The sequence below is a fragment of the Polyodon spathula genome, chromosome 24 (assembly GCF_017654505.1).
Source record: "Polyodon spathula isolate WHYD16114869_AA chromosome 24, ASM1765450v1, whole genome shotgun sequence".
Classification (NCBI taxonomy): Eukaryota; Metazoa; Chordata; class Actinopteri; order Acipenseriformes; family Polyodontidae; genus Polyodon; species Polyodon spathula.
Window position 1 is genome coordinate 6,121,241 of NC_054557.1, and position 51,579 is coordinate 6,172,819.

General features: G+C 39.5%; 3 protein-coding genes across 5 annotated transcripts; 2 read left to right on the top strand and 1 right to left on the bottom strand.

Moving 5' to 3' along the window:
* The first annotated feature begins 7,336 nt into the window (after window positions 1-7,336).
* Window positions 7,337-22,808, top strand: LOC121299125 (sorting nexin-24-like). Its single transcript, XM_041226683.1, has 7 exons — window positions 7,337-7,708; window positions 17,556-17,639; window positions 19,088-19,192; window positions 19,823-19,917; window positions 20,224-20,256; window positions 20,927-20,997; window positions 22,307-22,808. The coding sequence occupies exons 1-7, from the start codon at window positions 7,643-7,645 to the stop codon at window positions 22,435-22,437; spliced, it is 585 nt and encodes a 194-aa protein (XP_041082617.1). The 5' UTR covers window positions 7,337-7,642; the 3' UTR covers window positions 22,438-22,808.
* A 710-nt stretch (window positions 22,809-23,518) lies between these two features.
* LOC121299123 (peptidyl-prolyl cis-trans isomerase B) lies at window positions 23,519-26,805 on the bottom strand. The gene is made up of 5 exons (XM_041226682.1): window positions 26,579-26,805; window positions 25,262-25,375; window positions 24,721-24,814; window positions 24,105-24,289; window positions 23,519-23,969 (listed from the first exon to the last, which is right to left on the bottom strand). The coding sequence occupies exons 1-5, from the start codon at window positions 26,711-26,713 to the stop codon at window positions 23,847-23,849; spliced, it is 651 nt and encodes a 216-aa protein (XP_041082616.1). The 5' UTR covers window positions 26,714-26,805; the 3' UTR covers window positions 23,519-23,846.
* Window positions 26,806-37,978: 11,173 nt separating this feature from the next.
* Window positions 37,979-46,580, top strand: LOC121298923 (PCNA-associated factor-like). Of its 3 annotated transcripts, XM_041226245.1 has the most exons (6): window positions 37,979-38,469; window positions 39,170-39,324; window positions 39,839-40,046; window positions 45,277-45,360; window positions 45,595-45,772; window positions 46,377-46,580. In XM_041226245.1, the coding sequence occupies exons 2-6, from the start codon at window positions 39,295-39,297 to the stop codon at window positions 46,423-46,425; spliced, it is 549 nt and encodes a 182-aa protein (XP_041082179.1). In that variant the 5' UTR covers window positions 37,979-38,469; window positions 39,170-39,294; the 3' UTR covers window positions 46,426-46,580. The 3 variants fall into 3 exon arrangements, with proteins under 3 accessions (XP_041082179.1, XP_041082180.1, XP_041082181.1); XM_041226246.1 differs by lacking the exons at window positions 37,979-38,469; window positions 39,170-39,324 and having other exon boundaries at window positions 39,684-40,046; XM_041226247.1 differs by lacking the exons at window positions 37,979-38,469; window positions 39,170-39,324; window positions 39,839-40,046 and adding an exon at window positions 43,166-43,309.
* The last annotated feature ends 4,999 nt before the right edge of the window (window positions 46,581-51,579 follow it).

Sequence of the window (51,579 nt, forward strand, 5' to 3'; positions counted from 1 at the left end):
AGGAATACAGGATAAAAAAATCAAGTCGCCAAAATCAAGTGGGGGATGTTGGCCATACAAAGAAACAGTTATATGATTTTCTTTTTCTTAAATATTCAGCTTTGTCTGAACTGTTGATGTGTGAGCCAAACTGGTGTGGATTGCTTTGTGTTTCTACATTCTGATTGGATGAGATTCTCTGTTATTTAAGTTGTGCTGTTATAAGCGTGGTTCTTATACAACACCAAGAGCAACTTGGTTCTGGTATGAAATATCAGTTATCTTAACTAATGTATTCTCCTTGTTGTTTAGATCCACTTTGTATCATTTTGTGTTTGTCTTCACATTCTGAAATAACCCCTGTGACATCAGTAACGCTCTAATCTAACCTCCTTGACACGGATGTCATGTGTATCATACATTATTAAGTTACAGAAGACTGTCTGTCTGGGTTTTACACAAACAGGAACCAACCCTTAGGAACTGACCTATAATCCAAACCAAGATATCCCAATGAAATGTGTGCTGATAGCAGCAGTAAAAAATAAAACTTAAGGAATAAAGATGAATAAAGCTGCCAAATCTCTCATTGCCAGTAGCTTGCTTTTTCCCATATTTGGCGATTTTTCCCTGTGTTTTTTGTTACCAGCTAATTCATAAATACATTTTACGTTTCTTATCCATCAAGGTTATTGGCTGCTCTGCATTCTTAGTACAGTCTTCCTCAGTGATGAGTTACCCAAATAGCCTCCGTTAAATATGACTAATAACCAGGATAATGTATTTTTAGTGACTGTGCTTCAAGAATACTATCACGTAGTGACTGTTTTGTGTATGAGGGTTTGTTTACACTACTGGGGTAGATAATGGGTGCTCATAAAGACTTTTGTTTAAAATTACTTGAAAGTCCTATCGGTCTAATGCTTTAATCTAAAGCAGAAAGATAGCTGCTATCGGTCATTGATTGTATTATTATGCAAGCTGCACATGCGGCATTGATCAATGACTCTGCTACCTCTTCCCTCTTCTCCACCCTCACCTCCTCCCTTGACTCCTTCTGCCCCCTCACCTCACGACCGACCTGCCCCTCCCATCCCCAACCCTACGCTCTTTTCTGTGCTCCACTCAACAAGAACCGAACTGCGCTCTGCTGAAAAGAAATGGAAGAAAACCAAACTCCCTGCTTCCCTAGACCTCTACCTCTCCCTCCTCTCCTCATTCTCCTCTACTCTCTCCTCTGCTAAACGCTCCTATTTCCAATCTGTTATCCAATCCTCCACTAACAACCCCCAGAAACTATTCTCTACCTTCTCCTTCCTCCTTCCTCTCCCCTCATCCTCCCTCTTCTATCTCCTAGGACGACTTTGCCTCTTTCTTCTCCTCTAAAATCTCTGATATCCGCAATCTCCTTAACAAACTCCTTAACAAACTCTCCCTCCTACCCCCACCCCCTCCTGCTCCAACACCCTGTCTCCCCTACTAAATCAGCCTCCTTCTCCTCCTTCTCTCCCCTCTCAGACTCTGACCTCTCCACCCTCCTCCAGGGCCACAAATCCACCATGTGCGTCCTGGACCCCCTCCCCACTCACCTCTTTCAAGCTGCTGCTCCTGCTCTACTCCCTTTCATCTCATCCCTTCTCAACACCTCTCTCCTCTCTGGCCTCTTTCCCTCTGCGTTCAAACAAGCTTCCATCGCCCTTTCCTCAAAAAACCTAACCTTGACTTCACCTCCCTCCTCCCTCTCTAAAACCCTCGAGCAGGCAGTACAGCGCCAGCTCTCTGCTTTCCAGTCTAACCACTCTCTGCTCGACCCTCTCCAATCTGGTTTCCGCTCTGTTAACTCCACTGAAACTGCTCTCCTGTCTGTCACTAACTCACTAAACTCTGCAAGTGCGGCCTCTCTCTCCGTCCTAATTCTCCTTGATCTCTCTACTGCCTTTGACACTGTCGATCACTCTATTCTCCTATCCTCCCTCACTGACCTGCTCTGGCCTGGTTCTCCTCTTACCTCTCCAACCGCACTTTCCCGGTAACCTGGCGCAGTTCAACCTCCACACCTCATCCTCTCTCAACAGGAGTCGCCCAAGGATCAATTTTGTGTACTTTCCTGTTCTCCTTCTACACCTGTTCCCTGGGCCCCCTCATTGCATCCTATGGTTTCTCATACCATTTCTATGCTGATGATGCACAGATCTTCTTCTGCCCTCTGACCGCACCATCCTCTTCCATATGTTTACCTGTCTGTCTGCTACCTCCTCGATGCATTTGCATCACCTCAAACTCAACCTCTCTAAATCTGATCTTCTCATCCTCATCTTCCCCCTCCTCTGATCTCTTTATCTCCATTCCTCTGGAATCTACCATGCTCTCTCCCTCCTCCTCAGCCAACAACCTCGGAGTAACCCTGGACCCCTGCCTCTCCTACTACCAGCACATTTCCACCATAGCATGCACCTGTCATTTCTTCCTGAGCAACATACGAAGATTCCTACCCTTCCTCACCAACTGCTCTACACAACTCCTCATCCAGGCCCTCGTACTCTCCCACCTAGACTAGTGCAACTCCCTCCTGGTCAGCCTCCCTGCGTCTGCCACCCATCAGCTCCAGCTCACCCAGATCTCCACTGCTCACCTGATGTTCTCTCTGCCTCGCTTCTCCCATGCTACTCCACTGCTCCGTTCACTCCACTGGCTCCCAATCACCGCTCGCATCCAGTTCAAGGCTCTTGTACTTGCTTACCAATGCCTTGACCTGACTGCACCCAGCTACCTCCAGACCCTCATCTCTCCCTACACCCCCACCCAACCTAGCAGTAGAAGATACCTCCGCTATGCTCCCTGACTCCAGAGCCTGCTCCTTCTCCATCGCCCTGCAGTGGTGGAGCGACCACCTTCCAGCACCTCCTCAAAACACAACTCTTCAAACAACACCGGTAAAACTCTGGACAATATAGCACTCTGCCTTTAATGCACTTTAATTTGCACTTATCTGCTTCCCTATTTTACTGTATTTAATCCTGCATGTAACCCAATCTGTAGTATTTTGTATTATACTGCATGCGTATCTAACCCTGATGTAACTATCAACACTGTACTTGAACTGCCCTGATAACAAATTGTACTGTGTTTTGTATTTGCTCTTATTAGGACTGAAGTCATTGTATTTTGTATCTTGCTCTTGTACCGGTACTGTAATTCTTTTTTTTTTTTTTTTTTTTTAATACATTTTGTGGTTTTTTATTGTTTTTTTGTTTTTTTGTTGATAATAATAATAATAATAATATAATAATAATAATAATAATAATAATAATAATAAGTAAATATTTTCAAGCCTTAGTTTATTTTAAATGTAGACGTTCTATAGCAAAGAAAAACTAAATGACAAATATCTCAAAAAGACTTCCAGTCGAAATGCTTGTCATTGAATTTTAGTTTCTTTCAGTATTTCTTTACTAGGCAGTATTGAGTGTTTTTAATAGTTATCGATGATGTTCTGTGGTATTCAACTTGACTCGGTGTAACACAGCTTCTGGCTTTATCTACTGCAAGAAGTGCAACCCAGCAATGACAGTTAGAAGGCATTTGCATGATAACAAATGGCAGATGAGCCTGCACCATCTGGTCTGCAGTGACAACAAGGCGCTAGCAGTCCCAGATACAGCCCCCGAGGGGGGATTCCTATTACAGGGGGCAGCTTTGAGGTCCCTGTTACACCCACTGCATCACGGTGCTGTAAAACAAAGGCGGCACTTTGAAACAAGAGCCCGTTCATGATGATTTCACTTTGGAGGAGCGTTTCAAATACATACAGAATGCAGACGACACAAAATTGAGAGGAGTGGAAAACACTGATACAGCAGCAAAGGTTATCCAAAATGACCTAGACAGCATTCAGAACTGGGCAGACTCAATGCAAATGACATTTAATAGAAAAAAGTGTAAGGTACTGCACGCAGGTAATAAAAATATGCATTATCAATACCATATGGGAGATACTGAAATTGAAGAAGGAATCTATGAAAAAGACTTAAGAGTTTATGTTGACTCCGAAATGTCTTCATCTAGACAATGTGGGGAAGCTATAAAAAAAAATGTCAACAGGGTGCTTGGATATATAATGAAAAGTGTTGAATTTAAATAGGACATAATGTTAAAACTTTACAATGCATTAGTAAGACTTCATCTAGAATATTGTATTCAGTTCTGGTCACCTCACTACAAAATGGATATTGTTGCTCTAGAAAGAAGAGCAACCAGATTTATTCCGGGATTAAAAGGCATGTCATATGCAAACAGGCTAAAAGAATTCAATCTATTCAGTCTTGAACAAAGAAGACTACGCGGCGATCTGATTCAAGCATTCAAAATTCTAAAAGGTATTGACAATGTTGACCCAGGGGACTTTTTCGACATGAAAAAAGTAGAGATTAGATAAAGGGTCATTCAGAACAGAAAATAGGAGGCACTTTTTTACAGAGAGAATCATGGGAATCTGGAACCAACTCCCCAGTAATGTTGTTGAAGCCGACACCCTGGGATCCTTCAAGAAGCTGCTTGATGAGATTCTGGGATCAATAAGCACTAACAACCAAACGAGCAAGATGGGCGAAATGGCCTCCTCTCGTTTGTAAACTTTCTTATGTTCTTATGTTCTTAATGTGCTGTGACTGGATGTTGACTTTAAAGTAGCACCCATTTAAAAACAAAAATACAATTCTGAGTATAACAGGTCCTTTAGAATACATCTTGTCAACTAGACAAATGTTTTGACCACCACCAGTTTGATAATTGTATTACAGATAAATGTTTTAGGCTTTTGAAATATTATAATGACAGCAGTTTTAAGTAGCCTAATGTGTTCCAGTGCAAAAGAATAGTGACAAACACACATTTTAAAGGACACTAAACCCAAACAAAATGAATCAATTTAGAATTGCAGTTGACAGTACTTGTTAAATAATTAATGCTTTATTAATTGATTCATCAATAGTGTACATGAGCCTAATCAAGTTTAGACACACAGATTGATTATAAAACAATTGATAGTGGTCGAACTGCCTGCTCCTTCCGTCCCGCAGGGCTATCCCCCTATATTGAGATTATTGACTACCCACAATAGCTAAGGTTTCCATCCATTCTTTCAATCCAGCTCCTATTAGCAAGAGCCAAATTGGTTGTCAAACTTGGCACAAATTATTTTTTATCCTTGTCAATAAATCATTTTTTGTCCTATATAGGGTGCATGTATTTTGGTTATTTGCTTTTATTTTATACTCAGTTTGGGGTACGCAGATATTTCTAACTCCTATGGCTGAGCGGCAATCAGACCATGTGATCTGCAGTAAAGGTACAAGGTGTTTTAAATACTGACATATTCTGATTTAACATAAAGAAACCACTGACGAAACATCAGGTTGTCAGCACAATAAAGGTGGGGCCAGTAATCATGTTAATAAAGCCAGTAAGAAGTATGAAAAGGGCTTGGTTATACACATGAAGAATCTGCTAGATCGGTGAGATTAGGTTGGAAAAATTAAAACCCTGAAATGGAAAGTTCTTTTAACAGCTGCTCTTTAGTGGAGTTTTCTTTCTAGTTGGTGCTGAGGTCATAACTCGGAAACAAGCACACACTGTGCTTTTTGTTAAATGCAAACCTGATGGAAAGATTTTCCAAAGCTGTAAAAATTACGTTTCTTTTAAATGAAAGAAAGTGCTGTGGGTGGCAGCCATTGGTACACTATGCTGCAAAGTAAGAAATGAAATGACTAATGACAACCGTTCACATGGGTTTGGAAAAAGACAAAGCTTGATTTATTATCTTTGATGGGGAAAACAAACTCAGCTTGGCATTTTATATGTAACGTGTGTTTTTACTAATTCTCCACTAAAATACATCATTTCCTTTGACAAATTACTCAACTGCTTTTCTTAAGAAAATATTAGACGTGTTTAAAAGCAAGTTGCCTCCTTTGTAAGGCAGCTGTAAAATAAATAAATAAATAAAGCGATCCTAATCGGTCTAAAAGGTATTGATGTGTTTGTGTGGTGTATCTGTATCATTTGAGACTCATATTAGGGAAAGTACTAAAGTATCTTTTTACCATTTGAGAAATATAGCCAAACTAATTATTTCGGTATCTGATGCCGAGAGACTAATGCATGCCTTTGTTTCATCTAGAATTGATTATTGCAATACACTTTTTTCTGGTGTCCCTAAACGTGTGGTATTCCGCTTGTAGCTTGTTGAGAATACTGCTGCTAGAATTCTGATTGAAACCAGGAAAAGTGAACATATTACCCCTGTTTTGGCCTCTTTACATTGGCTCCCTGTGCAGTATAGAATTGATTTTAAGATTTTGCTGTTAACTTACAAGGCCTGAATGGATTAGCACCTGGTTATTTGCAGGAGTGACTGACCCTGTATGTTCCAAACCGCACTCTGAGATCACAGGATGCTGGGCTGCTGGTTATTCCTAGGGTCATCAAAAGCAACACGAGAGGTAGGGCTTTTTCTTGTTACGCTCCTATTGAAAATTATGGAATGCTCTGACTATCAGGGAAGCTAGGACCGTTGCAGATTTCAAGAGTAAAAACGCACTTTTATAAAATGGCTTTCTTATCTTAGTGGGTTTTAATGTAACTTTAAAATTGCTGCTTTTGTATTACGTGTATACTGTTTAAATTTGTATTTAAATGAGCTGAGTGTGGCAATCGTATGACACTGTACATATATTAAATGAGCTGAGTGTGGCAATCGTATGTGTGACATGTTAATAATATATATATATATATATATATATTCCTATATATGCACTGTATATGCTATGCGATACTTTTGTATAAAAAAGCGCTATTTAAATGTATGCACTGTACAGTGCTTTGCGATACTTTTGTATAAAAAGCGCTATATAAATACATAACCTCCAGGTCTTCACCTCCAGGGTTAATTTGGTATCCAAACAGAATCTATCGCATTGTTCTGTAATATTTAAAACCTGCCCTACCTGTTGCAACTTGCAAGTCTGTTTCAGTTATAATGGACACATTTTCTAGAGGGTCTTTTGTCCGGTGTATCCTAATTCACCTAAGTCTGATGTTTCACCTTGTATGACCTTTTATTTCATGGGATAAAGGTATTAGAACGCCATTTGAAACATGAAACTCCATTCGCTTCACTTAGGAGAGGTGTCAAGCGGGATCCTACCTGCTGTTTGGGGAGTATATCTACGGTGTTGCAGCAGGATAAATGTCAATTCAATGTGAAAATACATTTCTTGTGTTTGAATCGCTCGTTCTATGTGTGCGTATGCCTGTGCTTAGTTTTGTTAAGAGGTGGAGCTTGGGGTGGGTGTTGAGAACTCGATCCACCCCGTCAGAAGAGAGCAACACGAGCTTGTGCTGTTAGTAGTGAATGGGTCAGTGCGCTTCGCATGCTATCTGGTCTCCAGCATTACTGAACTGTTCAGAAGAGGCAAGGATCGTGGTGGAGAGGTACTGACACACGGGCGAGCGGGGCTGTGAAATAAAATACCGGGGAAGAACCAAGTTAATTGTTAAACACAGTCTGGATTGATCTTCACCGAATCTGCGCCCCCACCAGACTCTCCGCTGGCTTTCTCATTATTGGCAGATCGATTGGATCAGCTGTCTGTTAAACCCCGCAATGATCGAGGTTTATATCCCGTCGCTGGAGAACAGAGCTGTAGACGACTCTGGCAAAACGCGTACCGTAAGTGCAATGTACCATGAATAATACTGATTGCATTGAATAATTGTCATGAATAATACTGCTTACTGAACAAAACTGGTCATTCTGCCGGGTGTGCAGCGTATCTTATATCTTTAGTTTATATATAATATATATATAAACGTATTTATTTTAACTTATTTAGTTTAGAATGCGATTTTATTTTTTTTCAATTAATACTTTATTTGTTTCTGTAAATAACACGAACTAACTTTCCTGTAGCGGTTCCAAATTAAAATCGTAAAATTCACCTTGAAACAGTTACCAGTATGGTTAATGATACTTTTAATTGTCTTATCTTTTCTACTTTCCCGTTTCGTTTTTAAATAACATCACTCAAAGGTTTTTCCTTGCAAACGTCTAAGCAACCAACACACCGCAATTGACGGAACTCAACACGACAGAAAACGCCCTGAAGCAAGTGTTTTGTTTATTTAATTGGAATTATGTTATATTTCATATTGTTATCCCGATACAGTACCACCGATGCTAGCATATACAGCAAATTACAACAACGGGATAAGTCGTCCTTTGCGCTTTACGCGTTTCATGAAAAAGTAATTCACTTAACCGTATATTTAATATTGGGTTCACATTTATTTCTTATGAAACTCGGTATTGCATGCTTTCATAGTTTCGTGTACTAAGTGCTGTATTTTACCAGAAAACAGGCGTTGATTGTCCAGTTTGTTTACGTATGCCAAGTCTTGTTTTAGCTGTTGTAAAACCAGTGATCCAGCGCCTCCTCTCCTGCTGTTGCTTGTAGCAGTAGAAAGTTCTACATTGCGTAAGTCGTGGTTTCGCTAAGGAAGATGGTTTTGTTTAACTGATCTCATTTTACAGGAACAACTAGAGACTTACTCGAAATTGTCATTTTTATCAGTAAGAAAAAAAATACCAATTCAAATTCAATAACAAATAAAAACAGCTACTTCAATTAAACGTCTGAGTTGTTTCATTGTGGTGTGCTCGTTTTAGTGGCTAATAATGATTTGGAGGTCGCACAATTCTTTTTAAATTCATTTTTTGTTCTCTGTGAATTAAATTAAGCAAACAGATTTCATGGAAAATGACATTTTCAAGTTGTGCTGTATACTTCAAATCCTTCTTTTTCTCTTGTCAGAAACCAAGCTCAGCTGCTCACACTAAACAAAGTGAAAAGAACGAGACTGGACTCCTCTAGTTAAAGAAAAGGCTCCCTGCAGCCTTTCAATTTGGAGACATTCAGAAACAGTCCTTGTAAAAGTTACAATCAGGAGCTTATTGTTGAGCTTAAGGTCCAGCCCAGGCTGTTGCTGCAATATACCAGTGAGAAGGTATAATGTAAGTTAAAACTTAAAATCAGAAACCCACTTCAAATTGATTAGACAGGTGCGTTGTGAGATTTCTATTTCGGGCAACGCCACTGCAGTAATGTGCTGAACAGCATTCCAGGAAGGCTCTGTATTTCAGTGTGGCATCAGAGGAGTTGTTTTGTTCCACAGCGGAAGTATTTCAAAGCATTCCCACATCGGAAACTGTAGGAACAGAGACTGCCTTGTAACTGAGATGGTCCTTTTGTAAGACTTGCTCACAGAATCTCAACGCTGCATCTTTGTGCGTTTTGAGATTTATCCTTTCCCACCTGCACCACTAACAGAATGAATCCTTCTTTTTGCAGTGAAAATGCATTCTATATTAAGTTGTGAAGTTGATGATCTGTTTGTATTGTTTGCATGGTTTTGGCCTCTAAAGCATTTGGGAAGATTCAACTACATTTTTTAATGAATAGAATTTGCCTGATGTTCAAACAGGGGAAGGATAAAACTCTCCTCTCCATAGTACCTAACAGTCATTCATTATTCTACAGCAAAGAACTGTCTCCAACCCACTGTCCAAAGTCTCCACTTTATTTCCAACTGCATCTTCTGGTCCTAGTTTCTGTGTTGCCCTTAAAGTATTGGCTCGTTGCAATCTTTATAGCTCGTCTCTTTTAAGCCCAGGAATTAGTCTGGTAACTGTGCTTTCAGTTAGGGCTCTTTTTTAAGAGTTTCACTTGGATAAATTAGCTTCATCTGTGTCAAAAAGTGAAAATAACATTTGTTTATGACCTACAAAAGAAAAAAAAGAATGTGCTTTTATTTCACCTTTTAATCTTCCCCAACAAGATTTTAAAATGGAATCCCTAGTATTGTTCCTGGTCTCCTATTTGTGGTGGTGCTCGTTTTACAACACGTCTGCTTCTGTAGCTGTAGACCACTGAAGAGAAACTAAGCAACAGCACAGGAAGTAGTGTGGTACCAGGAAGTAACAGCAATGTTTACTTATATAGTGTTGACTTTGAAATATCTGCATATTCGAAATTTTGAAGTATAGAAATACAAGCATAACGTCAACAGAGGGGATGGGTCCCTGATAATATACTAGTTTTAAAAAAAAACAAATTGATAACTATTTTTGTACATGTTTTGTACATGTGGAGAAAAAGCTTCTTAAGTCTAGCATAACGTTTCCATGTTTCATGTGTGAAGGAGCGGCATAAATTTTATAAATTCTTCACCAGGAAAATATGAGTTTGTACAGTGAACCCCTGTGGCAAAGTGGCCGCTGATTGTGAACAGGTGCAGTGGTGATGCGGTGCAGGAATAATCACAGACAGACTATTTTTAATCCGGTTTGGAAAAGGAGCCTTTTTATTTTGTAAATCCCATGTGTAAAGCACAGAGAACAAAAGACAGGGATTGCAGCCCAAATAATAAACACATGTTATCTGCCCCACAATAACACTAGCCACGGTCACCAGTCCGGGTGCGTGCAGTAGTGCTCGTGGTGAGTGATAACAATTATTTGTAGTGACTGTTGTGAAGTGTTGATCCATCTTTGTGCTGGCCCAAGGCAGTAGCTCCAGATACATGTTAGCATTATGGTGGTTTACAAACACAGACAATTGCTAACAGACACAATCAAACAAAACACTCACAAATATTCTTTATACACAGGTTTATTCAGCAGTGGTTACTGCGTCTCTCATGGTCCTTCAGGTTCAAGTTCACAAACCAAGCGAAGGAGTAGAATGAGATTCTACGGTCCCTTTTACGAACCCTTGGTAAATGAGTGCAGCTGTCTCTCCAATCTGCAGCTGCTACGTCGTTTCCCTTCCAGGTCAATAAGTTCTTGCAACGGAGTCTCACCTTCTTCCAGACTGATCGACTTCCCGACCCTGGGAAGAACTGTCAGGCCAGCACATCCAAAGGACCCTACTTTCACTGGTTAGCGCCCTCACAGGTCGGGAGTGAGATTTACTACCAAGGTTCATTATATTTCTGTCACAACCCCCCACAACTCCTGTTTGCTTCGAATTTCTGTAGCCGGGCTGCTTGTAAATGAAGCTGAAAGGGTTAACCTCTGTGTGTAGAAGAATGATGTGTGTTTAGGGATTATGAATGGGAATGTGTCTTGAGGAGAAGATGCCCAGTCTGTCTTTCCTTATGATGGATCAGCTTTGTTATTTCCACAAGCAGGGAAGGAACATTTGAAAACAGGAGATAGGAAGGGCTCCTGAAGCATCGCAGTAATCAAACGACACAGACACACACCTATGTAATTGAGTTACTTTGTTTTGTGTGCTCTGCCAAAATAAAATGCCATCAGGTATTTCTAATGTTTGCCTTTTATGAACATAAAGTTGGTTTTGGGTGTGGATCTTTTTCACTGCATTGCACTGTACATATTGAACTCTTTCAACACTGCAGACCTGTATACAAGCCCAGGAAAGAGAACTCCACTCAACACTTGCAGGCTGCTGTAGGAAAGAGCTCTCCACTCAACACTGCAGACTGCTCTAGGAAAGATAACATTACTCAAAACCGCACAGCACTCTAGAAGTATAGGAAAGAGAACTCCACTCAACACTGCAGACCAGTAAATTAATGAATGCACTTGTGACGAGGAACACCCCCGCCCCTCTGCATATGTATTATTATTATTATTATTATTATTATTATTATTATTTAAAACGTATTGTTTGTGTGTAAAATCACGCTGTTTTATTGTTTGACAGCCGGGGTGGAGTTAAAATGCCCCATCCAGATAAAATCGAGAGAATGCGTGGTTAACAGCGAGTGATTATTGACTAAGCATATGAGAAACCCCATGCCGAATGTGGCAGAGGGATAAACTAGGTAATTCGTAGCCACTTAATCCCTGTGCTGCAATATAAATACCCACAGCTTTGGCTCAACATGGTTGGGTGTTCAGAGGTGGAACGAGAGAGTGAGAGAGTAAGAACTGAAACTAAAAGAATATAACAATATATGTGCTGGCTTTACACCAGCGCGATACACTTTGATTTAGGGGCTCGCTTTGTTTTGTGTTTTGTCTGTTTGTTTTGCCAACGTGCCATTTACTTTTGTGTACTTGTGTTTTGCAAACTGTTTAGTTGGGCAGATCCACAAAAAAAAAAAAAAAAAAAAAGTGCAGCACAGTGCAATGCAGTGAAAAAGATCCACGCCCAAAACCAACTTTATATCCACAAAAGGTAAACATTAGAAATGCCCGATGGCAATTTATTTTTAGCGGAACATATTTAAACTCTGAGTCTCAGAGTCCATTGTCAGGAATTCTTAACTATCTTTACTGGGGATAAATCTGTTAAACCAGTATATCAAGCTCTTTTCCTGCCCAGCTGAAAACCAGCTTGAACCAGGGATGATGCTTTGTGATTCTTATGTTGGTGGAACTGAATAAACTCTTACATTCTTTGTTTAAAGCTGCAGAACCCACAATCCTGTGCAATCAGACTTGAAGTGACTAGCCCACCTACCTCAAAAGGAATTTGAAGCTGCTATGTCCTATAATATATTGCCAACAAATAGAATCAGTACCAGTGATTTGATATTCATCTATGGTTGTTTGAAAAAAAATAACTTACTTTTCATAAATCTAATGGTTTCACAGAAAAGGAGGCTGTGTGGACCCCTGTTCAAATCCCAGCTCAGCCACTGACTCACTGTGGGACCCTGAGCAAGTCACTTAACCTCCTTGTGCTCCGTCTTTCGGGTGAGATGTTGTTGTAAGTGACTCTGCAGCTGATGCATAGTTCACACACCCTAGCCTCGTATCTTGTAAAACGCTTTGTGATTGTGGTACACTATGAGAGGCGTTATATAAAGATTATTATTATTTACTGGTACTGTTAACTGCTAATAAGCATCCTGTGTCAAGAAATTCATTTTTTAAAGTCATACTGAAAGCACTCTTTTAATTGCTAGAAGTTTAGGGCTGACTATGCATGCAACTCAGAATACCAGACTCGCTCCCTCTCCAGTATAGACAGCCCTCGGCAAGGCTTTGGGGTGTTTGTCCACTGGGGAATTGATTTTTTTTCCCTTGTACACTTAATACTTAACCAGACCTAAAGTTATTGCTTAAATAAAGCAGTAGGATGCCATATATGTAAATACAGGTACTATACAACAAACATTGCGACACATGGCATATGTAGCACACACTTTTGTGTCCCTTACATGACTCATTAATGTGAAATGCAAATACCATCTCTGACATTAGTTCTGTATATAGGGTTATGCATTTTTAGTCAAAATGGGCAAGACAGTGACTAGAGTCGTTCTGTGCTTTAGATGTCCAACGTAATTTTGTGAAGGAATTAGAGGCAGGAATCCTTGAGGAGTGGTCATGTATCCCTTAAGGAAATCCCAAAGACCTCACCTACCCTACACCCTATTGACAGTGTTGTGGTGGGTGTATAGATTATATGTATAATTCCCTTGTGCTGTTTGCTTAAAGTTTCCATAGTTCAAACTACAGTGCTTTCTACTTTAACACAAAGCAGCAAAAGGCACACAAGCTTATTGCTCCCTAGAAACATACTTGCCAGTATAACACTGTACGAGTCCCACAGACATGCTCCTGCAGCAGTAAGTTTTAGAAATGCACCTGATTTTGAAGCGAGTGCAAAGCAGGGGCACTCATGTAAAGCTGATATTTTCATATTATGTAACACAAGCTTTAAATATGTAAACCAGGTTTTGAAATATAAACAGTCTACCTAGCTCTCGTTTGACTTGCTAATTTCATAATGATTTTTCTGCGAATCATGCAGGTGACTTTTGAAAATACAGTAGCGCTTCCTTTTTTAGAATTTTCTAAACTGTAAATCTAGTTTAATTTGGCACTTTATTACAACCCTGTATTGGCTACGACCATCCATCATTTGTCCTACTAACAGCCTTGATGTGGCTTAGACTCCACAAGGTGTTGGAAGGTGTCTTGAAGGATGCTAATCTATTGAGCCAGTATTATTTCAGGCAGTAGATCGTGATGATTGCATTGTTCAAGCCCATCCCATACATGTTACGTTGGATTGAGATCAGTGGATTGTGGTAGACAGATATGGAAGACACCTGAAGATCTATTACACCTGTAAATCTATTACCTACAATTGCTGCCATAATGGGCTCCTGTGACTTTTTGTTTTGTTTTCTGGGTGATTTTTAGTCTTAGTGCTCTGAGATACTGACTACATATTTGGCAAATTTAATCGTGGGTATGGTTCAGGAACAATCTAACTTTGCACCGGTACACTTTGAGTTGTTGTCTTAATATTTGGTACACAGCTGTATTGTACGTTTTTCTCATTAAACTTCCATTATCTGTGTTGTCCATTGAAAAATAACCATTTCAGTCTCCGAATAAATATTTGACCATAAATGACTCGCCACATATTGCCCTTGTTGATACATTGTTTGGTTCTCAAAACCTCCCTTTCTTCGTTTTGTGTTTAAAGATTAGCAGCAGCATTTCACCTTTATAAGACCTGTCACTTTAATTCACGAAATGGAAGATTAAATAACCCAGTGAAGTATGTTTAGCACGCTACAGCAAGAGCTAAAAATGACACAGATGAGTGTCTGGTCTGTGAGTCATGGCCATGGCTGTAACTAGCTGTGAGGACACCAAGGTCATGTCCTCGGTTGTTTTTTTGCATCATCAATGCTGATGCTCATGTAAAAATTCTGGTAAAGTGCAAAAGACTCCTTAGTTTTCTCTGTTGGTCTGCCATGTAACATAGATTTGGATGTTGAATAATAAATACCGCCAGCTATAGCTTAAAACCTAAGTTTGACCACGGCAGAATGGCAGCTCTGGTTACCATCTGGTCGTGGCTGTTGTTTCTGCCCCTTTGATGTTGCTAGCCCTGTGTGAAATGCTGAAGGGCATGTGCTGAAGGGTGAAACCCTGTGACTGCAGTGCTGTGAGAGTTATCTATCCTAGGAGCTTCACTCAAAATAAACAAGGTGACCCGACTTCCAGGAAGAGGACTGGATATTTTTATCATCACAAAACAAAAGGTTTAAATTCTGCATCTAAGTGACAAAGTGAACTTAACTCTAACACACTCAGGTGCTCCATATAACACTCTCCAACCAGGCAATGATTACTGGTAATTACAATTGAGAAACATTGAAAGAAATGTAATAAATTCAATGGCAGATGTTTTACAAGAAGTCTTTTTCAATGTCTTCTGTTGAAGGAAATCTCATAATCACAGAACGTATGTTTTGAGGCGTTTGCAGCCCTCAGATGAGCTATAAGCACAGTTAGGGGATCAGTGGTGTCTGTGAAATGGCTTAGAGTGGCTTCATCTGCTGTTGTGAGACCACAGTAGTAAAAGTATAAAACAATGATTTTATGATAAATCTGCTGTTGATGAATCATATGCTGTGACGAATAGTGCATTGAAAATGATAAGCCCTTGAGCAGTCCACTTGGAAATTATAAAGTTAGGACACCTAGCTCCAGGGTACTGAAATTCTCACACAGGAATGAAGACTTTCACCTTGACAGAATCTTCACAAGCACATGGAATGAGGTCCCTTTGATACAATATATTGCAGTTTTTGGGTGTTAGATTTGTTTTTGGTTTTTCCTCATCAGTTGTATTAATATTTATCAAAAGCTCTACGTTTTATACAAGTAAAACATATTGCAGTTTGCTGCTTCTTATTGCACAGTGAAATATTTTGGAGGCTATACAGAAAATGACTGCTTTTCATATATGACATTTACATTTGAATATATTTTGTAATTTATTGAGAAACTGTACATTTGCTTCTTGCATATATTTGGTACAATTTAAAATGCACTTTCAATTATACTGATCTGCCGTCCCATTTTATATTATTGCTGTCACATGATTGCTATGACTTCGAAGCTAGTTGTACCCTTACCCAGCCTTATTGCTTAAACACACAGCAGATGTCTCCAGGATACAGTCTTAGAGGTGTGTCAGGTAGAGATCACTCCCTGCCTCGAGTCATGTATTTACATTAGCTGGCAGGTATAACTGACTGTGTTGAGTGCTGACTTTTTGACTGCATCAATCTGCCCTGCAACACGATACCTTTACCAAGAGACAGATTTCTTTATTTGAGTGATGTATGTTTTCTGTTTGTTTATTTTTCTGTTTGTTTTAATAGGAATCCCTACTCCCTCATTGAGTTTTTAATAGAATTATGTACAATTCGCTATTATAAGAGAGAGACTTTTTCATTAAAGCTGCTTGTTCTACCATCATTTTAGAATAAAATATGATTGCAGGATAGCTGGTAACTACATTTTTCCAAAACCTTCTGTATATCAATAGTCAGATCTTGTTCGCTGTCCAGTTTGTGCATGTATCATATTTCTGTTGACTAAGTGAAGATGGGAAGGGAAGCTCTGATGGTTCCCAGTGCTGGTTTGAAAGGGTTTAGCCCCCTTGTTGGGGAGTTTGTCGGGCAGCAGAGATGTCAATGACTGTGTTTGTTTGCCACAGCTGCAGCAGGACCAGGTCTGACAGGGGCCCAGTTCAGAGCCCCAGCCAGCTTTGTGAAGACTCTTTGAACAGTTCCTGTGTGAGTCAATGGGCTCTTTGTGTTTGGAACTCTGTAACTGGAATACAGCTCCAAAGGGATGGAGGGGTTCCAGGACAATGGGAGCTGGTCACAGATTCAAACACATTCAGATTGTCTCCAACATGGTTCCTTCCTTCTAATATACTGGCATTATAAAGATACCACCTCAAGTATGACCACAGACTAGAAAAACTAAATGAATTTCTTTCTGTCTCTCGCCTTCCTTCTTTCTCTCTCCTTTCTTTTTCTCTCTCCTTTTCTTTTTTCTTTCTTTCACTGTCAGTTGTTCTAAACTGTGCCATGGTTTTGTGATGTGAATCCCTAGGAGTAAGTCTGAGAACACCAGAGTCCAGAGTGCTGGTTTCTGTTACTATTCTAGTATTGGAATTCTAAAGCTCATGTGTGTGACATTTGTGACACTGAACTCGAATCCCTTGGTGTTCACTGTTAGCCTTTTTACTTTAGCAGGAGGCTAACCTTACAATTTGTTTTCATTCCCCAAAAGCAGTCTTTAATGAAACAGTTTTTTTTTTCTATTTGTTTTTTTTTACTTGAAAATTGTGCAAGTGGTGATCTAGTACACTGTTCTATTACATTATAATACATGAAAAGGTTTATTTATCAAAACTTGGGTGTAAAATATTTGTTTATTGCAAGCAGGGTTTTAAGCTAATATTTTTATTTTTTTATTTATTTATTGCCATTTACAAAAAGCATTAAAATGTTTTTTTTTTTTTTTTTTTTTAGTTTTACATTGTTGTGTATAAACACACTGTAGAAAAAGTATATAATATAAATGTGTGAGACGCTTTGGTGCGTGATCAGGTATAGACTGTGCTATTTTCTCTTGTAGTATTTAAAATCAAACACTAGGGGGAGATAAAGGACCATTTCCACTGAAGGTACATTATTGATTTATCTCTTCTTTTTTGTAGGTATTCCGGGTGGAAGTCCTGTTCAATGGAAGAAAGCACTTTGTATCGAAACGTTACAGCGAATTCCACGCTCTTCATAAAAAGGTATGACTTGATACAATTATATTAATATGTAAAGCATCGTTTCTGCGTGAAGTCACGGATCTTTGCTGGGGATTCCACAGAGCAGTGTCTAAAGTAATTGGTCACGGTTATTTAAAAAAAAAATGTAAATAATAATAATAATAATAATAATAATAATAATAATAATAATAATAATAATTTGCACACAAAAAGCGTTGTGTGCTTGACTCATTCTCTTATCCCACATTGTACTGTGTAATTCCTGTAGCTTGCCTGACCGTGTCCCCTGCAGTTGTTAGAGATGGGGCCCAAACTGTTCTTTCCTGTGTCATTTGAGATATATAAACTTAATAAATGGTCTCTAGTTAAATCCTTGAATGATCTTGAGAACCAAAACTTCTGCAGTCCTGGTTCTGTCAGGCAGATGTCAGTATTGTGTTATTTATTTTGTTAACCGTGGTTCAAAGTAGTGGGTTGTGCTCACAAGGTCCGGTCTTGCATCATATTACACATCTACACTTGCTCCAGCTGAACAGATCTGCCATCATCCTCTGGAGATGCAGATAGCCAGTGTAGGCCCGTATGTCAAATTGTGATAAAACTTGGGTACAAATGTCAAGTTATTGAGCATATAAGGGAAAGCATGTCAGTCTGTCTATAGATATGGCACGCTATACCTGCTCAATCAATCACAGTGATTCTTTTGTACAGTTGTGGTATCAAAGTCAATTAAGAATAATACAAAATGTTTTCTTTTTTTAAATATATTTCCTGTTTTATACTGTAAAAATATAGATGTATTAGTATTTTTTAACAAGGTAGTCACAGAGGACCTAAAGTCAATTCAAAGAGTCTCAGCTTGAAAACGTTTGGGAAATGCAGATTTAGAAAACTGCTTCTCCCTGTCAAAATTATTAGACTCTGATTTCTTTAGGAAAGTTGGGGTTGAAAATCTGCAGTCTATACTTTTTTTACCCTTGTGAAACACCCCAATAATTAGCAAATAATACTTTGCACCTGCCAGCCGAGCTTCTACTGTCACCTATCAATCAGACTGTCAGATCTGTTGTCCAATTGTTTCCAAAAATGGCTTGCAACAGGAGATGCAGCTTTTGTGTATTTCAACCAGATACCACGCCAGGATTACTGTTTGCATAACAAATTAATGATGAGGCTACTTTACAAAAAACGGTGTGCTTTGTTATTGCAAGCATATAAAACAATTAAAAAAAAACTGTTGCAAATGTATTTTTGAAGAACTGCAGTGCAAGGGAGGTATCTAGCAACTTCCTGCTGAAAGTTTGATCTTCGTTGTGCAATTGTGGTTGAAGTTCAGACTGCAGCAGCTGCACATCCGCAGCCTTTACACTGTGAGCAGGACCATGGGAGACGCCAAGAGAAAGCTGGATACAGAAGCTCTGGAATGGACCAGAGACCGCTTTCAATTCCCTCTTCCATTCCTTCCACAGCTGAAAAAAATCCTCCACACCCCGGACTTCCCTTCAAAGAGGAACCCGAACTTGAGACAGAAGCCATCCCATCAGAGAAGGCAGGAGCTCGAGGACTATGTGCAGGTACTTGCGCCTTTAATAACAGGAGGGCTTGGTAGCCAGGGGTGGCTAAGGTGAAGGCAGTGAAAGATTTCATACTGCTGACCAGGCAGGAGAACACACCTTTGCTTAAAAAATGATCGCTATAAGCAATTTCAGCAGTTGGGTCCTTGTTAAAAATACACTGAGCAGACAGTTTTTACCCCTTATCTTCCAGTTAGTAATCACGAGACTTCATATCCTGTCTTCTGTACATCAGTTTGTCGGCTTTGTATATAGTATCTAGAGAACCTTTTACTCAAGTGCTTTAAGATGAAACTTGCTACAGGTCTTTTTGCCGAAAATTATTGAGCGCATTAGACTTTGGGGATGGGGAGTATGTGGAGCTCTGTGTGTGGATACAGTGGTGTAGGTCATCTCTTTTTTTAATGTTATTGATAGCTCTGATTTTCTATTGAAAGCCATGGCGTGTGTTGTGTGTGTGTGTTCATAGAATAATGTAAGAGTGACACGGTAATACTGGTGCACCAACAATTGCACTCAGTTACTGCCACCATTAACAGTAACAAGCTGTGTTGTAATAGCAAAGCTTTGTGAAGATGTTGGACACTTATTTGGCTGGGGTTCATTTTATTTTGTCTTCTGATCTTTTAGTATGTTCTACGGTTCAATAAAGAAGTTCCTAAGGAGATGCTGGATTTCCTGCATGTGAAACATTTCCATTCTGTGAATACAAGTTGTAGTCTCGAGTGAGTGTTTGGAGTCCCTTTCTCAATAGTAAAGTACCAGCAGTGTCTCAATATACCCGAGCACTGCTAATCGACCTGTTTTACAGCTAGATGTATCTGCAATGCTTGTCTAGAATACAGGTTTCTATCTGTGTGACCAGACCGCTGTACATTGAGCCAGGTTTGTTGTTTTCAAAATAAAGTAAAAGAAATAAAATGTTGTTCAACTGTTACTGAGGACAGCAATCTTAGTATTAATTACGTTGGGACACTCTGTACTGTTCAGGATACCCGTACACTAACAGTCGTCTATATTTCTATTTTCAGATCTCTCAACGACTCTCATTCAGAGGACTACAGGTAACCGAAACCTCTTTGTATTTTACGGTTTGCTAAACAAGTGTGAGAATCAATAGAAATTCATTTAAAACAGGGGTGCTGAACTGCACCCTCCCTCACTGCTTAAGAGAAAGAGTGCTCCCTCCAGTCCAGGGCAGGCTTGAGGCAAGGAGACTGAACTGCTCCCTCACCCCCTAAGAGAAAGATTGCTCCCTCCAGTCCAGGGCAGGCTTGAGGCAAGGAGACTGAACTGCTCCCTCACCCCCTAAGAGAAAGAGTGCTCCCTCCAGTCCAGGGCAGGCTTGAGGCAAGGAGACTGAACTGCTCCCTCACACCCTCAGAGAAAGAGTGCTCCCTCCAGTCCAGGGGAGGCTTGAGGCAACGAGACTGACCTGCCTCCACCACCCGCTAAGAGAAAGGGTGCTCCCTCCAGTCCAGGGCAGGCTTGAGGCCAGGAGACTGAACTGCTCCCTCACCCCCTAAGAGAAAGGGTGCTCTCTCCAGTCCAGGGCAGGCTTGAGGCAAGGAGACTGACCTGCTTTCTCACCCCCCTAAGAGAAAGGGTGCTCCCTCCAGTCCAGGGCAGACTTAAGGCATGGAGACTGAGCAGGTCACAGTACCAGACACTTCAAATAATGCCTTTTTTATCCTCATCACTGGCCTAATCGGAGTGTATTCTTTGTATTTCCAGCTGCAGACTACTGCACCAGCGCGGTGTTGTTGGATTCTCTAAAGATCCCTATGTGCTGGAGGAGAGCTCAGGTACAGACTGTTCCGATCAGTCAGTGGGGTGCAGGGGCTTCTGTTTAGGGATAGACTCCGATTATGCTTCAGATAACTTTGTAAACTGTGCAGTGGTTGCTTACTCAAGTGGAAACATGCCATATTAGTAATAAGGGAATTGGTGACCATAACTTGGGAGGTTTGCTGCCAAACCAGTCCATATGGTGCCAGGTGTAACGCCACACCTGCTTTGGGTGTTGTCTTTATTAAAGTAGCTTCAAATACCTTTTCAAAACAGTTTAAAACACGTTCACAAGTCTTAGTCAATTTCTGAGCAACGGCATTCAAAACTACAGAGAACGAATGCAAATATCATAAAAAAAGAGAAATAAAAAAAGTTAAGTCTTTTGAAGCTGCTTGCTTATTAAACTCAGTCCTGTATATGGATAACAGAACCAGACCTTCTCTGAGTTTGTCAGATCTGCTGGTGTTACCATTGTGACTGAACCATTAATAACAGGAAGATGCAGCTTTTTTATGATTCTATATGAACAACAACTGAATCAGTCACGCAAAGGACAGCCCATTTACACAAAAGTTTGTGTTACATAATGCATATTTATATTTTGGTCCAACCTCAATTATACAGTTTTGATATACAGACAAATAATAGTTGTATTATAATTAGTATACTATTGACTATTATATATTAAAAAAAGACTTTCAGATGACTGTGTAAAGTTTCACTGTTAAGTTTTTCGTTTTGTTTTGTTTTTTTTACTATGCTTTACTACTTTGGTACACTTAACTAAACCTTTGGAAGTTTCAATAGGAAAAGCCTGAAGCTTTGACCTCTCCCAATAGGACCTGGATTCAGTGCACAAAGGCAGACAGTGTTCATTCAGTGCCTCCCCTTTCCCCTGGGGCTTCGCTCTGCAGTACTAAAGAATGTACCAGAGTTTATTAATGGGTCTGTAGAGTCGATTGAGATCAGTCTGATGAATGCCACAGCAAGACCTGGCTACCGCTTACTCCTGGATCCAGAGGCACTATTAAATAAATAATTTTTTTTTTTTTTTTTTTTTTTCTTAATTTCTTTTTTTATTTTCTTAAATTATACACAGAAAGGACACTGCTGAGGGGATGGAACATGTTACCCAATCATGTTGTTGAAACACTGGGGTCCTTTAAGACCCAACTTGACAAAGTTTTAAGATCAATCAGCTACTATGAACAGGACAAGCACTGATGGACCGAATGTTCTCCTTGTTTGTACATTTTCTTCTGTTCCTGTATTATATGCACACACACACTCTGCAATACATTTTAAATCTTTTCTTCTCTGCAGATTTCCTTCCCAATGTGATTGTGGATGGCGTTCTCCAGGGCTTGTATCCCCGGGACATCAGAGTCAGTTTTACTGTGTGCACAAAAAGTTGGCCTCCAACTAAGACAAAGCCTGCAGCCACCCGGAGCTAACCCTGGTGGTCAGAGGCAGAGCTCTCACTGTGGGGTGGGGAGGGAGCCCTCATTACCGCTAAAGCTTCTGTTTTCTTGCTGCATCATTCCCACTGGAACATTTCACAAGAAATCAATTATTTTCCCCAAAAGGCCAGTATTGAAAAAACTAAAATTGTTTCGTTACCCACAACTGAGCCAACTAGGTGCCCGATATCAGAATTTTTGTGGATTTCAACAATTGTAGGTATCCCCTCCCCCCCCATCTTCAACTGTTTGGTAATGTTACTAACTTGGGAGGCTGGTATTGCAAAGTAAGGGGAGTGTTTTGTTATGTCTGGTATTTTTCAATGTGAACCTCCTCCTAGGTTAATAAAGGCCCTCTTTTCATATACTGTATGGCTTGTCCTCTTTGAGTGGGAAACAATACATCCGTTTTATTTTTTTGCAGTCCAGCTTTTTACCCTGTGCTTGATGGAATCCAATCCTAATATCTGGATTGCTCGAAATAAGTATTCCACATTTAAATTCGACGTGACATACGTTTAAATACAATTACATTTTCATCTACTCTGTTTGCTGCATTGTGAAAATGAAACTATCAAAACAGACACTTTCCCTTCTATGTATTTTGATTACTGCACCCAGACACAGTCTGCAGAACTTCTGTTTCTAAAATACATTTAAATAAAAGCTTTCATGCACTTACTTTATAGTTAAAACTTACCCTAAAAAAATAAAAAATCTACCAAGCACTAAATAACTTTAGGTAATGCAACTAGTCAGACACAGAACAACTTAATCATATGAAAAAGGGTACAATCCATCCACCCCAAAGATGTGAAATTGGGATGTGGTAGGACTTACTGTAGAAATAATACAGCTGATAAATTGCAGTGTATAAAGTTATGAATGAATTGGAAAGAACAGAGTTGCTAGCCAGACAAGAAAATGTACATTTATGGAATGATACATCCTGTCTCAAGAGGGTAAAACTTAACCAGCAGCACTACTGAAATCGCTTTTGAAAGCCTAACCAAATGCCAGCTGTGTGTATTTATGTCCATGTCAGCAGAAAAATAACCACAATGGAACAAAACAGTAACAAAACGTTGACACTTTAATTTGTCGAGTGCTCTTTACAAAAAAAAGTCAAACATTTAGTCACATTTTGGAATGTCTTTGTAAGTGGACCCATGATCTTTCACACACTTGCAAGCCCTTTGCTAGTCAGACATTACTTCAATGCTCGAGCGACAGGGAGATGACATCACTGTCTTGATTAGGATGGTCAGATGTGGGGGTAGGCGTTGCCCCACAGAGGAAAGGGCTGGTGTAAAATATCCCTTTGGGCGCTGGTATAATCTCCCTTTCCCCTCCCAGAAAAGAAATGGCTCCAGGAGAAAGATTTCTTCTAAACCCTCGTTGACCTACTCCTTTGCAATCGCAAATGGTTTTTCTACTTCAATTTTACCACTGTCAGCAATAACTACGTCTTTCAGGGGCCTGTCTCTGCCGTCTGTCTTGGTGGCTTCAATCTTCTTAACAACATCCTACAAGGTAAGAAACGGGGGGAGGGGAGGGCATTAGCTTTAACACAAACTGTAGATTTTAAAATCTGTTTTGGGGGGTGCTTGTTATTATATAGACTGCAGATCAGATTCCAGTACAAATCAGAGATCACTCACCATGCCTTCCAGGATTTTGCCGAAGACCACATGCTTGCCATCCAGCCAAGGGGTTTGGACAGTTGTGATGAAGAACTGGGAGCCATTGGTATCCTTGCCAGCATTGGCCATGCTCAGCCAGCCTGGTCCGTAGTGCTTCAGCTTGAAGTTCTCATCAGGGAAGCGATCTCCATAGATGCTCTTTCCTGGGGAGATGGTGGAGGCTGATTAGAGGGGGACTGAATACAACAAGCGCACGCCCAATACTTGCAGCAAACAGAAGTGGGACTCACTGGGGCAATTCCACACATATGTTGTACAATCAGCAAGTCAGCAGTAGATAGGACAGTTGATTGAGGATACTTAAAGGGAGGTCCTCTTTAAGCATGCAAGCTCACTCACCCTTTACAGGGAATGATGTTGCATTAGTACTTCCTTTTGTGTTTAAATTCTCCTATTTTATAACCACCCTCCACCAACAGATGCTGGGGAGAGCAGAGCAGGAGATCCTCCAGTGCTTTTATGCCTGCACCTGGTACAGAATTGTGCCCCAGCTTGTCCCCCCACTGGGCACCCATCCCTATCCCCTGAAGCAGGATATCTGGAATCCCACAGCTAGGTGCACTGCTTGACCTACCTCCTGTGCCATCGCCTCGGGTGAAGTCTCCACCCTGGATCATAAAGTCCTTGATGACACGGTGGAACTTGCTGCCCTTGAATCCAAAACCTTTCTGCAGGCAAAAAAGAAAATGTGTTGCAATGACAACTATCAGATATATGGCAGGGGAAAACTGGTAATAGACCAGTAGTCTAGGCCAGAGCTACTCAACCCTGGTCCTGGAGGGCCTGTGTCCATCCCCGTTTTTGTTCCAACTGTACCCTAAATGACTTAATTGGACCAATTAAGCACTTATTAGAAGGTTAATTGATCCAGTTAATTAATTTAGTGAACAGTTTGAACAAAAACCAGGAGGGACAGTGGCCCTCCAGGACCAGGGTTGAGTAGCCCTAGTCTAGGCTCTCATTTTCACAAGCCTACATTCTAGGTCTGTTAAATCAATTGGTCCTCCGACAGACATTCCTTTTTTGTATTTTCAAATCCCCAACCCAGCACCCCCAGGCCTGGATGTTTAGTGTATCCATATTCTGCACTTCAGTAACCTAACTACTGAACTAACCTCTCCAGTTGCCAGGGTAACGAAATTCTCAACAGTCTTTGGGACAGTCTTTCCAAACAGCCCAATCACAATGCGCCCTGCGTCCTCATCTCCGATTCTGATGTCAAAGTACACCTGGAGCAAGAACAAACCTGGGTCATTTTCCGATTCAAAGCAAAGACAATGTAAACCCAAAATTTCAAAAACATAATTTAAACTGCTGTTTGAATACAATATAGCGCTAACCCAATTTGACAGATGTTTATACTGAAGACACAAAGTCAATGTTCCGGGTATCTTGGATTCTTTGGAGGAATTCTGCCAATCACAACACCGCCAACGGTTCCATGAAAAACTACGCAAATGCGTTGTGTAGCAAGAATATACATTTGATTTTCATAGTGTGACTACCAAATTCACACATTGTATCTGTATGCAGCATGCATCCACCTGCTGAGAATATGCTTATACTTAACGCGTAAAAACTGCCCCCGCAAGACAGACCTCTCAAGTAAACAGTTGCCCTGCTGAGAATCATGAAGAAAATGGCCACGTATGCAGTTCGTTACCTCAGGGCCTCTGAACGGAACGTAACTAGAATGCATTAAGGGTCGGGTGTACTTCACGGCATTTCAAATTATACACACAGAACAAACTGAGGAAGCAAATGCGAGATTTCGCCGAGCGGAGGGTGTTGGATAATGTTTAGGCCGCAAGCACAACTCCGTCCGATTTATTAATTCAGGATGCATTTTAAGTCCACTTCATTGAACTGATTTGGGCCAATCTCAATGTTTATTTAAAATGTTGTGTGTGTAAAAGATGTGCAATCTAGGGCGAGGTCATTAATTGTTTGCACAAGAAAGCAGCACATTGAAGTTATAAAAAAAAGACGACAATTTTTTTTTTTTTTTTTTTTTTAATCCAGCTATACTGTGTTAATTGTTCCTATTTGCTGTTGGTGTAACTTCTCCAATACCAGACTAAATGCAAACATAACATCAAATTATTTAAACAGATGTATTTTTCTCGCTATTATGTTTCTGATTCATGTCTCTAATTTGACACGTCTCATGCAAATGCAACATCTATATGCTTCGAATACCGAGAATACTGTATAGCCATAGACACAAGCTGCTCACGTGACAGGTTCTGTAGCGAGGTAACTGATATATTTAGCAAGAGACCTTACTATTGATATGATTATTTTTGCATTTATGTTTATTTAAATGGAGAGAAAACTCGTACTTTCCAATAAGACAAGACCTGGAGAAAGCAGCGCTGTCTCTATTGTTATGTTGTAATTATTCCTCCCTGTTATTCGTTGTACTGCTTTACCTTGGCAGTGACTTTGGGTCCTTTCTGCTTTTCCTCTGCATCTGAGCCGCTCGGGAAAAGCAAGAAAATCACCGAACCGGCGATCAGGGCGATGGCGAAGAGCAGCTTCATGTTCTTCTCTAGGATCCGCAACATGAACCAGACTCAATTAAAGAAAGGAAAAAAGAGTATCCGGGAGGGGATTGGGGGCGACCGCCGGCCTCTATTGAACACCGACTGGAACCGCAGAGCGAGACCATTTGTAAATAGAGAGGGGTTCGATTAATATTACTTGTTAATGCACGTTGGCGAAATCACACATCATATCTTATGTATTTTAAGTTATTGTGTTATATAACTGTGGAAAATATATTATTATGTAGATTTATTAAATTAGCTTTTATTATTGTTTTTTTCGAAATGTGTCACTTCCACATGTGTAAAGTAGGTTCCAAATTAGTACGATTTGGGTGGATTCAATCTCAACAACATAGGTTAATATTTCTTATGATATGTGTTCCAAGGAAAATAAGCGAGACAAAAAAAAAAAAAATGCGTCAAATCATATTGCAATGTGCGTGTATTTTTGTTATATCTAGGAAAGACAGTTGAATTCCTTTACAGTAACGCCGTTAACGTTGGTATTTCTGAACTGCTGGCTACACGTTTGTCCAGTAAACGAAAGGGGAGACAGAGCGAGCGTGTGAATTGTGGGTGTAGTGTTTGTGTAACAGCATCCTTTTTGATTTAATTATGTGCAAAGTTTGGATTTTAATGTCACCCGCTACTCATGTCTTTGGTACTCTCCAGAGTACCTGAAGCGTCCACGTTAGTCTAACAGGATTGGACTGGTTAACACCCAATGAGAAGGAGAAAGGTGTCAGCGACTGAATCTGGTCTTAAGAGATACTTTGGGTGTCGCTGTTTAGCTGCATGACTGGTGGGGAGTGGGGGGTATTTATTTATTTATTTATTTATTTAGTCAATTTTGCTAAATTCATTTCTGAAAGTAGTGGTAACAGACCTGAAGTGATGTCACCCCCTTTTAATTTAATATGATATTATTAACCTCTCCCACAATGGCGTTTAGTTGGTGGTGTCTTTTTAGTAAATCTTCCATGGCGTAGTTTATTCAAAGGATGTATGTTAATAATACAACTTTGTTGGTAAATTGATTGCTTATTAATGATGGGCAACTCTAAATGTTTTTGAAATTCCATTCACTACTAAAGAATATGCAGTGTTGATGCTGTTCCACGCGGCGCTGTTCCAAGCCGTCGCCTCAATATTGACTACACTATAACGCTGCGAAATAAACAGTATTGAATTTATTACACCATTGTGCTTATGCAAGGCTGCATAGTTGTATGTTTATAAGGAGATAAACGTTAAAGTTCGGTGGTGTTGATGTGATTATTATTATTATTATTAAAGGATGATTTGGAACAAGAGGTGGTGTGTGTGTGTGTGTGTGTGTGTGTGTATATATATATATATATATATATATATATATATATATATATATATATATATATTATAGATATTATAAAAATTCAATTAAAAAGAGACAAAGCAAAGTTTTTAAAAAGGCTAAAAAGACATGGAATCGTAATTCTTAAGATTTGTTGACTATACACCTAGAAATATGTTTCTTTTTTGTGTTACCCAGATCAGTATATGTGAATATGTATTACTTTGTTGTATTATATATTTAAACTCGATAGACATTTCCTTACAGCAGTAGGAGGTTATACATGGCGTAGTCAATCTATTTTCTATTTTGATTTTTAAAACTCGCTGTATAAGAATTGCATGTGATGAGCAATGCAAAGATTAACAGATCTACCACCGTGCAAAACCAAAGCTTTGGATTCAACAACAAATAATATCAACACCAATAAAGGTACTTATATATATTTGAACGTTCATACGTTCATCTTTAATATGTGCTTACTTGCAGGGGTCAGATCTGGCCCACGTTTGCTTGAGAAGCTGAGAAAAACGGGTGTGCACTGCAGGGAGTGTTACTGTTTGCATTAGTCTTTCCCACAGCTTCGTGAGTACACAATAGCTGTTGATAGTAAGCAGTACCCATGGCAGTTATGCTGAGAAATAATCACCTGTGTGTAAATACCGCTTAAAATAGAAGAGAGACGAGTGAGTGTCGCAATACGCATTTGACTTATATATTTTAATTTTAAAATGGTATTTAAACATATTGTGTAGTTTCTACTATTACACAAATACTTCAATATGATGAATATAGGTATTTTCAAACATCTTAGTTGTACAATATATTTGTAAAATGTTTAGAAATGTACATACAATACAAATAATGTAGGCATGTATGTTAGCTTTGCTGCATTCTTTGTATATGGACCAGCACTGCGTATCTTGTTTGACGAACTTAAATATATGCACAGACATGTTAGCATAACACTTTTCTGGAACTGTGGCTACAATACTTGAACGTCATTCAATAATAAATATGAGTTACTGCTTGTTTCCTTTCTTTTTGTCTCTGACAATTCCACCTTAAGCATCAATAACTGCAACCAAACGCTTCCTATAGTCATTGAGCAGTCTCTCACAGTATGTGGAGGAATTGTGGCCCACTCCTTCATGCAGAACAGCTTTAACTCAGTGACATTTGTGGGTTTTTGAGCATAAACTGCTCGTTTCAGGTCCTGCCACAACATCTCAATGGGGTTTATGTCTGGACTTTGACTAGGCCATTTCAAAACTTTAAATTTCTTGTTCTTCAACCATTCTGATGTAGACTTGCTTGTGTGTTTAAGATCATTGTATTGGTGCATGACCCAGCTGCACTTCAGCTTCAGCTCACGGACGGATAGCCTGACATTCTCCTGTAGAATTCTCTGATACAGAGCAGAATTCATGGTTCCTTCAATGATGGCAAGTCGTCCAGGTCCTGATGAAGCAAAGCACCCCCAAATTATGACACTACCGCCACCATGCTTGATCGTTGGTATGAGGTTCTTACTGTGGAATGCAGTGTTTGGTTTTCGCCAGACATAACAGGGTCCATATTGGCCAAAAAAAGTTCTACTTTTGACTCATCTGACCATAGAACATTGTTCCAGAACTCCTGAGGATCATCCAGGTGCTTTTTGGCTAATTTGAGACAAGCATTCATGTTCTTCTTAAAGAGCAGTGGTTTCCGCATTTCTAATCTGTCAAGAATCTCATTTTTGCCTAGTGTCTTTCTGATGGTGGAGTCATGAACACTGACCTTAACCGAGGCGAGAGAGGCCTGCAGATCCCTGGATGTTGTTCCAGGGTTCTTTGTGACTTCCTGGATTATTTTACGCCTTGCTCTTGGAGAGATTTTGGCAGGATGGCCACTCCTGGGAAGATTCACTACTGTCCCAAACTTTCTCCATTTGGAGAGTATGGCTGTGACTGTGGTTTGGTAGAGCCCTAGAGCCTTAGAAATGGCTTTGTAACCCTTTCCAGACTGGTAGGCATCAACAACTTTTTTTCTGGAGGTCTTCAGGAATTTCTTTTAATCCTGGCATGATGTGCCTCTAGAACCTGTGTGCTGACAACTTCACTCTGATGGTAAGGGCCAAAGTTAGTCAGATTTGTATTGGGCAGGGCTGGCCCAAATCAGGCCTGATTATTAGCCAAAGTATTCAAACAGCTGACCCTAATTATCCCTTTAATTGGGTTGAGTTAACTAGGGGGACAATAAGTTTTTCACACCTGAAGATTGCATGTTTAATTACCCTGCACACCAAACAAATGAAAGAAGCATGAAACTTTGGTGTCATTTGTTTTCTCTCAGACTCCCTCTATATACCACTACAACCCACAAAAAGATCTGACCAAATTCAATGTGAAAAATGTGCAAAAACGCAGAAAATCAGGCGGGGCAAGTACTTTTTCACAGCACTGTACCACTGCCATGTAATTAGTATGAAAAATGGCTTGTGTTGCCCTTGTGCTACCATTGCCCTTACCACAACACCATGGCAGTGACACTAACATGTACTACCAGTTAATGGATGGGCTGTGGTGCTCAATTCATAGCATACAACCTAGATTTGTTTTTGAGTGCTGTGGCTATAGGGCTGCCGACCGTTTACAGAAAACAGGAACACAGTAGAATGAGTAGACGTTGTTTTTGTTCACACAAAAAACGAATTATCTGATACTTGTAACACAAACCATCTGAGAAGGACATTCATCAAAACCTGTGTCTGCTTGACATGTGCACTCAGTTTATGATGTGTGTGAAGGAATGGCGGTTAAGAGCTGCTGCTTGGTTCATTTAATGTCACTTTACTGTTTCATTTGAAAGTCGAGTGCTTGATAAACCAGTGCTGGCTATTCAGTAGGAACTGCAAGTACAGGGGCAGAAACACTTTGTTTTACTTTGTGAACTGTTCCATTTCATGTTGGTGCACGCCAGTAGTTACTGTTGACAGCACATCTTAAATAATGATAATTGTGCATTTGATGGCTTATCTTTTAGGTTAAGTAATAAGTAGTTATTTGTTTTGAAAGTACCCATTTGTTTACAGATTTTTTCTGTAGCTCTGTAGACTAGGAAGCTGGCTTTATCATGTAGAAGTGCCTTTCAGGCAAGACAAGCAATAGCAACAACCAACATCCATGTGATCCATGGAGGGAATCGCCAAATGTCATGGCAAAATGATTCTGTTTTTTCATATAAGCAGTATTAAACTTATTTGAGTTTCTTGAGACATTTGTCGGAGGATAAACCTCCTTTCTGAAAACACCATGAAAGAAACTTCAAATGGGGTTTTCTCGGCTTTAAAAAGGCAGAACTTCTGAAGTCCTTGCACAGATTGAGAAGTTTGAAATTAATCGTTGCTGGTCTCTTGATGCAGGGGCTGCATTGACCATTGTGCCCATCAGGACAGTCTCTCTGGTGTTCCTAGAATGCCAGCGTATATAGAACACTGCCACTGGAAAGCACAACTCCAGTCTTGGGTCATGAAGGTTTAAGCATGTATTGACAGGTTGTTTCTTTGTAAAAAAAAGCATTTGGGTTGGTGTCTAATTTGGGGTTCCTTGAAATACTTTGATACCAATACAGATGTTAAGGGGTTTCCAGTATTTCCTGCCATTATGAAGTATATACAAAGTATGGGCAATTCGGGTCAAATCCAAGTTTACAGCTTCGTTTCTTTAAGGGAATATTACTGTTTAATATGAAAATCATTGTTGATTCTGCCCTGTCTCTCCAGGACCATTTAGAAGTGATTCTAGGGAACCAGGTGAACAGGAAGGAGTACCAGCAGCAGATGGCAATGTTCATCATGGGATACCTGCGGAGAGAGGAAGTACATTCTCTCCCAGCTCAACAAGGTGAGTCATGAAGCAGCTGGACTGGGCAGACCTTGTCATGCTGCACTGAAAGCCAAGGGGCTACAGCTCTGGGAAGCTGTCACAAGCACTTCCACCATAAGGATAAGGACATATTGATTGAAGCCATCCTTGTGCAAGTCCTTCTTTCTGAAATAATAGAAACATATTTTCCTAACTTTCTGTCCTTGAGATTTATAAAAGAGAAAGACACCTAGTCAAAAAGTAAGACACTGAGTTTCTTCAGTTTCTTTTAATGTTTGGCCAGTTGTAATCTAACACTGTTGAGTGTTTTGTAGCTATGGATGATGCACACTTACGTTATCAAAGGGAACTGTCAAGGCTCATTTTGACTCCATTTTTGGGGGAAATCGGTTTTACCCCTGATTTATAAAACTTAGCAGGTAGAAATCTGGCTTTAGTGAGTTTAACCCTGACATGGGTCGTTTGTTTTCTGGCTGGCCAGTGACCGAATGCTCTTGTGTAGTTTTTTATCCTGAATGCTAAACTGGAGGAGGAGGACAGCATCTCTACCTCTGAAGACCTGGACATTGAACTGGACAATGTAGCCCTGCAGGTAAGGGCTAGCTTCACCCCTCTCATGTAATTATCTGACCAAACCTTTCACATTTACAGCAAATTCACTGTATCGGTTTTAAGTGTGCAGTTTAGAAAGAAACATGCTTTATTCCAAACATGTATTTTCATTTTAAAACACGGCATCTGCTGCTACACTAGGTTTTGTTGAAAGTTCTCCAGTTACGTGCTTTCTCTTAGGAAATCTGTTGTTTCCAGGGTCATTTCACCTCAGAACTCGGTCAAAGCATGTTACTGGCTGAAGTCAAGTAAATGAAGCAGCTGGTTGGTTAAGAACAGGAAAGGCGTGACCAAGCAAGGCTTGCAAACCTAGTGTAGTACCAGAAATCATGTTAAAAAGCATCTTTCACAGTTGAGACTTGTAAAGTGATTGTATATCCATGGCGTAGGACATGCATGGGATTATTTTGTAAGACACAATCTCTTTAAATGTTAAAACATTTTCTTGAGTACCAAGGCTAATTAGTCTATGGTAAAGTGTATCTAATTTGTTTGGTTAAATTCCTATCCCATTGACTTTCCAGACAAAGCATTGTAGCTGTGTAATGCTTCAAGGCTGCATGTGCTTGATTGACAGGTAAAGGATGCCCTGACTGCAGTTGAAAGGGCAACTGTCAGAGTGGCAGAGATCAGCCAAGAGAGGTGAGGCTTTCCATTGTGCCTGCAAGTTTAGAGCGCTTTTTAGTACTATTTAACTGGTACATTTTTTACTAGTAAATCTAAATTAAGATTGCATGTTCAAAGTCGCTGCCTTCTCTTGAGTACTGCCTGATTCCAATGCAGTAATGTCTCAGCTCTTTAGAAATACTCATATGATTTCTCTGGAATTAGGAAGTACTCAAAGGAGGTGGCAACTACAGTTCTACAGGCACAGATCATGCAGAGTAGATCCTGATGCAAAAAAGTAATTACATTTCAGTAATGGAGTACCACAACTCAGAATCACACAGACTGATTGTAATCTTAATAAAAAGATAAGGAAATGGCAATAAGAAATAGTGAGTGAGGCTGCTTTATAGCTCCCTCTCCTGAGGCATGTTGGAAGGGTTATATTAGTGTTTATACAGTAAGTTTATAACTAGTATCACAAGCTGGTTTGCACTGTAACCATTGTTTAATCAACTTAGTGCTGATATTCATGGTTGTTTATTTTAGGGCAAGCAAGGACTTGTGTGTTTATGAGCTTCAGGCTTTCTACGAGTTTGTCATGAGTATCTACCCATTTAACCCTTTCCTTTGCTTTGATTACTAACTGGCACTAAAGGGAGCTAAAAAGCCTGATATTATCTGGAGCTGCTATCTGTATGTGAGGGTTAGCAGAACAACTAGTCCAAAATGCCTTTATTCCCTCTTAACATAAGTAATTGTGCCAATTTTATTTTGTGTTCACAATGTTAATTTAGTACAACACTATAAATATTGCTGCACGTGGTCTGTTTTATGATCTAAACAGTGGCAGATCCTAACAGCCCTTAGAAAACTGAATATATGACATTTGTATGATAATTTAGCAGTTTTCCCATGGTTAAATTATGCATTTCCATGTCTTTAGATATACTTTACCAAACCTCTCTGGGCTTTACAATGCTTACCCATGCTTTACCATGCTTTCACTTTGCTGCATTATACTTTGTTGTGCTTTTACTAAGGTCAGCCTTTATAAGGGACCACCTATTTCTCACCTATAAACCAATATTATTTTTTCTTCATTCTAATCCAGTTGTATCAATATTCTGCAACAGCAAAATGCTAATTCCTGTAGACACCACAACAGGCCTAGCCCAAAAACTTTAACTCTTTCTCAACACAGTGTGTTTATTATTGCTATAGACTGGCAGCCAGTGACCACTTCCTGTTTGGTTTCCTGAGGTTACTGTGCTAGACACAGTTCCCTCTCTTTCAGCCTGCTTCTGCGCTGAGCTGAGAGCTTTTGAAGAGCCCTTGTAAACACGATGAACTCCTGCTGTAGCCACGTAGCTGTAATAGCAAGGGAAGAATGTTTGTTCAGAGCCTATCCTGTGAGCCAGTGGTAAATACACCAAGTCAGACAGCATCGTGCACAGTGTCTGAACCAACCAGATAACAGCTTTCGTTTAGATTGAATCTGCTCTGTCCAACATATTTGTGCACAGTATCAGAGCCAGAACTGCAAATACTATGAATTTGCCCCACGCATCATATAATAATTTCCTCAGTCTATTATTTGGTGCAGTGTGAGATGTTGCTGGCTATTCTCATCAAGAAACAGTCATACTGCCTGTGTTGCTTGTGTTCGATGACCTACAGACGCCCTCTTGTGGCTGTTTAATGTACGCATTATAAACTTGCACTATCTTAATCCTTAAGAAGTTTATGTCTGTTTACTTGCGTTAAACTAAATGTGTCCATGTCCATTTTTATTAAAGGAAGTCTGCTGAGAAGTAAGTATTTTTATGCACGAAAAGATGGGTTAGCCTCTGTCATGCCCTTGTATTTAAATCTGGTTTTTTTGGACTTACTGGCTGGCTGAATTCTTGAGCTCGTCAGTACTGCCCTTATAAAAATGTTCCCATGCTTATCTCATGGTAACATTATGCATGTACCACAGTTTGCCAAGTTTTTTGTTAATATGTTTTACCATGCCTATTTAGGCTTTACAATGCTAACCCATGCTTTCCCTCTACTTTATTACATAATGCTTTTATTAAGGCAAACTCTTGTGAAGGAGTGCATTGTCATCCTCAACATAGGGTATGTGTCCTTTGTCTCTCCCCGCTGTGCAGGTCTCACAGTAGGGACTGTGTCCTTTGTATCTCCCTGCTGTGCAGGTCTCACTGTAGGAACTGTGTCCTTTGTCTCTCCCTGCTGTGCAGGTCTCACCGTAGGGACTGTGTCCTTTGTCTCTTCCTGCTGTGCAGGTCTCACCGTAGAGACTGTGTCCTTTGTCTCTCCCTGCTATGCAGGTCTCGCAGTGGGGTCTTTGTCAGTTGTCTGTCCCCGCTGTGCAGGTCTCGCAGTACGCTGGACAAGGCAGTGAACCAGACCAGAGAGGACATCCTCCAGCTGACTAGCAAACTGCTGAAGGTACAGGCAGGTAGGTATTACCACCTGGGGGCGCTGGCGTTCCTCACAACTTCATCGACCCCTAAGACACCAGGGTTTGGGTTACTACACCCTCCACCATGCTTATATAGTCTGGGGCCTGAATTAAATCATGGGTGATGGCACCATACACAACAGCTTTGAAATGGATGATCAGAGTGTTCAGCAGCAGTGCTGGTGTTCATACCTGAGGGTTCATGGAGTGCGTTCAGCTCCCTCACACAGGATCAGGGAGTGTGTTCAGCTCCCTCACACAGGATCAGGGAGTGTGTTCAGCTCCCTCACACAGGATCAGGGAGTGTGTTCAGCTCACACAGGATCAGAGAGTGTGTTCAGCTCACACAGGATTAGGGAGTGAGTTCAGCTCACACAGGATAAGGGAGTGTGTTGAGCTCACACAGGATCAGGGAGTGCATTCAGCTCCCTCAAACAGGAACAGGGAGTGTGTTCAGCTCCCTTACACAGGATCAGGGAGTGTGTTCCGCTCCCTCACACAGGATCAGGGGATGTGTTCACCTCCCTCACGCAGGATCAGGGAATGTGTTCACCTCCCTCACATAGTTTTGTGCTGTTTTATGTTTCAGATCTCGAATACAAGAATGAGAGACTGAAAGAGCTATTAAAACAAAAAGAGTCCAAGTTTCTGGAAAGCCAGTATTTCAGATCCCAACTGGAAACCACAAAGGTACCACAGCTCTATTTTTAAAAGGGATATCATTTTTATTTTCCTAATATTTTTTTTTTTATTAAAGTCATTGTATAACCTTGAATTTCTTTAATTATGAATACAAGGTTAAGATGTAAACACTGGTTCTTATTCACAAAGCTTTTCAATGTTGGAAACATGTCTAACTTTGTTTACTAAGCTGAAGAAGACTTTAAAGTGGTTGTACCTTGCAAAATACTTTAAAAAATATTACCTGTCATGCAATTCCATTCATTCATTCAAAGGTGCAGTATCTGAAGAAACATAATACTAATATTATAATAAATATAATATAATAATATAATATAATATAATAACTAATATTATGTACCATGTATTTTCATTTTGAAAATGGTATCTGGAGCAACGGTAGGTGATAGCAAGTTCTCAGTTTGCGTCCCATCTATTCCATCTGTTCCCTGGGTCATTTCACCTGAGCAATGTCCAGCAGTTAAGAATAGAGATGTTGTATAAAGACTGCTCTGAGCAGTGTCCAGCTGTTAACCTTGTCCAGCAGGAGCTGGGGTTGCAGATATTCATGAGGGAGGCAGAGGTGAGGAGGCAGGCAGCCCACATCACTGAGCTGGAGAGAGAGCTGCAGGAGAGGGGAGTCAACAGGGGAGCGGCCAGGAGATCCAGCCACCAGCCACACAGGTACTGTACACCCACGAGGAGGCCACACCACCAGCCCTGAGAAAGCAGACCTTGTATCGACTGGTGTGGGAGTGTTATACTAGGACACCAGGCAGAAAGTTACACTCACAGACTGTTTGATAGCCTGCCTTCATACATCCACAAAGTGAAGTGCATATCATTACAGGTATGTAAGTTACAATGTCATTATATGAAATAATAGAAGGCAAGACTCAAAAAACCTTGTTTACATGGCTTTCTGTGTTACGGAAGTGAAAAGAAAATACAAACATCAAGATACCGCTGCCCCCAAGTGGCTCATCTGGTAAGTCGTACAGTGAGGTGAGCGCAGGTTGATGAAGTGTGTTCTTCTTCTTTAGATTCACTATGAGTTCTCTTCGCAGTGTGTTGTTTAGATTCACTGAGTTCTCTTCAGTGTGTTCTTGTTTAGATTCACTTTGTACATCTCCTCCTGTTTCCGTCATCACATCCTTTACCATATTGTCCGTTTACAACTCCAGGTACCCATTTGGCCGTAGTAGAGCTCTCAGAATCATGCCTAAGCATATCTGATACATAAGAGTGTAACTATTAACCTGCCCCTCTGCAACACTCTTACCTTTAGTAGTTGTACCACATTTGTTCTATGTGCTATTTATTACGCAGGTATTCCTTGCATCCACTGCAAGCAGAGTGTTGCAGGGGGACAGGTTAATGGTTACACTCTGATGTACCAGATGTGATTAGAGGTTAGACAGGATTCTGAGCACTCTCCTGTGACCACAGGGGTGCTTTTAATCCTTTTTATAAAAGTCACCAAGATGTGACGACTGAAAGTGATGCAAAGGCAATCTTAACAAGAAGATAAGAACTGTTTTCTGTCCAAAATATTGATATTAATAATGTTTCAAATTGACATACTGCACAATAGACCTGCACGGACCAGTTATTCAGATTGAGCACTCCCCAGTAATCAGGGGCTGACAATCAGACGAGAGGCGTTGATGCTGATTGGGCCAGTTTACTGTTCAAGTGAAGCAACTGAAGAAACAGATGCTTGGATTTATGATGAATGCTGTTTTCCACAGTCTAAGAAAAGCAGCAATCAACCCAATCTAAACCATTGTTTAACTGCAATCTGGCAGCACTGTAGTTACTATAGTTTCCACTGTTCGCATGTTTTTTTTTTTCAGATTCTTGGTACTGAAATGTTACTGTAATGTATGTGTGTTGAACGATGCCCTCTCATTTACGGAGGTGTCTGCAGACTCTTCTGTTTCAGGAACTAGAGTCTGGAGTTTTGTTGCAGGAGCGGCAGGTTCTCTTTGAGTGTGTGCAGCGGGCCAGGAAGAGACAGGCAGCGGCTCAGAGGGATTGTGAAGCTGCCAGGACTTCCCTCAAATCAGTGGCGTCCGGACTGCCTGGGGGTTGATTTGACTCATCTGTACCCTGATAAATCAGAGTGTTTTCTACACTGGAGAATCCCCCTGGATTGCATCAGCCACCTATCTGGTTATCCCGGGGTTACCACTAAAAATAGGTAAATATTTAAATGTAACAGTAAATGTTGCTTATCCCACATTTATCAAATAAACCACCTAAATCAAATAAACACTGATGAAGTCTATTCACAATGTCACAAATTAGCCAAAATGTTCATAGATGTACCTCAGTTTATGATTAAGTGTTTCAAGTTATGGGTGAAAATGATCCTAGATTTTCAGGTTTTAAGGCACTCATGAAAGCTGCAGACTGCTTTGAGGAGCTCCGACTTGCAACTAGCAAAGGATCGGGAGACCAGAGAGTTCAGCAATAGCGATGTCTCATCCAATAAGTATCATATTGAGATACTTGATGATAAACTCCCCTTCTAACCACCTTCTTCAGAAGAGACCACAAGGAGGCCTCCTGTTGACTGTATGTATCAGTATTTCAGAAGGGCAATATTTAGAGGGTTGGTTAGGGGTAGAGATAGGGTTAGGATTAGGGTTCTTGGGTAGTGCAGTAATGTATCACACTTGTCCTACTCATTTGAAAGCCTGGGTTTGAATCTAGCATAGTGACGTGAATGTTGGGATCTCAACTTAGCCCCATTGACTTCATAAAACCACCTGACCGTCTCTTCACAAAGTAGACAATGGTCTTCTGTTAGGGATTCATTTCCGAATGTGGACAGCTATCATTTCTGGGATTGTCCCTAAATTCTTACTAACAGTCTAAGCTTTCCTTATGTTCCACAGCCCTGCACTGAAGGAAGCCGTACTCTAGCTCGCTCACCCTTGAAATTGGAGCTGGAGAGCCCCAGTGACCCACGCCGCCCTGGCGGAATCATCTTGTTTACCCTTCTGGACTTGGAACACAACAAATGAGCGCTCAGACACGCCTCCTCTGTCAGGTACAATACCCAAACCCAAAGCTTGCCTTAATGATCAAGACTGTTCCTTGCCATAGGGGCAATGTAACTGCATTCAGCCTAAGCAGGGCATTCTCAGAGGAACTTGAAGCAAGTGTAAAACCTGAAAGGAAACTACAGTTAGGTGTATTAACATCTAACAGAGAGCCAAGGTAACCTAATAAGAGACCGACACTCAAACATTTTCCAAGCCCCCCTGTAATGTGGGATGATAAGCCTGGCTGGCTGGCTGTGTTCTTTTTCTTGCACACAGAGTGCCTGCAGGGAGATGAGGGTGTACTCTGAGCTGACCCCCAAAAAAGACCCTGTTTTAATGGGGGAGGGGGAGGGTTGTTTTGTTTTGGATTTACTTGTATTTGTTTGCTGTCATTTTTCTGATAGATTTCAGCTGCAAATACACTATTCACCGGAAGCAGTTCCGTAAACATATGGGTGCCGAATAAAAATGGCTATTATTGACAGGAAATGGTACAAAAAACTGTAGTTTTATCATTAGATAATGAAGAGTTTATCACGCACCCGAGCAGCCAACACCGGGGCAAATCAAAACCCGGTTTCCACAGTCCCAGTGTTGGGAGTGGGAGGCCTCAGAATGTGGAGTGAAAGCGATGCAGAACCAGGAAACAAGAAAGGGACGTCCTACCCGCTGTGCCCAGGCTACTGGAGATGGATGTCAGTAAATTTCTCATCAGCCATCATGTATGGTGAGTATTATTGTATAGGACAATGATTTTGTATATTGAAGTAAGACGGGCAAGGAAGACGTATGTTTTGAAAGGGGGTGGCAGGACGTGACTGGGTTTTCCTGCTTCTGTACAGTTTTGTCTCTCAGATTTTACACTGGAAAGGACTACGAGCCATTTTAAAGAAAGGGTTAAAATAAGGCAAATTTTCTGAGAGGAATAAAACAATTTGGACAAATCTAGAAAGGAAACGGCTTAGTTACAATAAAGCAGTTCCATGTTTATGAGTAGATTCTTGCTGGTTTTATACCGTTGAAATGACTTCTAATCCTCTCGGAGTATGTCTTTACACCTACTTTAAAAGAGGTCCCCATGACGACAGTTTTGCACAAGCACATCTGCTGCACTTTTCTAGTCCTGGAAATGACTGGCCTACATTAAAACTGCAATTCTGTTTCCTAAAATCCAGTTTTGGAAACCATTCTTGTTTTCAATTCTAGTTTTAACTCAGATATTAGAACCCTAAAGTACTGTCAGCTTCTTTGGTTGTGTACTTTTTGCTTCTTTGCCTTGATGACGGTTTTGTATTTGAAATAAAATGTGTATATTTAAAAAATAAGAAATGTAGCAATGGCAGAATATTTGCTGTAGACACTATTTTAAAATCCTAATCTTTTTTTACAAGAAAATATTAAACAAGTTACATAGATTAAATGTTTTCAAAGCTTTCTTTTGTTATGAGAAATTGTAATAACTTTAATGTACAAGTTTTAAAAAAAGGTTTCTGATTAGACAATTTACATTTAAAAGAATCAAATTTATCATGTAAAATTCGTTAGTTTCAATAATATTATAACTGGTGAAACCAAACTGTACATCACCAATATGTATTTTAAAGTTTTTTTTTCCCTTTTTTTTAATATTATTGTTGACAAAAGCAACCAGATTCTTGAAAAAAAAATCTGGAGTGTGTATAATTCCAAAACAATTTCAGTGGAGTCATTACAAAATGAGTAAATAAGACCAATGTCATGTTTAAGTTTTTTTTCAAATTGTTCTTAACAGGATAGCATGTATGTACAATTGTAGGACAACATTTTTCTCCTGCTAATACCCTCAATAACCCCATCCCAATAAGCCACAGATAAGGAATGGATACTAGATCATTTTGAAAAAGAGATTGTATACATTTATTATTATTTTTAGTATTTTTCAATAAACAATATTTTCCAATAGAAGTTTCGGAAGGGTCTAGGGAAGATGAAGGACAAGATAAAGCTTTCAGATCATCCTTCAGTAACGTGATTACTCCTCTGGGAATCGCGACGAAAATAATTGCAAATTACTTAGTTGTAATTGGTAGATTCAAAGTGGATAAGAATTCTGTATAGTTAAGAAGATTGCCATTGAAGTAAAATAATTGAGTAACTAATATGATGCCATTGTTAAACCAATTGGGGGAAAATATGATCTGTTTTTGTAACAGATATCTGTATTATTCCAAATGAAATATTTGTGTGGGGAATTTAAATCATAATCTATGAAACAAATAATTTTAACAATGATGTCATTGTCCAAATACCGAGAAGACAAGAGTGCTTGCATACATAAAGTTTTGTGTGATATCAATTATAAAATTACATTTAGCAATAACATTATCGTAAGCTGGTTGACAAGACGGAGAGTTTAGTTGTGTAAACACATGCTCGAGCTTTTTTCTACTGACTAGTCGATTTGATTGGCTGTTTGGCTGTGTTCTGATTTATACTTATGAATATGTATTTAACTTCTGCGAATGTGATTGGCCAGCTGTGAGGCTCCTTGAAAACCACAGCCCTATGAACTCTACACAATCCTCAACTCAACCACTAGTGTCAATCACGCACTGTCTGAAATAAACAGACCCAAATGCAAAAAGGGGTGAAATGCAATTTTATTTGCAGCAAGGCAACGTGTAAAAGGGCCTAAACAAATAATTATTAGTATGATTTGAACCGAGGCACATGCCTCGGCTGCCTCATAACTGGCTATGGCCTTGTATATTCTGTGTGTGATTATTTTAAGTGTGAGGTAACAGTTTCGTAACTTATTAACTGCGAGAGAGGTTTGTGATAAGGTTCGTGTACACATTTAAATAAATATTTATTTCAAAACACAAATTACAATTGCACAAATTATTATATTATTGTGTAAAAATGTCAGAGATACATGTAGTTGGTATGTATTTAAACCTCAGAACTTTAGTTGTCCTTGTTTTTACTTACCGACACAGCCAGGCACTAATACTTGCTAACTAGGACTGTGTCAATACATTTTGGTCCTTATTCTCAAATCTATAACTGCCTGTTTTTAATGAATAAAATCGAGTTTTGATTTTCATGAAACTGTTTAAATGTTGTTGCCTTTTTAAACAATAGGCAAGAACAGTTTCATGAATCACAACTTAATGTTATTCATATAAACTGGCTTTGAAAAAAACAGAATTTCAATAACTCATTACAACAAAGTTTTATTTTATTGTATTTTTTTTTTTTTTTATCTTCTGTTTTCTTTATTTTGCTTTGCTTTCCGGCTGGTGTAACATACCATTAAACCTCCATAAATACAATGAGTTCATCACTAACTTTGTTCAGTGTATAATAACGAATCACTTAAATTTGGGCGCAGTGAACCAGGTAACTTTCACGAAGCAGAACACCTGTCCCCTGATAAGCTAGCAGGCTTCGGAGAGCATAAAGCATCATCCGCCACCAGCAAAGGAATGCCTTGCACAATTTCAGTACAACTTAGGGGAAAAAAACTGATTTCAGCAAAAAAAAAAAAAAAAAAAAAAGCACCCTAAAAAAATTCTGACCATTTCTTCTCTCCACTGGTTGCCCTGAGCAGAAACGCAAAACTGGAGGGAGAACAAACCTCTGATATGGCAACACTGTTCTGGGGATGAGTTAGCGGCCTCCCTACTGAAAACCCTACTGGTAGTAACATCTGTAAATAGTACAGGTTTTGAATTGTAACTTTATAAGTTATTTTATGACACATGGTATGTTTATAAACTAAAAATACAGTAGCGCTCACACCCCAAGGGACAGACCCCGGAATGGAGTGACGTGTTAGTGACGCGGTGTGGAAGTCTCTTCGAGATTTAAACCCCGGCGGGAGAACGCAATTTACTCAGATTAGGGAAGAGAGGAAGGTCTGCGTTCAAAGAGTGGTACAAACACAGAAAAAACGTATAAAAATGGTGAGGACTAAGGCTGACAGCGCTCCTGCAACTTACAGAAAAGGTGAGACTGTTTTTAAAGGACATCATACAGTGATATTATGTATGTTTATATACATTTTGTATCAGAAGAGGTTTGTTGAATACGAATGTAACTTTAATGCGAACCAGGCCTGTTACGAGATGAGTATGTTTTGACATTTATTTTGCAGTAACGTATATACTCTTAATTTGCACTTCAAAAAAAAAAAAATTAAATTGATCGGGTTCGCCTTTTATTTATTTATTTATTTATTTATTTATTTATTTAGTGACACAAGGTACCCATGTATCTACATGCGTATATCTCTGTTAATTGTATAGCCAGTTTGTTATCAATTTTGTTAAATTGTGTACGTATTGGCAAAAAAATACTTAAATACTTTTTTTTCATAACTTTTGTGTGGTCGGGGGGGGGGGGGGGGGGGGTCTGAGTTTAGATCCCGCCAATTCTTTTAAAAAAATCTAACGTATATAAAATGTACAGCAAAAACAAATTATAGTATGATCATTTAATTTTGATCGCTGTTAGCACGTCTTGTAACTTTTATTAAACGATTTGTGAAATAAAATCGACATCCTCCGAAAAATGTCACTTAGCGCGGTTAACCATTTGTTGTCCGCAAAACAGGCGCCACATTCAGAGCTGTCTGGTTTGGCGCCAGAAGACACTACATCAGAGTTAAATGCTGCAGGGTTGACCGTATTCATAATCAATCATGTTTCGCTAATAAAAAAAAAAAAAAAAAAAAAAATAATGCATGTAAATTGCTTAGTGTTGAAGTCATTCTTCATGTTCATACTGATCTGTTCTAGCTTATGCTTCAAAACCAGATGCAGGGATGGAAATACATGTAAGACTCCTATTGCATAGCAGTTTGATCCATTCCTGATTTTACTATGAGTTTAAGACACCTGAACATGTTAACTATACACTGGCTAATCGAGATAATTTTAAATCCTGGAATGGATCAAACTGCTATGCAATGGGAGTCTTGCAGGTAGTTACAGCCCTGCATTAGTTTGGAAGCATAGGTGTAAACAGATCAGAATGACTTCAACACAAAGCAGTTGCATGCATTTTAATTTTTTTATCCTATTGAAACATGTTTGTTTTATGGATTGGTTCAATCCTAATTAACTAATAGGAGTCTTACAATTTTAGCAAACCCTGTTCGAGATATACAGCTGTTCAGTGCCAAAATTACATTGCAATGATTGCACTATGTAACACAATTTTTGTTCCTGGGTAGTAAGTGTTATTTCCTAATTGCTTATGCCTCAAAAGTATAGAAAATGGCTATTATTCCCCACAAACTTTGCTTTTGTGACAGGAACAGTGATATTTCAAAATACCACTATTTCCAATGGGAAAATGGGCAAATGTGTCTTTTCGTTCGCATAAAGTCAGAAAAACACAACATATGAATCCAAATTAACATGTATTTATACTAAAGTAATACAACAATGACTACAAAAGATTTAGAAGTGAGTAGATTTTTGAGATTTAAGATTATACTGTATTTACAGTATAATCGTAAATTATACTGTATTTACAGTATAATCGTAAAATGCTTACTACCCAGGAACAAAAAAATAATTTGTTACACGGTGTTGTCAGCTACATAGTATTCTGAAATGCATTCTATATATAGCCTAACTGTGTAACTCTGTAAATCTTGTAACTTGTCAATAATAGCAATAAAGATTGTCTTGTCTGGTTGAAAATTGCGCCTTGACAAGTTGAATGGCCTCCGTTGTGAGGCGCTCCATCTTTCTTTAGACTAATCATGAAATCAGTCTTATACTTGGCATTTTGAGCAATTACAGTAATGGTATTTAGATTTGTTTACATGCTTTTATAATTAACATTTTTCCTTCCCTTCTATTTATTTTTCAGTCCCCAGGGCAGTGACTGATTCGTGTGTGTGTGTGTGTGTGTGTGTGTGTGTGTGTTGCTTCTAAATAATCATTTTGACTTAATTTTTTCAGCTGTTGCTGCAACAGCACCCAGAAAGTCCCTTGGGGCCTCCAGCTCTGCAAACACACCTGCCAGCTCATCTGCAGGCACACCTTGTAAGTGGACCAGTTCTTTATATTCATTTATTCAGTTTAATTGTGTAAAATTCAGTTTTGCATCGATATTGCAGCCCTTAGATGTTTGCTTGCAGTGGTGGTTGAGCCATATAAACTGTGTGTGGATCTGGATTAAATATGTATAGTATTCAGTACATGTAGATGGGTGAAACAGTAACTTCACAGGCAGGAATGATGAACTGTTTGACTGGTAACGCATGCCCTTGTTTTCAGCCAAAAATAAATATGCAGGTGGCAACTCTGTGTGCCCCCGGCCAACCCCGACTTGGCAGAAGGGGATTGGTGATTTCTTTGGCGGTCCCAGCAGCCGTCCAGAGAAGGAAAAGGAGAACCTGTTCCCCTCGGACGATGAGGAGGCGGGGGGCAGCGGGGTGCGGAAGGCACCCAGGAAGTAAGTGAACCATGTGGTGTCTATAGAAACAGGTTTATAAATTGGGTACTGTCAGATATCTACATTATCAAAGGGAATTCATAGTATGTCTTGTAAATTCTCAGGCACAGTTAATGATTTCTGTTAACCTGAAAGACAATGTAATATTTTTGAGAGTTCCCATTTTGAACAGAAGAAGTCTTTTTTAAATGTGTTTTCTGTCAATAGCAAAACAAAGTGCCTGTATCTGGGACAACCATGGGAAATAAATTGTATTCCCTGGTACTGCAAAGTGCTCTAAAACAATCCAGCTGTGGCTAATCCCACCAGGGCAGAGGTCGGTCAAATCAACCCCTCTGTTTGATAGACGTTCTAGGTTCTTTGTCATGTCCCTCTGTGTTCCTGGCAATGGGACTCCCACACCACTTCCTGTATGGGAACCATAGAATTTGGTCAGTGGTCGGGCAGAGGTCTTAATAGCTGTAACACAAAGCTAGCTTGTAGTGCTGTGGCTGGACAGTGTTGGGAAAGTTTAATAGCCCAATAAGGGACTTGAGAAAATGAAGTATTATCAGATGATGCAAGTCTGGGGTGATGGTTTAAAATGGGTTAATTCTCTCCCCAGAGCCCGACCTTTGCCTGATGAAGAGGATGGTGCAGAAACTGAGGATTGAGCTTTGATTCCTCCAGAAAACTTTCTTTTAAATAAAGCCATGCTGGATACTTGAAAGGGCTATGATTTTACTGTGTACATCCATGTATATATATTTGTCGTGTAGTATGTTTGTCTGTACAGAACATGAATAAAAGTTATAAATTCACACTTGAATACGAATGTTAGTGTTTGTTTTGTTTCAACACTAAAACCCCTGCTGTAGCCCAAGTGGGATGTGCTTAATTACACTGTGGTTTGTGAAACAGTCCACACCCATCCATGCACTCCCAGACAGCTCTACTGACACACCCACCACAGCTTTGAAACCAGGGCTGTGAAACTCTGTTCCTGGAGGGCCACAGCGTTCCACCTGAGCTCTCAATTACTTCACTGGTTTAATTTGATTAGTTGGACAAATTGAACACCTCCAGGCCTCAATGTTTTCTAGGTAGTGTACCTTGAATCAAGTGTGTTTTAAATCAAATATAAAAGACCTTGAGAAAATATTAAATCCCTTGGACTGGAGTTTGACACCCTGATCTAAACCACGCTGGGCCTCTCCTAACGTTGTGAGCCGATTCTCTTTCCTAATTAAACTTGGAAAAAGCTGTTAATTACAAAACCATGTCGCTTGTTTTAACCTTCATAGATTGACTGAGCCTGATTATAGCTCTTCACTTTTATTTCAAACAGATGTGACAATTACAATAATTGCTCATTGCTGATTTTAATCGTGTTTCATTCTTGCAGTTGCCTACTTTATTGTTATGCTTTTGTTATTTTCACTCGTTTAATAGAGTTGGCCTGACGGATTCTTTTGTACACTGATAGCAAGTCCATTTAAAATCTTGATTTGGAGCAAGGAAAAAAAAATCTTAAACCCAGTCTTTTAGTAGTAGTTCTCTTTAAACAGCTTAATGATCACTAATTAACATTTAAAGGGAGGTAGAGATTTTGAAGAAAAAAAATCAAACAGTCCAAGCCTTAGATATAATATAAAATGCATTCTTGTATAGTTTGGCAAGTGGGAAGCAAAGCAAAGGTGCTCAAAGTGTGAAATGATGTATATTTTTTATAGCAAATGAGACACTGCAATACAGTAATTTACTATAAATAATAACATTGTATTTTAACTTACAAATGTTACAGTATGTTTTATGCACTGCATGACTTCTGTACAACGGATAAGATTTACTGGAATTCTGAGAAATCAATGATCAGCTTCTTGTTTTATAAGCAACTTAACAGACACCTAGCCTTCATGATATCTGAAGTACTTTGGTTGTAGTATAAATATATATTTTAGTCCCATGCTGGTTTCTTGGTAAGGGAATCCACAAAGGTCAAAGTGCTTCCTATTTCAATTACTGAGTTAAATAGTGCCACAAGAGGGAGCTAAAAGAACAGCAGACAAAGGCAGCATGTTTTGGTCTCTAGTTGCGGTTTACATCCTAGTCTGTCTTGTTTGTGCAGTATTTTATGTAAAAACAAGTGTTGTGTAGTAGGTTTGCCTGTACCAGAGAAAGAAAACACAAAGCAAAACTGTTATCAGGTGCAATATGTGAATCTAGAGTGACTTCGATAGATTCCCTATGGCTCTTAGCAAGGCTTATCCATACCATGGTACCTAACACTACTGTGGTAATTATTAAAACCATTTATTCTTAATCCTTGCTATTTTATGTAAGATACCTAAAAAAATAAAAAAAATAAATTTAAAAAGTATTTGTAGAGAAAACCGAGCCTGCACGATTGCTTTCAGATTCAAATTAACTTTTAATTTTTTATAACACTATTATACAACTGCACATGTTGCTACACTAACTGCTGCTTTTTTAATGGGCTTTCTGCATAGCACACCATGCCACCAAGAGTCTGTCTGTAAAATCGAACTTCAGATTCTCAAGGTTTTAGGGTAATCATATTTACATATACGCGTGGTTGTATACCACAGCAGATTGAACATTTGATTTCAATTCTACTTTTTGCATAGTTCCTTGTATCCACGTTGTATTTGCAGATTATTTCAATGTGATTTTTACGAAGTGCACAGTGCCTCCCAGTGGATGATAGGGAACATTTCTGCAATCTGAACACCATTGATATTTACTGTACACCCTATCTGTGCCAATTAAGGACACTCTTGATTTAGATGTGCTTTAAGTCAGTCAGGTTCTTCAAGTACAAGAATTCAAACATACCGCAGATTGTGAGGGGATCCACACGCAAAGTGTGACGTTTTAAGATACCATCACTGGATTACAGGAAGGAATTGCAGGGTAAACTGAAGAAATATGAGATGAGATTAACATGGAGGTGTTCAAAGTGGATTGGGGGGGGGGGATTCTTAATGGGGAGAGAGATCTTGAGAGATTTTTAAGCATTGTGCTACTACATCTTTAAAGAAGGTTGCACAGTCCTGTAAGGAAGATTGGACGTTAAAAAGAGATCCAGCACCATATAGAAATATGGCTTTAGGATTATAACCAAATACAATATTGGACAGGATTTTAAAAAGCAACTTGCATGCATGTGTTTAGATTCACTTTGTATGTTATTTTCTGTTGCAGTCATCGCATCCAGGTGACTTTTTAAAACTCATGTGGCCTCAATAAATCTCATCATAGTGTACCCATTAATCTGTCCCCCTAGAAAACTGCGCCTAGTGGATGAAACACATCAGTAAGACGTATCTTGTAAAATAAATGTGGCATTTCTTACATCTGTTGCAGGGGGACAGGTTAATGGCTACACTTTGGTGTACCAGCTGCACTTAGAGAGTGTTTGAAAGCGCTACTGAGGCCACAGGTGTGCTTTAAACTGAATTTCAAAAAGTCACCACAATGTAATGAAACGGAAATGATATACAAAGAGATTCTCAACTAGAAGAATACTTTAGTTAAGAGAGCTAATATTACAGACCCGCAAGCCCGAAAGAATATAGATGCCATTCCAAAGGTGTATGTCCCTGTGACAATGCTTCACTCTGCTATTCTTTATGTCATAATGGCATCCCTCTTTGTGGATGTCAGTCATGGTGGTAGTCCTAGTATCTTCCTGCCATTATGTAATCAGTAGTGCTGGGACAAACATTTGAATATTCCAACATTGCTTGAAAGGACAGTATTGAAAAGAGGAAACCCGTGCATGAATGACGTCTGAAATAAATAACAATTGTTTTTGTACAAGAGTCACTCTCCTTTGTTTAGAAGGACCTATGGTGACAATATCACAGGGTTATTTTACTCCTGAGAGATTTCTTTTACTGTAATATGGTACTGCAGTCCAGACTGCTGCTAATTTGAACCTTGGCAATCCAAACTGACGTATAATCTGAGCCCTCATAGTGAAACTCATTACAAAAACAGCTAATTTCCACAAAGACTTTAACTAATACTACAGCCAGTGACCTATGAGAATATTAACATTCAGTAGTCTATGTGTCTTTCCACCAAATATGTATAGCTTTTAAAATTTAAATATTACTTGTGAGTGTATCAAAAACCTGAAACATACAAGGTATTTTTTTTATATAAATTGCAGTATTTATACATTTCAGTTAGTCCACTCTTTCCCATTTTTTTATTTAGGCTGAAGAGATTTAATTCTCTTAAATTATCCTCATAGCTCATGCCATTTAGTGTGACAATTATTTGTAGTAGCTCCGATACAGTATTCTAGGCGGGCATCTAACTACAGCATTAGTCTTAGCATAACTTCCCTAGACTTTTATTCCATAATTGTAGCAGTGTACCCTAACATTCCACTTTCCCCACAATGGCTACTACAGCCCTAAGATTCTTTTCAAAGTCTTTGCTCCCGAATTCCATCCCATCTTATGTACTTATCTTTGCTCAATATGTAATAATGCCCAGTTTCAAAGAACCCTTGTATGGGCTAGGAAATGTGCTGTGCTTGACTAACTGGACTTGTACTCTATTGTTTGAGTCTGTAACTTGGTCAACAATTTCAATGGTCTTTTTCCAGCCAGACCTCCCGTATGCATGCACTCACCCTTCCACACCCTCTGGAAATCTGGTAGTACACAATAGCATTTTATTCTGAGCAGCTTGTATCCAGTCATCAAAAACACTCAATTTCAGGCCATTTTTAACTCATTTTAACAGCTGTGGTGTTCCGGACAAAATGTAACTTGTTTTAACACATAACCTTTGTTCTAAATGAATTTCATTGACAACTTAGGGATGAAAAAACACATGTGTGCACTTTTGCAGAGCTGTTTCTGCGAACCACAAATCAGTCCAGTTGGTTTAGCTGTGGGGTCACAAGCTTCTGCCACCCTTTACACCTGCTGGACTCTATGTCACTGTCTCCCATTACTTGTTTATGATGATTCTTAATTTCTCAAATACTTTTACAAGTCTATTTTAGGGTGCTTTGACTATGAGTCTGGGAGCTGCTCTTCAGTTTTAGTTGCCTGTCAGGCATACAGTATCTAAAGGCTAATCTGCATTATATTAGCACAGTCTAGAGCACTGCAGTATTTTGCCAGTAAAATAAAAGGAAACTTGAGCCAAAGTAGCAGTTCACTAGATGGCGCTAGTGCTGGCTTTTACTTAAAAGCACTTTGTCTGTTCTGGCCTAAGTTACATGTATCTATAGCAGGCAACTAAAATAACCCTGGTCCAACAAATAAGTAGTAACACTTTACAGTTGTGGTTAGGTTTGTGTGTTTGTGGAACACCTGGTCTGTGGAAAGTTCATTAAAAGTGGATGAGGGTTTGTTTTATGTGTGTCAGGGTTTCCCGTTAGGTTAGGGTGTCTACTGCTGGTAATATACTGTGCTTCCAGCTCCACTCACTCACCTGTGTTAATCACAGTAATACGATCCTGGTTTCCTTTCTGTGATTAAAGCTGTGGCTACTGTTGAAACTAGAAAGAGGAATAGCAAAGCTGTACAGTAGGATCAAATAGCATGGCATTTTATATTTGGAAATGGATATGACAAGCAATAAACTAGATTTTTTTTTACAGTACCAGGGAATATATCTGGATATATCTGCATCAACATAACCATGGCTGTTACCAGATTTCTAGAGTGAAAAACCAGGACATTGTTTTCTTCAATTTAACCCTGAAGCAATAAAATAAGTATATCACTTTATTTTATTTCTGTATAATAAATGACTGTGCTGTCAACTTTCTTTTTTAC

Coding starts and splice junctions, on each gene's coding strand:
- LOC121299125 (XM_041226683.1), top strand. CDS start 7,643: ATGATCGAGGTTTATATCCCGTCGCTGGAGAACAGAGCTGTAGACGAC. Junction 7,709..17,555: donor ACTCTGGCAAAACGCGTACC/GTAAGTGCAATG, acceptor TCTTTTTTGTAG/GTATTCCGGGTGGAAGTCCT. Junction 19,918..20,223: donor AATACAAGTTGTAGTCTCGA/GTGAGTGTTTGG, acceptor TTCTATTTTCAG/ATCTCTCAACGACTCTCATT.
- LOC121299123 (XM_041226682.1), bottom strand. CDS start 26,713: ATGTTGCGGATCCTAGAGAAGAACATGAAGCTGCTCTTCGCCATCGCC. Junction 25,376..26,578: donor GACCCAAAGTCACTGCCAAG/GTAAAGCAGTAC, acceptor TTCTTGCTCCAG/GTGTACTTTGACATCAGAAT. Junction 23,970..24,104: donor GCAAAATCCTGGAAGGCATG/GTGAGTGATCTC, acceptor CTTACCTTGTAG/GATGTTGTTAAGAAGATTGA.
- LOC121298923 (XM_041226245.1), top strand. CDS start 39,295: ATGAGCGCTCAGACACGCCTCCTCTGTCAG. Junction 40,047..45,276: donor CTCATCAGCCATCATGTATG/GTGAGTATTATT, acceptor TAATTTTTTCAG/CTGTTGCTGCAACAGCACCC. Junction 45,773..46,376: donor GTGCGGAAGGCACCCAGGAA/GTAAGTGAACCA, acceptor TTCTCTCCCCAG/AGCCCGACCTTTGCCTGATG.